Source organism: Cinclus cinclus, chromosome 11 (genome assembly GCF_963662255.1).
Source record: "Cinclus cinclus chromosome 11, bCinCin1.1, whole genome shotgun sequence".
Lineage (NCBI taxonomy): Eukaryota > Metazoa > Chordata > Aves > Passeriformes > Cinclidae > Cinclus > Cinclus cinclus.
The window spans coordinates 9590984-9663072 of NC_085056.1; the positions used below are offsets into that span (position 1 = coordinate 9590984).

The 72089-nt window shown below is 39.3% G+C and overlaps 1 protein-coding gene across 1 annotated transcript; it reads right to left on the reverse strand.

The window, feature by feature from the left end:
* Positions 1-3224: 3224 nt before the first annotated feature.
* MMP2 (matrix metallopeptidase 2) lies at positions 3225-29840 on the reverse strand. Its single transcript, XM_062499894.1, has 13 exons — positions 29697-29840; positions 25988-26214; positions 24418-24566; positions 22218-22346; positions 21337-21510; positions 16999-17172; positions 14956-15129; positions 13728-13883; positions 11794-11941; positions 8852-8988; positions 6877-7036; positions 4061-4170; positions 3225-3328 (listed from the first exon to the last, which is right to left on the reverse strand). The coding sequence occupies exons 1-13, from the start codon at positions 29838-29840 to the stop codon at positions 3225-3227; spliced, it is 1986 nt and encodes a 661-aa protein (XP_062355878.1).
* Between the last annotated feature and the right edge of the window lie 42249 nt (positions 29841-72089).

Here is a 72089-nt window from a genome sequence, read left to right on the forward strand (position 1 = left end):
GGTAGAAGACTTCCTTCAGCTAGAGCTGCAGGAAAGGAGCAAGAGTGTCTGAACTCTCCCCATGTTGCAACAAGCTTTGGTGCAACTCTAAATGTGTCTGCAACTCTACCCTGACACCAAAAAGTCCTAAGTGTATCTGACTTCAATTTAATAACACTCTAGAAGCAGAACAAGTTTGAGAAATGTTTGTGCTGGATTTTGTAAGGGTTTGAGGTAAACATTAACGCTTCTTCCCTTTGTCTCTTTGTCTTTGAAGAAGGTAGGTAAAAACCTTTGGCTCTGTTCTGGAAATGTCTTGGGAGAAATGAGTTGAGGGCAGGAAAGGCAAGGGCAGTGTCCTCCTTGACAAGGGCACAGTCTCAAAGTGTACAAGAGAGGTGAAAAAAGTGGCTTGGGAAGGGAATCCAGTTCAGCCATAGGGATCATCAAAAAAGTCCATAGTGTTGGGACAGACCTAGAGTTAAACAGAGAAGCAAGTGGGTGGGATGGACTCTCATGGAACATGGTTGGGTACAGGCTGAGCTGCAGTGCTTCTCAGGCAAGGACTTTCCATCTCGTGGTTAACTCATTACGAACAGGAAAGAAGAGGGAGGTTCTAGAAGTGGCTCTCTATAAGTGGAATTAGACTCAAAGACAGACTTTTTTCAGGACACATTTTGTGACTTAGTGTTTCCCAGGTCAGATGTGAAAGGCTAATGAGAAGGTCAGTCTATTCCCCCAGCTTGTCTGACAAATGTAAGTGATAACCCAGAAAATGTTGCTATTCATGAACAGAAACAGATGTGTTTATAAATGACCTGTGTTAATGTTAAATCGCCAGCCTGAAACTGAACCCAAAGAAGTGTGCATCGGGTTAAGGATTGAAAAAATATTTCTGGTTTTCTGCCAGTGATTTAGTCATTGGAGAATGGATTTACATGGGCAAGAACAAAAGGAGAAGCTGAGCACCAGATGTGCAGAGTTTTGTAGGATTATGCTGCTATTACTACACAATGTAAGATGGTAGATTTGCCAATGTTGCAAAACATGCGTAAGTTGTAGACAAAAAGGAAGCTATTTCAGTAATCAGTAGAAATGTGATTTAGCAAGTTCAGATCTGGAAGGGCCATTGCAAATGTTCTACTATAACTATGTTGGAAACCCCTTCCACATTAAATACAGATGCTGGAGTAGGCTTGTTGGGGCAGTATTGACATAAGAACATAAAAATCTTCAGGGGATGGTTGTTGAGGATTCCTAAAACAGAACTAAAATTACTGCAGTGATCAAAAAGAATGCCCGGCAGACATTAAACTAGAGAATATTTTCAGCACTAGTTCTGATCAGGATAGATCATACATCCCTGAAATAGATTCTGCTATCATGAGAGGGTTGCCAGGTGTTTGTGAAACCAGCACTAACATTTTACAAATACAACCACTTTGTTTTGTGCTTTATTTCGTTGACCATGGTGCAAGACTAATGGTGAAGGTGATTAATGATTTCTGATGAGAATGAGTGTTCTGAGGAGGAGATAAGGCATCTTTTCTTTTGGCATAAGTAAAAATAGTGCTGGCTCATCCAGGTGAGGATTGTCTATAATAATTGACGCTTCTTAAAGTGGAGTTATACCTGGATTGGTACAATTAAAAGATGATTTGCCAAATGCAGCCATTTTTGAAGAAATATCTTTTCAGAATATCATAGCAGAAAAACTGCCTAGAACAGGAAAACACTGAGTGTAAACAAACATGAAATTGTAGAAGACATGAGAAGAATCCAATGGATCATGGGCTCAGGTATTAGTTACTGGTCAGTTCTGTGAATCATGGACTTAAAGTGAGAGATGATTTTAGAAGAACCTAAATTGACCCCTTACCTGATGCAGTCCATAGGGGATTTTGAAGTGTTTCATGTGCATGGAGCTGGATAAGATCTTTGGCCAGATGGTGTCTGATCTCATGGGCAGGATAGGAGTTTACAACTCTGTTTCTCAAGCTTACATCCCTATAGGACACACGTACCCTCTATTCCTGCCTGGGCTGTGGACAGTAGCCTGTGATAGAGTGTGGATGACAGACAGGAAGGAGTGGAAACTGTTCAGGGAGAGTAGTGGGCTTTGCATAGATATGGGCCCATAGCATCTCTTTAGTTAAATTGCTGCAATTGCACCTTGGAACCAACAGAGGAAATAACCAGGGTTTCTAAATAAAACCCCTATGCACTTATATACCGGGGTAATGGTTTTTTTTTCTTTGACACCTAGTGCACTGAAACATGCTACTGAATTTATAATTTCAAGTGATACAAGGGAGCCTGGCCATGAGTAGTGTTGACAGTGTAATTTGATTTTATTGGTATTGTTGGCACTTAATGTGTGGGACATTCTTTTCTGGTTTATTTTTTAATGAGAAACATTCTATCAGACTGTGAAAAGAACATTTTCTGTTGCCCAATGCATAGGCAAAAAGCCTAATTGAACAAACCTCCTGATATTATAAAGAACAGGAAAATAAAACATGTTAAACAATACTTGACTTTTATGTATAAAGCATTGTCTTCAAAAATCTGAGTAGTTTCCATCCATATAAACAAGTTATATAGTAGTAACAAAGTGCATGAAGCAAATTGCTAAATTTAACTAAGGTATTAAAATAAAAAGTACTTTAAAACAATACTTTAACACAGTTTTTTTTGCCATGATTCTATCATGCATCAACACAAAGCAGATCCTGAGGCAACCTGTGCCTTTGACAGTCTTTCTGTATTATTATGTAAATAAATGGAAGTAATGATCAAACTCAAAAGAGGGTGAAAAACATCAAGACAAACCATCCATTTATAACAGAGTTGTATTTAAAAAAAAATAAAAATCAAAGTGCACTGCTGGTACATCTCAATTGAGCCTATCTGGTATGTGAATAGCAGAGGGGCATGATCCAGTCTCCAAAGGTTCCAAGGCTTTGTTTAAGCACCAAGGGAATAAAGAATGATGGCTGTTCTGCTCATAGCACTACTATGACTAGCACGACAATGGAAAAATTGTACCAGAATATATACGTAAACATCTTTTGTATACTGAGGAGGCAAACACTCTTAAATTATCTGATGTGTACAGTACTGGTACTTAGTGTTTTGGTGCCAGTACCAGACTGGTCCAGTAATTAGCATTCAGATCTATTTCTAATTACAGATAAGGCATATAACAAAAAAGTAAATATTTGGTTATTGATATCTCATATGGTTCAGCAACCCAACCAGTCAGAGCTTATCTTGCCAATTTTAACAATCTTCAAACTCTTGTCTTCCATTTGTAGATAGTACTGATCTTTGAAAAAGTAGGTATATCCTGTTAAAATAAAGAAATAAACATGCTCAGATTATGGAGCACTTAATTCTTGATCAAAGATTTTTTTGTCTTTGTGATTTCATGAAGCTTAGTGAACTGAATGACTTATTGCCCAAAATACTCATATGTATTTGTATTACTAAAAGCGATATATTTTAAAGCTACATTAAAATTCCCATCCTGTAGAAGAAAGCTCTTGTTAAATGGAGCCTTAATAAGGTTACTACTTTGTGAGTCAGAATTTTCTTGGATGAAATGTTTGCTGGCAAAATAGATGTTGAAAATGTGACTGAGTCAAGACTCATGTGACACCAGTGTTGATTTCAGACTTTAGTGCATATCTGTGCAAAATTTAAGGCCTCTTAAAACCACAGGCTAGGATCTTAGTGTGTAGGAAATTAAGAAAAATTGCAATGTAAAACCCATTCATGCCTGTGATCAGGGAGATTATCATACTTGAGTTCTGGTTGTGCTAGGGCAGGATGGTGCTGAAATGGTGCTGGGACTGTGCTGGTGTGGAGGAACCTGGGGGATATCAGGAGCTGGGAAATGTCCAAGCCACAAACACTGGCTCAGTCATGCATCCTGGTGTTAGGACATCCTGTGCATCAGGCATTGGGTGGCTCCATTTGGCTCCTACTCATGGACCACAAGAAATTAAAATCACCACTAAGTTTTGCAGCAAACAAATAAGAGAGTCTGTTACTGAGTTAAATCAGAATTACAGCTTACCACTGTCCCCAAGGCCCAGGACAGCATCGAGGTTATCTGGAACACCATTCCAAGAGTCAGCGATGAATTTAGGAGATGCAAGCTCCATTTTCTTCTTTTCTTCATTGTACCTGAAGGAAATTATATCTTTACATTACAAATCTTCATTTAATGTTAAATTGTAATATAAATGTTAAATTGTAATATAATTTTGCAGGGTGTCCTCAGCAAATATGACTATATAAAACAAACAAATATAATAACCAAAATTGTAATATGGTTTCTATTTCATTATAATTACTGCTGATTCCTTTAAAAACCTGTGAGATTTTACATCTTTCCTTCAAAAATGCAATGCTGAACTGAAAATACACTTTCTAAGGAAAGTTTTTTCCAGAAGTGTAATTTGGATGGGAATCAGTGCTGAGCAGGAGGTGTGGAGGTGTCCTGAGCACAATGATGTGCAATATAGTTTGAACCAGGCTTCAAGTGCAGCATGTGAGGCCTCAATGACCCTTCAGGTGCTCAAGCACCCCTTCAGGATCTGGAGACTTCAGAGAGGTTGTCTTTGACAGTATTGGAGGAAGAAAACCATTTATGTTCCCAATTTCTATTTGTACATGTCTGTAGGTATCTCAGGTTACTTTTCCCTCATTGCTCTAATGGAACTACTTGGATTATATCTGAAATTACACCAGCTCTAATGAGCAGTAGGTTGGTCAAAATAAATTTAAATGATTCATTGAAATTCCTTACTATTTTTTTTCTGGGCTATTTAAAGACAATCTAATACCTTGCTGGGTAGCTTTAAAACTTCAGCTGTGGAATCTGAGCCAGCTCCTTTTCCCCTCCCTCACAAAATTTTGCTATGCTCAACAGTCTTGTTATAATAATACTAAAATAGCTTGTGGCTGGAATGAAGGAGAGAGAAGGCTTCCAAAAATCCATTTAAAGTAAGTGTGATAATGACACAGGAAGGACTATGGTATGTAACTACTTTGATTCCATTGACAGAGTCCTTTTATAAAATGTAACAGCCACATACTTAAGGGTTATAGTGTCTGTTCAACAGAGATACATTTTTTTTCTGAAATATTTTTCAACTGCTTGCTTTCTTCTTTACACAGATAGAAATCACTTAATCCTATTTTGTTTCCTTAAGAATAAATTATGCATTCTGCAGTGACTGCACTTGATAAAGTACTTCGATAGAAATACTGTCTGTGATTGGAGTGATGAATTACTTGGAGCCCCTGCAGTACAGTTAATCAAAACAATAGTTGGTACAGAGGAGACCAGCAGCTTTTAAACTCATGGTCTGAAGGTTTTAGTAGGAGTCTGAAATGTTGCAAATGGCTGTATTAGAACTACTTTAACACTGTAAGTGTTTAAATAGTCTCTACAGTACAACATTAAATAATGAGGAGTGAGTAATATTCTTTGAGTTTTTAGGGGGTTTTTTATTTTTTATTTTTTATTTTTTTTACATAATGGAGAAGATTACTGTCCTTAAAGTAATTGAAAGTTATGATCAAGTGGCAATTGTATGGAAAGAGTATTTTATTTACTTACAGGAATCCACAGCCATTAGGATAAAATAAAGAAAGTCATTCAGTTTAATCATAACATGAAATTATTGTTCACATAAAATGGACTCAATTATACTGAGAACTTCTTTGATCTATTATATAGAATATCTCTCAGAATGAACCCTTAAAATTGGAGTATCTTTTATATTTCTGGTGGTTATTTCTGATGTTTAGCTTTCATCTAAGTTGTCAGTTAATGCATGGGTCCACTTTCAGCCTGTTGTGTAATGTCTGCATTCCTGAAATAAAGTCCTGTTCCTGGAACAGGCTTCTGACAGTGACTGCAGGAGTCAGGGCCTCAGTTTTGTTCTGATGCCATTTTGATAGCACAGAGGTAAAACTCACAGAGTTCCTCCTCTGCTTTTTTAAGATGCTCTTTTGTGCCAGATCTTCCTGGCAATTATGGCAATGAAATTCTATTAAATACAATTATACAATTAGTAGACTCTTCAGGTGTAATGCAGAATATTTTGTTCTCCCACAGTAATTGCCTTGAGACATTTGAAGGACATCCTTTCTTAATCTAAGATGATAAGAGCATGGTAGCAGGTCACCTGAGTTTCACTGGAAACATGAAAAGGATTGAGACTGTCAAAATGAATTTAAGCTAAGATTTTTCTCAAAGTACTTACAGATACACTTGTGGTTTGTTCAGATTTCCTCAGTGCCAACTATATTAGTAGAGCAAAGGTGTAAGTGATGGTAAATCATCTGCTGGAAGGATTTACAGTCATCCCCAGAATGTTTTGGTAGTCACATTGCTGTTTCATTTAAATCCAGTGCCTCTAAACCTGGTGGCTTAGTGAAAGAATTTCTTAGGCAATCTGGTCAATCTTTGGATTCAAATTATTGTAGCTCAGTGTATTTTTAAGGAATTCCTTGCAGAGTTTTCTCCCAGCATTTGTGAGCTGACACTAAGGACAATTTATCCTCTTAAGAGCCAGGGACTGATGTGGGGCAGTTGCTGGTAAAAGGGGCCATAGAGATGAGTTGTTAGTGATGGGCAGCGTGAGAGACACTCCCAGCCCTCTTCCATTACTGTTTTTGAGGCTGTTTTTTCCTGAAATACATGCCAGTTTCCTGTTGCTGTACTGAAGCATTTTCCTGCTGTCAGCACTGTCCTGGCAGCCCTTGTTTTGTATTCCCAGGGGATGTGCCCTATGTTTGGTCCCTCCTGAAGCTCAGGGTGCATTCAGCCCTAGAGACAGCTTGGCTAACAGCGTCCTACCACCACTCAATGCATCTTACTTCCAGTATCTGTCTCCAGCAAAAATGTAAGTCTTCTTGTTTCTGCCCCAGTTAAAAGCTGCGTCGACACGCTGCACATCAGGGGGCAGTCCCAGGCTGCTGAGTTTCTTTGGATAGCCCCTGTCCAAGTTGCTGGCTGAATAAACCCAGTACTCGTTTCCTAAGTAGAAGAGGAAAAAATGCAAACAAAAACGGTTTATTAATCACTAACAAAAGGGTATTTCTTCTTTTTTTTGCTTTGCCATATGACTTTGTTCCACTAGTTGTATCACTAGTCTTTCTAGAATTTTGCCATCTGTGATTACAATCCAAGTGGACTATGATTACCACTGCTTTTGCTACTGAAGTGCTCCTTGCCTCAGAAAAAGACATCCCCTCTTTTCTCTTGCTTCCTCCCTTCTTAGCTGATGCAACTTTGAGGCAGACACTTCCTCAGTACATTGGGGTTATATGCTAAAACAAGTAGTTTATACAGGAAATTTTTAGTATGATGAAAATTGTCTGAAGCCAGGCAGGGGTACCAGATGTTCAAATGCAGCAGCTCATGTTCACCCTTTATTCGTTTTTTTGACAAATTTTACTGAGTGACCAACAGGAAGTTTTTCCTCAGAGTTCCTGTCCTCTGTCACACATTATCTAATGTCTCTCCAGATGTGTACTAGTGGACTATGTATTAGTGTTCCATGTTTTTTACATGTAATTATAATTTGCTTAGTAAATAACCTCACTGGATTCTCTGAAAGCCATGGAAGGATTTATTCATGAAAGAACATTTCTTTGATTCTGTGCTAGTGGGAAAGTAAGTAAGTAAAGTATTAATGTGAGCAAAGTGTGAAGTATAGCATTTAAGATTCTTGGAAGTTAGTGACTCACTCTTCAGGAGCAAAAGTGGGACTGACTACTAAGCATTTTAAGACCGTTGTGTTATTTTCAAACCAATCTTTGTTTTTTGATAGTTCTTATTTATTTTTAAAAAGGCAGGTTAGCTACATTTCCCTGGAATTTATAAAGAAAAGGAGAGGTTTAGATGTGATAGGATTATATATAATATATGCAATATTTGAAGTGTTCTGGTTTGCCTGACTTCTTTCAGTTTTTCCCCCCCCATCCATGTAAACTAGAGCAAATGGCCTCTCAGCCATGTGGAATAGATTATCATTATTTTTCTCTCCTGTACAGAAAATGTACAACAGCTTTTGCCATATGGTTTTTACATGACTGGAGATGTTTAGTCATGTTTTTAGTAGATACTGGAACCTAGGTTTTGCTGGCTCAGTTCTTCATGTTGAAAACAGTCTCACAGCTCTGCTCATTTGGCCACTACAGCTGAACCACATGTGACAGAGCAGAGCTTCCTGTCCTCCTCCTCCTCTCTCATGGAGGCAGCTTGCACAGCCGCCTGTATCCTCTGCCTGATGAGCCACCAAGGAAGAAGATGCTTGGAAGCCAAAGTGGAAGTCAGTCTTTGGCAAAAAAGAAGGAGACAAGGAGAGGCATGAGGAGAAAAAATAAAATGTAGTCTTCTCAAGCAACATGTACTGAGATAATAGCTGAAAATGGAAGGAAACAAAAACAGAGCAGTGACTGAGGAAAGAGAGCTGCCACTGCTGTTGCTTTGCATTTTAAATAACGATTCTTGTTTGGTTTTGCTTATTGTTGAACGTCTCTTTCTAGGTGCTTATAGTTCTCAATTTTATTTGTACTAGAGGCTGAATGCCGTTTTGAGTATTTCAGATCCAGCCTTGGTCCTAAAATCCTCAGAGGGGAATAGGGAGATCTGTCGCCCTACCTGTGAGCTCTGCTGGCTCTTTGACAGGCAGTTCCCTGCCCCAGGTACAACTCAGAGGAAAGTGAGCTTGAATGCAACATTATGCAAATGGCTACTTACATTTTGAAACTTAAAACCCATACCTGTAAAAAAAATAATATACATATATATATATATATATATATATATAGCTTTTGAAATCAATACCTGAGAAAAACACAGCCTTCTCATCCTGAGGGGCCTCATAGACAGCATCAATTTTCTCTGGCAGATCAGGCCAGAATGTAGCAACAAGAAGAGGACCTGTGGGTTTTCCTCGGGGGTTTATGGTCCTCCACATGAATCTGAGCAGAACAGAAAATTGTACAGGATTTACAAAGAACTAATTCAGCAGCACATCTGTTTCTCATCACATCTGGCTCAGGCCACGTGAGCACTCACACACTCACACACACACACACAGAGTCACACACACAGTCACACACACACTCACACAACACTCACTCACACACACACACACACTCACACACTCACACACTCACACTCACACACACACACACAGTCACACACAGTCACACACACAGTCACACACACACTCACACACACCCCCACAGTCACACATTCACACTCACACAACACTCACACTCACACACTCACACTCACACACACACAGTCACACACACACAGTCACACACACTCACACATACACTCACACACACTCACACACACTCACACACACACACACACACACGCACACACACACACGTGCACGAACAAGAGCAGCAGCACGCTCCTGTACCTCTTCTCTTCACTACTGAAAAGCAAACACATTTATTCGGAGTCATGCTGCTAGAGTAGCTGCACCATAAACTGCATGCTGCACTGCAGGTGAAATTGCTGTGCTCTCGCTCTTTTGCATCAGGGCAAAATTTATCCTATGCTTTGAGTATACAAATAAAATGCTTTGAGCATACAAATAAACTCATTTACACAGCATTTAAACTGTTAGAGCCCTCCTGCTGCTGTGTATGGAGCAGATGGATGAGCGTTTGACAAAGGCATAGTTTTGTATTCCATGAACTGCTCTTGCAATTACTATTGTAGTGACTAAAAGTTCAAATTTAATAGCAGTTTATCATAGTGCTTGGAAGTGAGTTTGGCTGTAAAAGAAACTGCTAGCACTAAAAACGTTCATTAGAGAAATGCAAAGGGTAATTTATTGGCTATTTTATACATAAGTAGGATGATCATTTAATTTAAGCTTTAAAAAGCTCTAATTATCTTTAAATGGCAGAGCTTTGTGCTGAGGGCTTTTGGTATTAAAAATGTCACTGCTATTTCATCCTCCATAGAACAGAGAACTTTTTTTCCCAACAGAACAAAAGTTTTGACATGGTCATAAAATGAAAAATCATCAGACTGGTGGAATTGCTCTTGCACCAAGCTATAGTCGTTAAATTCTGAGGTCAGACTGCTTTTACCATTAATGTTTCTGAAGCTCAAGGTACTATTGGCATCTTATTTTTTGCAGAGTATAAATTGTCATTACCCATTCCTGCCTAGAATAATTATACCTTTGGGAAGCCCAGGATCATAAATTGCATTTTGTTGCCTAAAATTTGGAGGAGCAGTCCTAAATTAATTTAACAAATTGCTGCATTTTTATCAATTATGAAGATTGTAATATGTTTTCCTATCATTGTTTTGCATGCATAGATTTTTAATGTGTACAAAAATATATATCTCTGAACATGACTTGTAATTTTCATTTACAAAAAGAGGCAAAGAATAAGCCATCTGGCTAATTACTCCTCTTGAAAGTGTTTAAACACGTATGACATGCTGTAATACCATTCATAACACCATTCATTTAATGCATCTCTTTTAAGACAGAAAAGCAGATTCAATATGATATAGAATGGAAATTCTCATAGAAAATCTTTATAACACTGCATTAATAAAAGTAGTTCCTTTTAAAATCCAAGTTACAGAATTCTTAGTCAAGTTTGGACCTGATTTATGGCTGAATCAGCTCCAGTAATTGCTATCTGCATGAATTTCAAACTTTTCAGGGCCAAGAGACACTTCATACCAGGTTTTTAATAAACCACACATTTCAAGGGACTTGTTAAATTGGTGACGTTTTCTTTTGGAAAGGGAACTTTTGTCAGAGCTGAATTTTATTTTATTTTTGAATTGGGTGGAAGGTATTTCTATTTCCAGACATCTTACTGAGGAAATGGTGAAATTAATTATTTGGCTTTCTCATTTCAGTTTGAACACAATAAAACGTGTTAACTGATCCATAATAAATCTTAATATTACATTTATAGATAGATTTAACAATTTGGTTACAGTAGGTTTTTTACATCATATTTTAACATATGTTTTCAGTGATTATGATGATTATTTTTATATGCAGTTATTGAAAGTGTGTCTTTTTTAGTGTCCTGATAAATTTCAAAGTGTGAACTTTTGTTCACTTTCAGACTAAAACCATCTGTAGAACTGCTGTTCTTGGGCATTCTGTGCCCAATAGAAAAGCTCAGTTGTTCTCTATGGCTAACAACACCTCCAGTAATTCCCTTTTCCTGGTAATTTCCTTTCCTTGATTTGAGGAGGGGAGGGAAAAAGCTGCTTTTTTTTTTTTTTTGGAAAGAATTAATCATATCTGACCTCCTTTTTGCTATTTACTCTCTGTGCCATGTGACATTTGGATTCTATGGTGATTTTCATGAATCATGAAAGTCACACGACCCATGACAGACAGCTGTTTCTTGAATTCCAAAAGTGAGTCACTATGCTGTTTGCCTGATACTTGGAAAGCTGCTAGGCTGACAGGCAAAGCCATTCCAGAGCAAAACAATTCAACAGTTGTCTGATTTTGCTGCATGCTGGATAAAGGCTGAGCCAGTCTGAACAGATTGTTTTGGTATTTGCATAGTTCTTAGACCAACTGTATCAAAATACAAAATACTTCTGTTTTGTTGGGATTATATAGAATATTGGCTCACTCTATTGGTTTAGGAGTAGATTGTTCCTTTGTGTAACTACTAGTTTGCAAGAGCTGAAGCAAGGTGGAGGTCTGGCTGAAAAACCAAGGTTTCCCTCACCTGAGGCTCTCTTGGTAAGCAATTTATCTCACTTACCTATCTTTGAAGAAAAACGTTTCTCCTCTAATTTGTGCAACTCCGTCAAACACAATGTCATGCTTGCAGAGCTCTGGAGTGACAGGTCCAAGGGTTGGCTGTGGTCCTGGTCCTGGCCCTGGCCCTGGTCCGACATCAGGGGACACCTCTGTGATGGTGAACAGAGATAATGGTACAAAGAAATGAGGGGCTGCACAGGTTACATAGAGAACAAGAGCTGCCTTGGTTTCTAAAAGGGTAATTGTTTGGAGTGAGTTCTTGAAGGAGGAAAAAGGGGTAATAAAATCTCTTCAGAAGAAGGGTGGCTGAGCACAGCTGAGGAAGCCTTGACTTCCACTCCTGCCTTAATCCCCTGTGTGGTCTCATTTGAGACGTGGTGCCTGTGTGTGTGTCTGGGCTGATCTGCCTGTTCAACCTGAGAGACAATTAGAAGGGACTACACTGTTCAGAAGTGAACATTGCAATTTGTACTTTGCTGGCTTCTAAAAAGAAGATAAAGATTTCAAAGTCCTTGTACTCAGAATTATGTGCAGCTCTGCTGAGAAAGACATCAAAGTGGATTTCTCTTTTTTAAAGAAGTGCCAATATTTGGCAAGTTACAAAGATGCACTTTGAGCCATTTGTATCATCTTCCTGCCCTCATCAAGAATGAAAATGTGCTTTTCAGAATATGAATTTTTCCATCTGGTTTATTTTATTTGTTATTATTATTTGGCTGATGCTTCTCTTGAGGCATTTGCCTCTTTTTTTCTCAGACATTGGGTTAACTTAATATATGAGAGAAAAAATCGAGTGTGGATGATTTGTGATAATAATAAAGTGAGAAAAGGTTTTTTGGAATACTATATTTTACATAGAAAGCAGTTTGTAAAGGGTTAGATCAGTTAAAAAGAGGAAGAAAGATAGTTTCTTCTTGGATATTGAAGCATGCTTTAAGACAGCTGAGTTGGGTTCTGAACTCTTATAAAAGATACACAGTATGGGCTCAAAAAACTCAATCTTGACCATGCCTCAATTCCCATTCTTAATTAAAGCAGCTAAGAACAAGGAATAATGAAGACTCAAATCAGATTTTTGTCTCATGTGATAATATTTTTGGCATATTCTTATTAAAATTTCTGATGTGTGGAATACTGTAGAATACAGTCACAGTTAAAAAGATCTCTCAATAGAAAAGTGAAAAGCACAAAAGAGAAATGGAGTATGGGAATGACTGCTTAATTGACTGTAGTATACTGGTGCCTCTGCAAGGTAGAAGATGTGTACATGGAAGGAATCTTAATCATGATACTACTCATGCATTTTACTAGGACTATCTGTGGAGAAAATAACAAATGTTAAAGATTTAGATACATAAAAATAATTAAATCCACTTTTTTCTCTAGAAGACTGCCTAATACATTTATGTTGAGGTTTCATCTGTCGCGCACTTACTGCAAATGTTATCATGATGGTACAGCTTGAAATGTGGGAAGGCAATGTGAACTGTTTCCAAGCTGGGACACAGGAAACAAAGAAAACCCCTCTGGCAGAGGGTCACAACCTGGCAAGCCCGGAGTGTTTCAGAAAGTAACATCCAAACCCACCCACATCAGGTATTTCTAGCTAGAGACAAACATGGCATTTCATTGTCCCAGTAAAGGCATTAGAAATTTTCATCTAAAATTTTTGTTTATGGGTTTTTTTGATGCTCCTTTTCATTCAGTAAATTTAGTGACTTGTCATCCTTAAGCTGTGATATTTGATTGAAGTAGCAGGCCTGGTAATATGAAGAAAGGAACGGGAAAGGAGCAGAGGATGTTTCTGGCATTGGTGGGATTGTGCCCACCAATTACAAAACCAAAGTTTGTGATTTACTGCCAGTTTTGAGTCCCAGATTTCAACCTGTGCTGCCTGATTTTCTGATGAGTTCTGCTGATGTCGGAGGACTTTACCATATAGCTCCTGGATCCCTTTAATGTCATCCTGAGAAAGTCGGAAGTTCTTGGTGTAGGTGTAGATGGGGGCCATGAGAGCTCCTGGGTCCTCAGAGTGCTCTAATCCCATAGCATGGCCAAATTCATGGGCAGCAACCAAGAAGAGACTGTACCCTGAACAACACAGTGAGACAGTGTTAGCTGATTGCATTTAAATAAAATTGTACCACACAGGCTATTCACAATAAATAATAATGATTAATATTTACAGCCTCCCATGGTGAACATCAGACCTATTGCCAATAATGACATTTCACTGAAGAGATTCCAAAACCTTCCTTTGTAGGTGATCTTTGCTGCTGTCTCCCATGCAAGTGACTCTGAACATAGTCTTAATACTTGTGTGAGAAAATAAAGTGCAGCAAATAACATTGGACATCCCTTTCAGTTACAGAAGAATTGAACTCATAATCTAGATATCAAATCTTCCTTCTCACCATGAAAAGGCTTGTAAGTGATAAACAGGTCTGTAAATATGTCTCTGAGAACAGACTCTGAATCAGTATTGATGCACCAAATATTGTTAGGTTAGAAATAACCTTTTATCATAGGGTGACATTTTATCAATTATGCCCAAACAGTCTCTGAAATTTGGCAGGTTTCTGTCTTCCTAGAATAACCCCCTAAATCTTGCATTTTTTTGTAAATATGTATAAAGCCTTTTGTCCATGTTAAAATATGGCAAATATTAACCAAAGTAATTTTAAACAGCAATATTCAGCACATAAACTTTATACTGTCTCACTCACTTTTTAAACATGTTTTTCATCCTTCACAATATCAATCACAAATGTATTATTTTTTTACATTTAGTGTTTGTTCCTAATTTGTATCAGTGTATAATTTATTGCACACTAGTGAAATGCTATAGTACCTGTGGCTTTTAGCCTTGGAAGGATAAACTAGTGGGCAGAAAAATATCTATTGATTTATTAATTTCTTTCAAGGTTTTGTATTTTGGAAGGATCCTGCATCACTATAGCTTTAGAAAGCCTAAATATTTCAGATGAGCTCTGGGTGTGAGTCTCTAGCTGTAGTCTCACGCTTCAGTTTAGGTATTTTGCTCAGATTTCAGGCTGAAGTGCAGTAACCAACAGGAGCGATGAGTGTGAAATCTTTGCACATGTGCTGCCATGGGTGTGGGCACCGCTCAGTCCCCCTGTATTGCCCTGGCAGGAGGTGTCACCTTGATCTGGACAAAAGCCCCACTTGCGGTCGTCGTCGTAGCTGCTGGTGGAGGCACACCAGAGCTTGCCATCGTTGCGCCCCGCACTCGTGCACGACTCGTACTTGTTCCCAAGGAAGATGAAGGGGAACACACAAGGAGCTCCCTCGGAATTTCCACCGACTGTTGACATGGCTGTGGAAAATTACAGGAAAACAGTGACAAGGGGGATCCCTTTTGCATCTTCTTAACTACACTAAAAGCAGAAAGGAATAAGAAACACTGCAATCCTTCTAGGGATATGAAGAGTAAGATTAAAAGTAGTATTTGGAAATTGTCTGACAGAATTAAAAAGGAAAAAGTCTACACATTGCCATTGCAATGGACTTGCCAATAGTTTTGGTGGGGGTGAGAATGAGCCCCGGACTCATGTTCACAGCTCTGGGGAAGCAGCAGTTTAATAGTGTTTTATGGAAGGTGATTGCCCAGCAAGTATCTTTCAGTGCTCATTCCTGGTGTTATTTTAAAATGTTTAAAAGTGTTTAGGTGGAAGGTAGGGTTACTGTCAGAAAGGTTAAAGAGCTGTTTAATATCCACCTGGCTGGTGTGTGTCCCACTGAAGAATAAGCTTTAAACACCCTGATACCCTGACAGTAGGGTACAGTTTAAAATCATGTGATTTTAAACATTTTCTAAAGAAAAGGATACATTAAATGGGCATAACTTTTTTTTAACAAGTATTTTTTGCAAAAAATTGAGAAGTTTTCCCCTGTGTTCTCATCTATGTAGTATATGGCAGTAATATATAAGAAATAACATTTGTTTGTGCAGGTATTTCTAGAGGGAAGAGGGTGAAACTGCATTTAAAACAACAGTTCAAAGTAGGTATCATGAACAGAAAATGAAAATAATATAAAACTCATTTATATTCATTTACACTGCTACTTGGCAATTACAGTTCCTTTCAAATGATGGTGCGTCTTCTGGGAAGGTACATGACAGCAATACAGAGGCCAAGCTGGTTATGTCCCTAATTATTTATTAGTATTTATTTCTCATTCAGTATTATTTATTAATAACCTTTTATGCATTAAAAAAAGCTTAAACTAAGCATATTATTTAGTTCCAGGAACAGCAACTCTGTTACCTAGGACTTTGAATACATTGATTCTAGATATACTGCTTCTTTTGTCTGTTGAATCATTCCTTAGAATTTTCTCTTCCTAACCTTGTAGCAAGCTATAATGAATTTGGTCCTTTATTTTCTTTTTTTTTTTTTTAACATCTGTAATGTAAAATGGAAGGGTTACACCTGGTTATCAAAAGTAACAGAAAGCCAAATACCAGTACATCAAAGCTGTATTGCAAATGGTTAGGCCATTTTCAAGAGATCCCAAAAGATCAAAAAGCAGGATGCATGTAGGTTTGAATGTAGCTTCCCCTTAGCTCTTTTAAAAGCCAGAGGTTTTAGAATTGCCATGGTTCACTTTGTCTCTGTGCTTATGAATCTAGTGCCACAAAATGATCATCTGAAAATGAACACCTACCAAGATATCCACACTATAAATTAATTTTTGTTCCTTTATGTAGTAAAACTCAAGTTAGAAAGTATGAAAAGGTGTGAAGAAAGTGGAATTTTTTTCATGGCTAAACCATTTCACTTAGTTATTTTGAATTGTTGAAAAGATCTATTAATACAAGCTTAACATACTAAATAGGATTTCTTTTTACAAGTGTACATGGTAAGTATTAAGTTAAAATATTATTACTTTCTTCTGTCTCATGAGACTTCCCTTCCAGGGCCATTAACAAATTGTAATCTGCTTGTAACTATCCTGCAGTAGTAGCCATGCATTTGTAGGTACAATGCCATTTGTGTATTCCTGACAAGCCTGTGCTGTGCCACACCAACAGATTGCTCCTGTTCCAGTTGCATCCTTCCCATCTCTGTTGAAATTGTGCCTAACTCATCAACTTTTGTGTGCTCTGGTGAAAGTGTGCCAAAGGAGACTTGTTAAAACAATGACCAATTAAACTGCGTTATGCAAGCAACGTTCCTCGTACCGGTCTCTGGACAGAATCCGTATTTCTTATCTCTGTCGTAGTCTTCAGTGGTTCCACACCATCGGTATCCATCTGTCCTGCCTTCTGTTGTGCACTGGTCATAGGACTGCCCTTGGAATTTGAAGGGAAATTTGCATGGCTGCCCATCACCATTGCCACCCATTGTAAAAAGTGCTGGAGGGAGAAGAAGAGATGAAAATGTCAATACACAAAGCTCAGAATCAACAGGGAATCACGGTGTGCCTGTGGGAATGTGCCCTGGTCTGGACAGACCTTGGTGACCCATCAGGTGTGATGTACTTCACAATGGGAGTGTCAGACATCTTGTGAATCTGGCTGTGTCTTCCCCAGGCTGCTCTGTCACTGAGAACCCTCTGTGGCAGGACAATGTTCTGTGCTGTGTGCTGGTGAGAGGAAACTGTGAAAGCAACAAACTGTTCTTGGCCTTGTCCTGAACAGAGATAAAAAATCCTTCCTGCATTCATATGCTAATTCCCCTGGAGTTTTAAGAACATCATTGCAGAATGACTTATCCGCTTGAATTCCCAGTGTAAAGTGTGCATGATTTGGCCTTTTTAAGGTGTCCAAGGGCACCTTTTTTCCTCTTCCTCATGCAGTTTAAAACTGCAGCTAAAACCCAAATGTGTATGCAGGAAGGCTTGGCAGGTTAGTTCTAACTTCGCTGTTGTTTTTGATGACTAAACAGCCATTACAGCCTCAGTGTCTGTGTAGGATCTGAGGGGGTTTGCCTTTGCTTAATCTGACACATCAGTGGGAAGAGGCATTGTTTATGTGTGCTTCTTTAGAGTAGCACTAAATAAACCCCCCCAGACCTCTTCTGCCCTAAGGGTGACTGGGAAAGAATTCTGACAATGGGATATTGTGACACAGATGGTCCATTTCTACCCTTTTACACTTAAACCAGTAATTTGCCACAGCATCAGGAACCTGAACCAGTAAGTTATAGAATTTCCAGTCCCACGCATGAGAGGACTTGGAGCTTTGCAGGCCTGGTCTCACATGCAGGTTTGCTGAACTTCTGCTCTGCCTACCAGACTGATTCTCTCCTCCTGCATCCTGGGCATGGAAGGGGTCCTGTCTGCAACACACACTGTGCCTCCCCAAAAGAGCAAGATGCAAATGTTGTTTTTTGTCCCAGGTGCTGTGCTAAGATAGGAAAGGTGCATTAACTAGGACTGTGGCTATTGTGAAGGGAGAAGGACTTTATTTTTTAAAAAAGTAATGATAGAATTGGAGAGCAAAGTTAAACTGAGTTGTTTAGATGACTCACTTAACATGAGCTGCTTCCAGCTCTAGGTCTGGCAAGCTCTGCGTTTTAATAGCCTTTTTTATATTGGTTTACATGTGGCTAAGTTGCAAAAACCATATGGAAAGCCAGTCAGTCTCTTACTTTGCATGCAGCCTTTCTGAGTCACGGTCAAAATGCAGTTTTTCATTTTGCTAGAGGCTACATCATGTGATGGTAACAACAATGGTTTATTAAGTTTTCAATCCCCCCCCCCCTCCTTACTATAAAATTGCTTTAATGTAAATGAAAGTTGGAGACTGGGGCAGTTTCCCCAAAACAAAAGTACAATTTACGTGTTAGGGGATCTTAATGGGCCTCGTTCTGTATTATGGCAAACTCAGCAACTTGAAAACTGGTGGAGATACACTGAAGTGAGAGCAGATTCAGACTGGACATTACTAATCTGTGAACTTCACTTTTAGCTCTTCCTAGAAAAATCAGCCAGTCGTGATGTCAGGAAACCTCAGGCTGGAAGGCTAAAAGCCCTGTGGCACATATCCAAGGTGGAGGTAGCTGCAGCTTCAGGAGGGCTCTGCCTGGGAGAGCAGTCAGCAGCAGCCTGTAGGATCTGTGATGGGTGTGGGGAGGTACAGGCAGAGAACAGATTGTATTGGAGGACCAGATTTAGGAGCCTAAACCACCCGTAGTGTCAGTGGAGCTTGGAAATGAGAGCAATCAAGATCCCCTGATCCCATATCTGGCAAAGAAGTTCAGCACACCTGTGTAAGATTTGTGTAGTAGGTAGATAACTTTCTGCTTGACCTTCTGCTTTGACAAACTACAGTTCAATCAGTTTAGAAACTGCGGTACAGATCTGGGATTAAGTTTAGAAAAGCCTGGTGCAGCATCATAGCATTAAAGATGTTTCCATATATGCACTGTGCCTCTATAATGAGAAGAATTGAAACTAACTTCAGTGAGTTAAACATGAGAGAAACAAAGGCCAAGAGCCAGGAATGTTGCCCCCAACACAGACTCTCTGATGTAAATCCTCCCCTATCTGAATTTATTAGCTGGGGTTTAGCAAATGGTGCCTCGGAATAATGAGTGAACAATGCCACTCTGCATTTAATAAGAAACATCTGTGCATAACTGTTCATAGATCTTGCAAAACAATTACATCAGAAACAAAGGCTGAAACCCTTCTGTTCCATTTCAGAAACCCTGACACTGGCATTTCCAGGAACTTCACTTTCAGAACCTGACAGTGCTTCACTGCTTACATTTTCAGCCTTACATGACTTTAGGATGTTACAAAAGTGTATCATTCAGGGTATGTTCTGCCTATAATCTGGACTTCCTTCTCACTGTATCTGAGTTCTTGCAGTACTTTAAAGAAATGAGCCAATTTTTTTCTATTTTCTGTCTGAAAGAATTAACCCGAGGGAGAGGAGATTTGGGGAAAGGTGGGAAATGGAGATGGCAGAATTTCACAAAAAATTGTTTGTGCAGTTATGTGCATGTGCACACTTATAACCCGCTGAAGTAAATATTCTGAAAGTCATACACTAACAATAACTTTAAAAAAATTAATTTTAGTCTGTGTAAAGTAATCCTGCTGGTTCATCCTCTATAGCTGTATAAATAGTTGTCACCAGGGTAGATCCCAGCTCTAAATGTGATCTATAACAGGCAATTACGGGTTTAGAAATTAAAGAATATCTTATCACATTAGGGCTAGAAGACTGATAATGTTCTACAACATTGTCTTTGGAAACCACTATATCCTGATGAAGAAAAGATGTAATCTTGTATTTGAAACTGTATGGTCTTGCTTGAAAAAGCTCAAAAATTTGTCAAGCAGGAATCCATTTAGTGTTTGGCTACAGCAGCATTCCAATGAATCCTGTTTTGAACTTTTTCTATGTGCCCATACCTGCAAATTTTTGAAAAATTATTTTCTTTTCCGACACGGACATCTTAATACATGTACATGTGTGACAGTACTTGTGTGCTGGGATATGTTGGGCTCTACTTGTGCACTTTTGGGCTGGCAAACCCCTGAATGTGTTTTGTTAGCTTGAGGCTTAAACATTACTAATTTTCTCCCAGCACTCTGCATTCTCTTTCCTTGTACTGGCTGCATGTAGCCATAATATCATAAGTAAGTTTAGTACTATTGTTTCAAGCAGAATTATCATGAATATGAACAAAGCACCATTACTTTCTGGTTTATTCTCTTTCAAAACTCTCTTACTATTTGTTATGACCCAAGAGTGGTAGGCAGGAGGTTTAGTGACCCAGGGCTTTACAAGAAAGGGTAAAGAGAGGGTAAAAAACAAAGGGTAAAAAGAGTGATGAAACATTCCCCAAAGCTAATAGTTGGTCATGTACAAAAGGAAGAAAACGAATGTGGGAAACTGCAGTACTGGGAATGGCTGTTAATATATGTGCCAGGAACTAGCAAACAGGAGGTGGAACGAGTGGCTGAAAGCACCTTACCTCCTCTACTCTTCTCACTGCTGATAAATTACCTCAGTAGGCTACAGCCAGTTATACTTAATTGCTTCTCTAAAGGTTTCCTGCCTTGTGATGTACAGGAGATGAAATTAACATTTATACCAATAAATTGTCTGAAATGTTATATCCTCAAGCTGTAAAGACTCATCAAGATTTACAAGCACAAAAATATGTGTTCCTGTTGTTTTAACAGGAAACATATTATCATAAATACATTTGAAAGATAATAATTATAATCTTGTCTATAATTTTAAAAAGTTATGTCTTACATGAAGACATTATAAACTTTGTCTAATCTGCAACTTAATGTTTCCAAATATGAAATAAAATTATTGTGAAAGTTCTTTTCATATTCCAAGAAGGTAATGAAGGTAGTTAAGTATGATCTTAGTTTTTTGTGGACTTCTAATACTTTTGTACAGATACTGATATGTTGTTATGATTTCTGAAATATATTAATTCCTTTATCTGACAGGGAAGGAAGTGGGAAAAGGAGAAGAAGAAGTTGCTGAGGAAGGAAGAAGGGAACAATCTGCCAGGAAAAAACAGTAGAAACTTGCTCTACTTACACTCATGGGGACAAAAGCCATATTTCCCATCTGCATCAAAGTCTTTGGTTGTGGAACACCAGAGGAATCCATCGCTGCGTCCTGCATCTGTGCAGCTGTTGTATTCCTTGCCATTGAACCAGAAGGGAAATTTGCAATATTCACCATCTGCATTTCCATACTTCACTCTGACCACTATAAGTAGAACAAAAGCAGTGGTGAAATTAGCCACTGACAGATACAAAAAATACAGTTTCTGGACATCTTTTCCTGGAAGGTACTGATACAGGAATGCAGTCAGAATTTCCACTTTAAGATTCAATATGCTGCTGGTCTCTCTATTGGCAAGATGATCACAGCTGAAATATAAACTGGTAATTTTAAAATAATTACATGGATATTACTCATGGTGAAGTGTTAGAATCAGCCCAAAAATATATATGTTGTTGCTATGGCAAGGCAAAATTAAAAACGTGCTGTTAATATATTTAGTAATTTAATTTCTTAAGTAATATGGTCGAAAATGTTCACTGTAGTTTCAAAGGTTTCAGGCAGCAGCTGAACATGAGCTGAACATGCCTTGTGCCTCATAAACCACTTTGGTATTTCCAGTGGGCATTGAATGACATTTGCTGTAGCACGAGGGGACAGGGTGGAAACACAGACACACCCAGATCCTGAGGTTTATTTCAGTTTGTCACATGTAGTAGTATTGGTGCTGAAATATATACTAATGCATAGATAAGTTACTCATCCAGAGCATTTTTTAATGGCAGAAAATTTAAACTGTAGAAATTAATTTTCACCTCATATTTACTGATAGTCAGTGGAAGTATTTAATGCAGCATTAAAACAGAGCAGCCAGCAGGCCATATGTTCTGAAACATGAAAAAGTCTGGTACCTTGTCCCTCCCCAAGAGTCCACAGTTCATCATCATCAAAATGGGAGTCTCCTCCAATTCCTGGCCCTGGTGCAAAGGCATGAGCCAGGAGACCATCCTTGCCATCAAAGGGATAGCCATCACCATGTTCTGCAGGAGCAAGCAGACAAAAAAAAGCAGTTCCTAATGACCTCAGGCAGAATCTATATATGAATGACGATTATCATATGTACTTTCCCATACTTTCCCATTCAAGACAGCAGCAGAATACTTCAGTGAATTAATTTACTGGTTTGGGTTGTGCTAGCAAGACTGATCCAGAATAGAAGCATCCAGTTCTTACAAAGAACATGAAGTGTCAGTACTGGAGTTCTCACAGCATGGTATTTTACATCTCGTAAATACGGTGGAAAGAAATAAAAAATGGTGAAGAACAGTGAAGTATTGTACATGAGATGCATGACTGCATGCCCAGTGCTATTTCTCAATGCAGGCTGATAGGGAGTTGTAACTTAAATATTGTACAAGAGGGATCTTTGCAGGTAGTTTGTATCATTCTCCAACACAGAGATCAGAAAGTAAAAGCAGATTTCACTTAGCAGGCTGCTCTTTTCTGCTGCACCTCAGATTGCTGTGCTCTCTCCTTTGTGCAGGATACTCACTGCCCCAACAGGAAGGCACAGCCGGGTGAGCTCTGGAAAGCCAGCTTGCTCTTGCTGCTCTGAGCCCTGAAGGAGCCTGTTCCTCCTTCACTTCAAGTGCTCCAAGACTCAGGCAGCTCACAGGAGCAGGTTAAGCAGCTCTCCTGTTATTACACTGTAGGCTTTTCTTGGAAGTACACCACTTGTGGGTAAGGTAGGCTGGCACGGGCATAGCCCTGGTATTCATAGCTCCCCCACCACACTGACCTGTGCATCAAAGCTGGCTGCCAGCATCTCCAGTTGCATCATTTCTGGTCTTTTGGTCTGATGTCTTGGCATTTAATAGAAGCCCTAAATACACAGACCTGATTCTCTCCTCTGTTACAACTGATTTCAGGCTGGTGTCACTCCTAGCACCAGTTCAGTTAATTCCCTTCAGGAGACTAGTGTGTCAGTTGTGAATGACAAGATTTTGACCTATATTAGGTCCCATTTATTTCAAAGGAGACCAGTTACTTTAGAGAAAGGTTAGAAATTAAGAAACCTTGTGGATGTCTCAGCCCATGACTGAATGTGGAAGGAGATTTTCACCCACAGTTTCTTAGCTGGCTAGAGCCTGCAAGTACTAAAACCAGCAGAAACACTTCTGCTTTTGTAAGATTTTTTTTTTTTTTTAAACCAAGCCAGTCTGGATGAAGATCTGAAGTCCTGAGTGTACAGAATCTCTGCAGCTTTTGAGGTCAACTGATCAGTAGCTAAAGCAAAGAAAACCAGCTTGAAGTGAAGGCTTTTACAAAGAATTCAGTTGTTTCAACCTTTCACTTAACTTCCAAAGTCTACCTCCCAAGTAATTGGCTGCACAAGTATCTTCATTAGTATTAAAAATTCTACGACTGTTGAAAAGAAGTTAAATGCCCCATGTTTACACTGAAAAGCCATAAAAATTCTTTCAGGGGAAACCAAAATTAATTGAGAAGACATGCACAATGACAATGAATCAAGTCACCCATAATCAGCTGTACTCAAACCATAGTTCATCTTATCATCCATATTTTTAAATTCTTCAAGACCAAAGAATGCATTGAAAGCTTGCATTCTGCCATGCTAAAAGAATGGAAACCAGCTATGGAGTCAAAATTAGAAATCACAAATCCATTTTTAAGCTCTAATATGTTAGAACCTTTACTACTATCACTGGAAAACAGCATACAGAATTATAAATAAATGGTATGATGACATTCCATTCTCTTCTGTGGCAGGAAGCCAGCTCACATCATCTGAAGATCTGTACCAATATGTCTCAGTTCTATTTCTGATTTGTAAATTTAAAAATAAAATGTTGCCCCTGGCAATTCTCTTTTGGAAAGATAAATATAGTGTAAGGATATTGTATAAATCTCTCTCTCTCATACATAAGAAAAAGTGAAATTAGATCTTAGCTTGTATGAGCCAAGTGTGAATTAGGACAAGGTTTGCCAGAAAGGTTCATGGGTTCTACTTATTGAGGGTGTATCATTCTAAATTGAGGATTAATGAACAGAACAAAACCAAAAACATAAGTAAAAATAGAAAAAATATACCCCATCGGCCAAAATTAATCATAATGTCTGCTTCTCCATCATGTATTCGGTTAAATCTCAGTGGTGTGACATCACTCCAGACTTGAAAGGCTCGAGCAAAGGCATCATCTACTGTCTCAGGATCCAAATCCGGGGTATAGCCTATAATCCTTAGAGGTAAAAGCAACACTTAAGTAACACTCAAACATCCTCCCTGTGTTAGTTGTTTACTGCTCAACACACCGAGTAGGCTCAGCAGGGAAACCAGCTCAGAGGTAACACTGCTGCACATAAGATCTAAACACCTCCCTTTGATTCAGAGATGTGTTTAGATGTGGCACTTACTGTTTATTTTCTTTTGGAATTGACTCAGCAGCAAGAAGAAAATTATACATCCAGAGGCTGTAGAGCCTGGATGGCAGTGAGCCTTGCACAAAACATTCTGGGTTTTGCATCAGCACTGAGACCAGAAAAGGAGCTCAGTAACATTCTGAAAGTTTCAAGTGTGTATTGTTTTGCTCTTTAATAAGAACAGAAGAGCAGCCCTTCTCCCTCACCTGAGTAGCTATCGGTATATTGTTTAATCCCTGTGGAATGCTAATCCTTTACCTGTGTGTGGGATACATTGGCAATAAGATACATGGGGAAATAGGAGGGAGAAGCATGTAAGATAAAGCTGTAGGCCTGACCTGAGAAAGGACAAACTCTTGAGTGTTGCTTTCTTCATGTATTTTAATTTGACTTCTTAGTGCCTTATATAATAGCCTGCTATACTCCGTGTAAAGACAAGTTTCCAATTATTTGCTGCTGGGACTGTGCATAGTGAGGGAAACTACATTGTGCCTCAGGAGGATGAAGAAGATTCAGAAGAAGCACATCAGCCAGTAGGGGTGTGAGAGATGCCACAGGGTTTTTCAGTCTTTATTAGGGTAGTTGCAGCCCAAGGGAAGTTTTGAGTCCGAATTTGTAAGGGAACAGCAGACTAAGTCATGCAGCTAAGGCAAATCTGCTGTTTTTTTCTCATTGGTGGTAAATGTTTGTTCATGGACCACCTAAGGTAATGAGTTTTTTTACCACAATGAGAACTGTACTGGTCCCTAACTCTTCAGAAGATGATGAAATTAGAACATACCAAACTTATTTCAATAGGTTTGTTGTAACTCATGTTTGTATGTATCCGAAATACAATTGTTTGATTTTAAAATTTATTTAATCATCTCCTTTTTAGGACTGCAGAATGAAGGGGAGTTTGCCCTCTGCAATCAATAAGTACTTTGGTCCTCCTGGAGCAGATGGGCAGGTAAGACACTCCTGTTCCAGCTCCCTTGGCATGCTTGCTGCAGACCATGGAGTAACCCCAAAATCTCTTTAGTCTCAACCAGAACCAGAAAGTTGATGTCCTGATAAATTACAATTTGAAATGACTGAGGTATTTGTTAAAACATTTGGTAGCTATCCAAACACCAAGGGATTCTAATTCAAGGAATCTTGTCTAGCCTTCTAAACAGCTACTGCATTTCTAAGTGCCTTGTTTAGTCCTTGGAAGGGCTATGGGTATATGTGAACAGAACCCACCATTACCAGTCTGTACCTGTATGTTATATGATTCTTTTCCCATTTTGGCTTTCTTGCAAAGAAGTTGTAATTGGCTACATCAGGGTTGCCACAGCGGGGTTTCTTCATTGTCTCAATAGTATTTTGATCCAGATCTCCTGTTTCAGGCAGCCCAAAAAATTTCTGCATTTTCTTCAGAGTATCTTTCAGGACAAATAAATTGCAACTGTCTTTTGGGCAGCCATAGTATTTATTCAGGTATTGCTTGGCAAAAAAAAACACAGAACAAAGACTTTAAAATTAATAAAATAAATAGTTAATAATTATAAATAAATAAATAAATAAATGCTATAATTCCATGTTAGCTTTCCACCTGAAATTTTCAAGTTTTCTTTTCAAAATTACAATTACTAGTCATGGATGGACCGGCAGAATCTCCTTAATTGACACAAAACATCCTTGATTACATGATGTTGCTAATTAAACAAACATTTCCACTATTAGCTTTCACCATTACTTAATGAATTGCTTTTAGTTATTAGAGCATGGAGCTTTAACATAGAACTACAAGGTAAAAATGGGTTAGTCTTTTTTGTTTCTTTATGATGTATAAATCTGGTTACAGTTCTAGATTTTGTGCAATGTTTTGTTGGAAGAATCTGCATTATTGAGAAACTTTTCAAAAAATTGAAGCAACCCCACAACGAGGCCACATTGATTGCAAAGAAAAACCCCATTCTTTACTCAAACCAGAGTTGTTTGAATGTTGAATGTTTGCTTTTGAGTCAAACATTGCAAAGACCTGAGGAAGAAAGTATTTGGTAACATCTCAGTTGCTTGGACACTGAAGCCAATCAATATTTTCATACTTAAAACTCCATTGAGTGCTCCAGCTCATTATGGCCAGACTGATGTTTCTGATACAGCCATGGTGGCAGTTCACAAAGTTCTTTCTCATTAAATAAAGGGTGGTCATAAGGGACCCAAAAGATGGCACAAATCACATGATTTTCATCTCCTAAAATTATTATTTTAAATAAAAAATTGTCTCCTCCCCTTCTCATAAGGAAGGGTTTACAGTGTTTTATGGCCCTCTGTGAAAGAAAAGCTACAGCCATGTGAAATGGCAGGTATTCCCAAACTGCACCCAAAAGGTGCTGGGCACTGCACAGAGCTGAGAGATGCCCTTGCCAGTGGTGCTGTGAGACAGGAAGGTCTCAAGTTACTGATCTTTCCAGTAAAACATTTTGCAACAGAGGAAGAAACACCCTTCAGGTATCGTATCCCAGATATTAATTCAAGTCCAAGGGAGGAAAACACCTGAATAAGGTGAAGATATATTTGCTAAAAGTATATGAGGAATATCAGGGAGAACTATTTCAAACTGAGGATTACAAGAAGCCTGACAAAATGACTGTACATTTAAGTTCTTGTGCCAGCAAGTATTCCCAAGAGAAACCTTGTTTCATGTGTCTACTTAATTGGTTAAGTTCACCCAGGAGACTGGGGATAAAACCACAACACCAACAAAGTAAAGCAGAGGATATTTGATAACTGCAGTTGGTCAAGCCTAGCTTTCACCACCTTCCTCACAAAGTTCAGGCTAACCTCATCTGCCCAGCATCAGAAATGGTTCAGGCATTACTCAGAAAAGGATTTAATCAAGATGTTACACCATTTCCTTCAGAATGTCCTCCATCCATCATGATTAAATACAGACTATGGCTAGTTTTTTGTGATTTTTGTAACTTCTGACATGGTATTTCTCCAGTGGGGACTGTGGCACTGGCAAAAAAAGGACACAGAGTGGTTTCATCTTTGCTTCCACTGAGCTGCTCGCCACATAGTTAATGGGGCCTGGTGGAAATTATGTGAAATGCATTAAGAACATAATCAAACCAGCCAGTTTGGTTCTTATCCTAATTTTCATTTCATGAAGTTTGATGGATTTTCTTATGCTTCTGCTTGCACCCTCCAGTGACGCACCATGGTGTAATACAGACTGTACATCAGACCAACATTGACTGAAGAACCAGGCTGCTGCTCATGCCATTTTAGGTTTGGGAGAAAGCTATACAACCAAAAATATAAATTGAGGCATGATCAAGAATTTTACTTACTAGGATTCTAAGTAGAAAGCTAACCCCTTTCAGTTTTTCCTAAAATGGAGATTTTAATGAAGATGAGAAATGACCATGATCAGCTGTTCTGAGGAGAGAATGTTGAAGAAAATGTAATGTCTAGGCAAACCACATCTTGGCCTAGGCTGTGAAATGCAGTTTCCCCAGAGTCAGCAGGGAGCTGTGGTGATCTGGAATTTTGATCCAGCCCATTAATGAAACAGGGTCCAGCTGCAACATAGCAATTTGTGTTCTGATGCTGAGTGTTGGGGCTGTTCTGATGGAGGGTGTGAGGAAAGGCAGCCAGTTAGCATTGCCCAACAATACCCCGAGAAAGACAAAGAAAAACTGGAGTGTTAAACCAGCTTGTAATTTTCCTCTGAGTGCATATAATAAATAGGTTGTTTGAAAGAAACAGAGATGAGGGGAGATGTGGATTGCAGTTACTGAATAAAAGCCTGGCTGTGTCTAAGAAAATAGATTCTCTCAGAGTGGTTAAATTGCTCTTAGACACGTGGGACCCCACTCTCCTCTCCCAAATGCACTGCCCCTGCCCCCAGCTCTTGGCTACTGTGCTAAGGCAAAACCTTGGATGAATTTGTTTTGTTAATGACTGAGGAATGCCCTATTTGGGTCAGTTTGTCTGTTTTTCCTAAACTTTCCAACACAGCTCCCAACTGCAAATTCTCTCTCTACCCTCCCCCAGACCTTCTTTAACCTGGCAAGCTTTCCCAAGATGCAGACAAACTCCTTAGGGAAAGTGACCAACTTTCAAATCTCTGGGTCCTAAAATAAGAATAATTTATCTCAATCCTCCTTAAAATGGATTTACTGCTGAAGAAGAGAAATAATTTAGTCTATAATTTAGTCTATAATTTACATGCTAAAATAAGGGTAATCCATCTCAATCTCCCTTTAAAAAGGCTTTCCCATAATGTCACTTTTATGAACGTCCACAGGGCTAAAAGAACATCAGAATAAAATGCTGTAGAGTTATATCTATAATTTGCTAATATCACAGAAATCCAAACTCCTTTTTTTGTTGTTCCAGATTTGATTTGGGAAAAAAAATTCTTTAAAATTCTGTGAGATTGTTTTCCAAAGTCCAAACTAGTCACAATGGCTTCTGAAATTTGAGCCGGCTTTCAGTTGCAGTGTCCCTTAAAGTTGTGTTTATGCAAGGCACGGTAAACAATCTGGAAAACACACTTCTGAAAGCTGTGATGCATGCATTAAGGGAGTCTCGACTGCCCTTACTTCTACTTGATTTAAGAAAAAAAATTAGATGTCTCTTATTTGCCCTTTTCCCTCTTACCGTTGCAATTTTTTTTTTTTTATTATAGCCATGATGATTTAATGAAAATATTTTGTATCTTGAGACTTAAGGGAAAAGAAACCCAAAAAACCAACTTTCTTTGCTGGCTTTAAAAATTTTAAGAGAGGAAACATTACTTGGCTCCAGTGTTAACTTTTGAAAGCTGATACCTTTGCTAGCTAGCTAGCGCTTCCAGAGACTCCAGGGAAGGAATGCTACAGTCATTCCTTAGTCTCAGCTGAAACAAGAAAGAAACATCTGCTTATGAAACAACAATATAAATCTGAAGCAAAGATGAAACCAACACTTACCACTGCTAGCTCTTTGTCAGTTTTGGGAGTGCTGTCTCCAGGAAACTTAATGATTGGTGATGGTGCGGCTAAAGTTTTGTTAAAAAGATATACTTGGATGAATAGTACTTTAAAAATGAAGCCACAGCCAATGTGAGTCTTCATTCTGCCTAAACTTGTGCTCTCCTCTTTGGAAAAAGCCTTTCCCCACTGTCTGTCCGTTACTTTAGCTGCAAAGTGCACCAGTTGCTTATCTGCACATCTTAACTCTCAGCACCGTTTTTTCCCTTTTGCTTGCTCTAGCAATTCCTTTGTATGTTTCAAACATCCAGATGCGCAGTCTCGAGCTACCACAAGAGGAAGTCTGAAAACTAGTGGAAACATGAGAAAAGGGCAGTTACCAGATGTGATTGCTGTGATTTTAAGGTAGCAACAGGCAGATAGTTACTATTGCTGAAAGAGTCCACATTTTCTCCTCATTTGCATATATGAAAGCATTTATTTATGCCAGAGAAGAAGAAAAAAAAAAACCTGAAGTAATCTTGAAGACAAGGTGCCTCACATATATTTCAAATTAGAAAAAATAAAAGAAAAGAAAAAGAATTTACTCAACAGTATTTTCGTGGCTAAGCATTTTTACTATTTTTTAGCCCATTTTTATGTCACAGACATAATGATGTGCTTTAGTCATGTGTGATTATGCTTCCACACAGTGCCTTGCAGCAAACGTTTTGGTTCTGGATTTTGAGACAGACCCTGCACAGGGCAGTGCAGCTGAGTGAGGCTTCTTGTCCCTCCTTCTGAGGCTACACAGAGTGTGGGTCTGTGCTCAGGGCTCGCCGCACTCTGTGTGAGCCTCGCTCCCTCCCTGCTCTCTGCACAACGTGCAGAGCTCTCTGTAAGATCATTGTGGCTTGTTGGGTTCAGAACCAGCTTAAGGCTTTGCCACCAACAGACACAGGGTATCACCTTACCCCTACAGAGTAAAAGATAATTAGGCAGATTCAGCAATAGAAATAAACTTCAATAAAGGATGTCAGGGAAATTGTAGAAAATTCAGTGTTGGCTTCTAATGGGGGTTTGATCACCTGGTGCAACTGCCTTAATCTGAAATTTTGGTGTAAATGTGGCCACTGTCATGGACAGTCCATTTATTGTGTCATTCATAATATTGCTGGCTTTGAGGTTCTATTACAAGAGGAATATGATTTTAGCTGAATATCCCTAATCTAGGGGTTTGGCTCATGATTTTTCAAGATGGGAGGTTGGCAATTCTGCATGATTGCAAACTGTGTTCTGGCCAGCCAAGGGTCTACAGTTTCTACTGAACACAAATCCATCTATGTAAGTTCCTCTGACCTGTCACCATAAAAATTGCCACAGCTTTCCAATGAAGGCTAAATAAAGGTTTTCCAGATATGACCCATTAACAAATAGGGTTGCTAACGAAAATAAGGTACTTTGCAGGTGTTTGGTGCTTACTGATGATATTTGATGATTGTAAATAGTTAACATTGACAGTTGTTTGATTTATGCTAATAACATATATCAATAGTCTTACATAATGCAAGGATTTCAAAGGGAGGGCTCAGGGGCTAAGGGAGAAAGAAAGCATTGGCAGGGGCTTTTGCTGCCCTTACTGTTCCACTGAGAGCCCAACACAGCAGCTGTATGCAGGGCTGCTGGGTGAATCAGCCACGGGAAACAGCACTTGAAGCTCAGGAGAGAATGAGGAGTTACAGGAACTCCATGCATGAATGGAGCTGTCTTTGTCAGCGAGTGGCTTTGTGTTTATCCCACTCATCCTTTCAGGAACCAATCCCACGCAACTTGAGTTACTGTGAACAACTTTCCCCTAATGGTTCAGCTTTGAAATGACACACTCTTCTGTAGCTTTTCTCCATCAGAAAAAATCCATGGTCATTTAAAGTCTTGCCTTAATAAACAACAGTTATGAAAATATGATCCAGTTTGTCCAGAGCCTGGTGCTTGGTCGTGGGGAATGACTCTTCGGCTTTGTTTGTGATGACAGGTCCTATTTGTATCTGGCCATGTGACACTGTAAGAGAACAAAGGCCAAGGAAGCCTTCACTGCATGTGCCAAGTTACTCTTAGGTCTCCTTAATTAAGCAAGTAAAACTATTACATATCATGTTGCAAATTCTGCAGTTATCTCTGTGCTTCATGTTAGGTCAAAGGCTGATGTAAATCTTAAGGCATGAGCATCACATCATTTTCACAAGAATTTTAATGCAACTTATGGCAGTTTAGCAGCTTTCATCTAGAAGAGTACTGTGGCTGTTTAAAGCCAAATGTGCCCTGGCACATTCCAGTTGCAATCATAAGCCTCACCGTAAACTAATGAATGCTCTGTTCTCTGTCTGACCTAATGAGTTTCGGATCAGAAATGGATAAGGAAACTTTTGAATGGACTATGGGGTCTGTGCAGTTTGAAAATCTCACTGTATTTAGTTTCTTATCTTTGCTTGCAGTGAGAGTAGGTTGAGGTCAGCTTCTAAAGACATTTCTTAGAATAAATTAGCAAAGCAACAAAAACCATGCAGATCTGTAGTGAAGCACTGTTTCTCAACTTTGTTTTCATTTTTGCTGGTAAATTGCTTTGCTGGTACTACTGCAGTGAGTGAGCAGTTAAGCAAGTTATGTTCCATTAGGAAACATAATACATAATGAAATATTGGATTTATAGGTATTGGGTGAACCAATAGATTGAGTTTCTGAGCAGTCAGTGAAAAGATTCTCTTTCATTAGCACATGACATCAGACATCCTGACTGAGCTGCCCTCAAAGAAAAAGATATGCTGGTGACACTTTGTGAGAGTAGTAGTCCTACTGTATTGAGGCTTAAATTTGGGGTAAAATGGGGTAAATTTGGGGTAAAAATATCTCCTTATATTTGTCTTTAAGCTCTATGCCATCATGCTGTTCTCAGTGTGCTACGGAGGTGCTGCTTTTCCAGGCTGGGAATGCAGTGGTGCTCGCTCCTGGCACTGGGGACATTCTGCTGCTGGCTGGCTTTGCTTTGAGTCACAGCTGGGGCTGAACGACTCCTGGCGTCTGCTACAGCCCAAATTCCCCCATTCACTCTTGCTGAATTTGAAGACATAGTATGATGTGTTTTCTTATCTCAGACTAGATAAGCTCCAGATCAGGGAGACAGACTGTGAAGGATCTGAAGCGATGTATTCTGACATTGATGGATTGACAGGTTAACTGCTGGCAGTGTTTGGTGCACAGACATTCCTCAGCCCTCCACACTCTGAAGAGATTACCTCTGACAGTAATTAGTAATTAGACTTCTGGGTAGACTTCCTAGAAGTTAAACTTTAAGGAAAGAGGCAATACAAAAGATAAGGAAAAAGGAAAAAGCACTGCTGAGAAGAGAACCAAAGGGCATCTACCAACTTTTTGGAAGAGCTGAAGCAATAATCTAGATCTCCTTTCTCTTACCTTAATCTTCTGTAAGATATTTTGTCTGTGTAAACAGATGCTGCCTCTGGATTAGCTACAGAAAATGAACAGAGTTCATTCAACAGAGTATATCCTCCTACTGCATTTATGTATTTGTGGAAAAAATTAATTTCTCTGCTGCATATAATTTCTATACTAGGTATTTGTCTGATATACACATTGATGTAACTCTCCTGAGTCACAAAAGGCTCCTCTATAGATACTGAGCTTGTTTCAGGTTAGAAACACTCCATATTGAAAATTTTAAACCATCTACTTTGTGAGTAAGATGCCAAATTTAGTTTTTAAATGTCTACTTTTGTATATTAGTAGTTACTGTCTGGCAGACACCACACAATCTGAAAAGGCAAATACCTCTTTTGAGGATATACTTCAATATTAATTTTAAAAAGGGAATCATGATGTCTTTTGAGCTGTAAGCTACATATCAGTAGATCTGACTGTGATAAGAGAAACATGAGCATGCATTAACATGCTGTTTTTATCAAAGGATTTTTCTGTTTCAGAAAATTATTTTTGAAATGATTCAGAAGCACTCAGCAGTTTCAAGATTAGACCTCAGGTGGTGTCCTAGATAATTTGCTCACAGAGTGTCATCTCTCCAGAAACACACTGTAGCAATTCCTACTGTCATTTATTCCAAAATTTTATCAGGCTGATGATTTCCTCATGGCTCCAGAAGAGTTAGGCAGAGTGTCATGAACACAGGCCATGGGAGGATGATGGATTTATTCCTGGTGGGGTTTCATGTTTTAAATTGAAACCTGTTGCTAGGCTGAAGAAATAAATAATCATCAGGACAATTAAGGTCTTAAGGAAACAGTAGATCCTCTGATCACCGACTCAGCTGGTTCTAACTGGGTACAATGCAATGTGTGTCTGCAAGTCAACTATTGCAGTATGTGCATAACCTCTTCTCATGTGTTTTACAGGCCATGTGCTGTCAGTTTATAGCTTCTAGTTTAGGAAAAAAACAAGTTATTAATGTAGATGGACTTGCATTGACTTTAGCAGGATTTGTGGGAAAAAAAAATAACTCGTTAAAGTTGTCAAAGCTACTGTAATGTTGTCAAAGTGGTTCAATCAAAACTTCTAAGAAACTGGAAAACCCACAGCCCAGGTGATGAAAAAGTTTGCCTGAACTTCAGGAAAGGTTCCAATGAAAATATCCCAAGGACCAGTTTAGCCAGACCTTTGGCTACTTTTTGGTTTTCCAGGGTTGCCTTGTGACTCATTCTCTTTTCAGAAATCCCATTTTGTAATTTCTCTTGGATCAGCGGTCCAGAGCCTTCTTTCGTCTTGTACGAAGAAGTTTGAAAGTACCAAGAAAGCAAAGAGCTTCCAGAAGAAAGCATGGGACTAGACTATGCTAAAAAGGGATTTTGATGCCTTTTACCACATGTCTGACTTGTGGTTGAAGTAGCAAGGCCATGAGTGTGGCGCCAGACTGAGGCTCCCCTGAGCCGTGCAGGAATCATGTATCTGCTCGCTGCTCTTTCTCAGTGGCACCTGTCCTGAAGGTGGGCCATCTATACAAATAACAGTAGTGACACACCTAGGGACTGCATTCTTCCTGGGTTTTACACTGGCAAGTCACTAAGCTCCAAGCACTGCCTTTCAGAGCCTGTAACAGAAATAGTGGGTGCCTGCTGCAGCTGGCTGAAGGAGATATGTGCCCCTATAGGAAAGAGGAATATAGGAAAGATATTTCCAACTTCTGTGTTTTAGTAAGATTGTCTCTAGGAAGCTATGGTTAGTCACAGCAGTCCCCACTGAGTTTAAAAATATTAATAACTTCAGCAAGAACTCAGTTATATTGCAGACAAGTGAGCTCATCTAAGCCCCGTATGTTGAAGGGTTGATCCTAACAGAACACAAGCTTTAAACATCCACATCATTTATTATCTGGATGTGCTCTCTGTCTGCTCAGCAGCTGGCTCAGGCCTCAGTGATCTAATTCACCATGTCTGACCACCACATGAGGGAGTCTTTAAACTGTTGGAAATCAGTGTGTGTGTTTGTGTGCATGGAGGGATGAGAGTGGAACAATGTACAAAGGGTCAACCATTGGTATCAGATGTGATTTTCAGCATTTAAGGTAGCAATTATATTTTTCCTTTTTTTTTTTCTCTCATCCTTTCTAGTTTAGAAAGTTAGGTCCTAAGGATGCGAAGTTCCACTGACATACGGATATAATTTGTTAGTTTGCTACTAAATTCGATTTATTTTTTTTTAAAATTTGATAATGAACTGGATGTTGTGCATACAATGTGCAGAACTAATTTGTCTTCAAACATACAGGTGGTTCCCTACTGGTACTTCCAGATACTGGTGGTTCAGAGGAAGCCCCGATGATGCTGCATTTGGTTAAACTTGGCAAGCTGTGCATGATCCTCAGCAGCAGTGGGAGCAGATCCTGCCATCAACACTGTGCTGCCTTGTGCCACGTGTTGTGAATGGGCCTGTGCAGCTCCATAAGGCACCTTGCAGTGTAAAATGTGAGTAAAGATGATGGGACCAAGCCCTTTGCTAGCCAGGTAGCCACCCCTACCCCCATAGTAAGAGCAAGAGCTAAACAGCTGTGATTGCACAATCAGATCCTAAGCCCATAGTGCAGAGCTATGGCATTTCTGGTGTCCAGGTTTCACAGACACATCCTAAGCCATGCTGCACTGAGTGACACATTTCTCAAGTCCTGGGAAAAGGCACTTTGCTCACAAACAGTGCCATGCCAAAGCCTGGCTACCTCCACTGCTGTTCTGTTTGTATTCATGGGAGATCTCTTTGCTGTAACAAGGAGCAAGTGCAATCCTGAACATGTCAGAATAATAGTTTTGCTTTCTTTGCTGCTGCTTGCTGGGCAGCTGCTTCTTGCTAGTCACTGTACACCTCACTTGTCATTATAGTGTTGGTATTCAGAGCACCGAGGGGCCTTAATTAATGACTTTGAAGATATGCTCTTTTATAATTCATGACAGAACTTTAATTAAATCAAATATATAGCAGTTGAACTAGCAGAGGATTTAAAGTGCACAGTCTTTGAGGGAGACAGTGATTCCCTCTGACCACTGGTGATGGACACTGAATGCAAATTCCATTTCATCACAGCAGATTCAGAACAGAGTGGGTGTTTCTTTTTTTTTATTTTTATTTTTTTTTAAACAGAAAGGTCCCTGTTGTTATAGACTGGGAAAATGGTAAGGTCAAGAGGCCTGCAGTCATTTGATTCCCTCTCCTACCCCCATCTCCTTCTCTAGACTCCTCATGTATTACAGATGTCTGTATTGGTAGGGAAAAGGAAAGGACACAGATCTGTGTGATGTTTATATTTATTTACAAATAATAAATGAGTAACATTAATTTGTTTATACTCATTTATTATTTGTAGAGATGGTGTGTAAAAGTGCTGTGCGTGCTTCAGGTACTCACTCCAGAACTCTTGCCAAAGCAGTAGGAGAATTCTTATTTCACATAAAGTGAAACTGAGGCAGTGCTTTCACTTGGACAATGCAGGAGAAGTTAATGGAATTTTGAAGAGTTCAGCCTGGTTCACAGATCGAGTACATTCTTTCTGGCCTATGTTGGGATAACTGGACTTAAGAAAACATGTAGCAAAATTATTGTGTAGATTAAATCTGTTGTGCCAGGGAGCATGGTTTACTTATGACAGTTGAATTTATTTCACTTCATTTGGATTTACTGTCTAACTGGATTCACCTAAATTTCTTACAAAATTTGTTTTTTATCTAGCAGACTTATACTGCTATCCCACTACTTCCATGACTTCCATGGAGCTCTCTGAATGGATTTCATGGTCATGCTGGTTACCCTGCCTACTTAGAGTAAATATTTAGAATATTTGTGGCTTTGATTTTACAATTGTCAGTTGTATTTTCAATTTTATCATCTCATTTGGAATGCTAAGGGATGTGTCTTCTTTTCTGCAGGATTAGTTGATTGTCTGAGGTTGCCAAGTTTCCCCTCCTGTGTGTATACAGGCCAATCTATGATCTTACCACCAGAAACCAACAAACAAACAAAACCAACCAAAAAGAATAGCTATCTGCTGCATATACAAAAGCTAATAAATTAAACAAAAGGTACAATTTAATAGAGCTAAGGGAAACTGGTCAATAAGCCATGTCAAGATATTTTAATAACATTGCCATGAGAGGGAGATGAATAGTGGAAAAAATTGCATTTGAATAAATTAGTCACTGAAAGCTGGTAAAAAAAATCAGAAATGTCTTATTTAATAGCTATAGAAATGGTTTAACAGTAGGAAAATATGATTCAAAATATTTGCTGAATATTGACAATCATTCAGCCATCTATAGTTACCATCTTTACCTTTACAGCAGCAAAAATTTCATAGTTATAAACATAAAAATAGGAATATATCTTATAAATAGAAAATAACTTTCCTGGAAAGGAGGAAAGGATTTCTTCTGTGGCTGCTCTTGGTAATGTTGCAAAAAGTTCATTTGTTTTATATTACTAACTTTTCTTGTAGTACTTCAACCAACTGCTAAAACTACAATTTGTGAACTGTTAAAATGGAATTCCTGGGCACAATCATGGGGGGGGGGGGGAGTTATTTGAAGTTTTTTTTGTTTTTGTTTTTATTGTCAATTTGCTACAGCACATCATTAGTCATATTGGATTATTTAAGGCTGTTTGTCTGGCAGATATATTTATACGTGAGTCTTAGTAGCAGTGGGCTGTTTCTGCAGATCTAACCATGGTTAGGGCAGCAGAGGCTCAGCTTTCAGAATGCGAAACCAAAGGGAATGTCATAGAATTGCACACTCTTCTCTGGTTGAACATGATTTTGTGGCACCACACTAGAAAAATTTTGGCTGATTTTCCATCTGCAGTATGCAGAGGGATGCTCAGGGTCATCCAAGCCTGACCAGTCTGTTCCTGGCACTGCTCATGGGGCAGGAGCTGCTGGAGCAAGGCTGTTCAGGGAACCAGAATCCTGGCTTCCCTGCTGGTATAACGAGGTATCGAGGTCAGCTTCTTTTAACAAGGCATACCAGCTCATCATTTCATCATGGAGACTGCAGGAACGGAACCACAACCTCAAAGATGCCAAAAAGGAGAAAAATAAGGGCTCCCTGGGAATCCCACAGGGGAGAAGTGAGGAAATCCTACAGGCCCACAGAACTTCTGTGCTGGTGTCGAGTTCAAAGGGAAACTGCCATTAGCTGGAAAGGTGAAGGAGTGGCACCACCTGCCTGTCCCCCAGCAGGCTGAGCTTCTTGTCAATGGGAATGACTGAATGAAGGCAGCATTTTAATGGGCAGGGAGAGTGTTTCTCTAAAGGGATTACATTCCAACTTTTTGTCTTTCAATGTTTTTATTAATCTTCCTATGCTTTTTATGAGCTGTTAATTTCTTTCATACTTGACCATTATTAATACAGGACAAATAAATGGCTAAACTACTTCCAGAGGCAGCTTGATGGACCATACTGCAGGTCTACATTTTCTTGTCAGGAAGACTGATTCTAGGGCCATTTGCACAAGTTTATACTGGGTTTTATTCCTGATTTCAAGATGATATTTAAAAATGTGAGTGCTGCTGCACACAAAATCTGGATCATGCCTTTTTTTTCTCTGTTTCAAAGAATAAAGTGCTTAAGGTTTTACTCTGAAATTTAAATGAATATTTATTTTGGTTTTATCTCTGTACTTCCTAGGTTCCCTCCCTCCCCAATCTGCTGTGATGTAATAGACAAAGATTTGAATTGGGAATTATGATCATAAGAAGATCAATACGTGTTTTTCTGATGATAGTAAGATAAGTGGGAGGAACTTCCATGTAAAATGATGGATTTAGAGGCATTACTGAAAACATGGCATCTTCTGTGGAGCTGCAGCACCTGTACAGTATTACTAAGGTTACCTTACTGTATTTTTTTTTTTCAGCATTACCATCTGTGATGGAGTCATCTTCCTATTCCAGGAAGAGATAGACTTTAAAATGCATCGAGCTGTCTTGCTTTCAGCTCTTCACATTGAGAGCTTTTGGAACCTTACAGCCTCAATAGTTGTACCTAATTATTTTTTCCTGCTTGATCTTCTTTGTAGCTTTGGGAATATCAGTCTACATGTTACCTGAGATGATGTTTTACCCAGAACAGTGGTTTCCTTCTGGATCGTGCTTTTACTGAGCTTTTTCCCACTACTCTGATGCTTCTACCTGCAGTCTACAAATCCTTCTTGGGTAATTCACAGAGCAGAAATCTGTAACCTTAAAACTCCCAACCCTCTGAGTTCCCAAGGGGGAGGTAAGACATTTAACCTTTTTGGGGAATTAAATAGATGATTTATCATTTATTTAATTCAGAGATCTCATAAATTAAGAAGCCTTTGAACACTCTTGGTCCAAAATGCAGTCTTGCCAAGAAGTACCAGGGGGTACTTCTCCAGCACCCCTTTCTGAGCACAGTACACCTCAGCATTTGCTGCTGCCAGCTGCAAGTTAATCTGAACTAAATTCCTACAAGAACAGATCAAATACCTTTCATCTTGATGGAATTTAACTTTTGCTTATCTTAATAATACTTAAGTTTCAGGGAAGGAGGGCTCTTCAGGTGTCTCAGCTTTATTAGGTTTTTGTATGGCATTTTTGTATATTAACTCTTCCAGTTTTCTGCTCCAGAAAGAAAAGCCCTAGATTTGCCTCTCAGAATTCAAGAAATATTTACAAGTATGTCATGAGTTCAATCTTAATGTGTACCAGGCTGTTTTATAGGTACATGAGCTCCTTTGCATAGAAACTTCCATCTTAATTTATTTCATTGAAATTTATCAGGTCTGTCTTTGCAAAAAAGCTGGTGATATCTTTCTAGGAACCTCCTTGATACAATATGCAGAAGGGAAGATAATCTTCTGGTTTTGAAATCAGATCAAATCCTAATGACCTGTAACTCTGCAGATTACAAACTGCAGCCCTCTCACAACAAGCCTCTGACCTAATGCACCATCTCAGGAAAACCAGTCTAAGTGAGCTCGGTTTATGTTACATTCTGGTTTACTGCAGATAGCATAAGAACTGATTTATAGCAGTTGTTTGTTATTAAGGTGAACATTCAGATCAGAATTGAATAAATATGCATGTATACACTGCTTGTACTCCCGAGGAATTGAGGAGTTGTAGCTCATAAGCTGCACAAACCTCTTTAAGTCCCAGACCAACCTCCTCATTATATAAGAAATATAACTACTGCTGATGAGTAAAACAGAAACACAGCAGAAATGGTCAGAAACATTGTGGGTATATTAGATTCTTGTAGATGTAGGAAATGTACTACGACTGATAAAACTGAAGAAGAAAACCCGGTCCCTATGATGAAGGGAAGAATATTCCTCTTCCCTCAAACTTAGACTTGCAATTAGTGTTGCTTTCCTCTCCAAAGTCAGAACGAGGTGTAACAGAGAATATTGAAGTTCTACAGGAAGAATTGAGTCTATGATGGGAAATTAATATATTTTTTTTCTTATTTGTTTGAGTTTTTTAACCTGTATGTATAGATACCACATGGATTTTAGTGGGATAACAACCAAACTATTGATAGTTTCTCCAAGATTTGGAAGAGAACTTTTTTCAAATCACAGACTTCAACTGACAATTGCTGCTTATTCTTGCAAAACCTCTTATGGCCTCAATTTGACAGAACACTTGAACACTTGTTTTTTCTCAATAGTCATGTGAGACAAAAGAGATTAGTCTTATGCTTAAATGCTGGGTTGGAGTGTATTTGGTTGAAGAAAATTAAATGCATTTATCATTGCAAAGAATGTAAATTCTGTACTGTTGAATTCTAATGGGCTGAAGTTAATTCCAAAGAATAGCACTACTCATAAACAGTACAAAGAGGAAAGCAGGCATATTAGCAAGAAGAATATTTAATACTTTGAAAGCACCTTTCACCCAATGAGTTCACATTGCTGTGTGCATAAAAATGATCAACATTTCAACACTTCTGTGAACTAAGCTGAATATCTCCTTTCTCAGATGGGAAAGTCAAAGCACAAAGACTTTGAATGATTTATCTGCATGAATTGATAGAGCTAAGAATCAAATCTTGGCTTGCCTCAATCTGCCATGGCATTATTGCTCATATGAACTATTCAGTCATTTATACTACAGAGTAGTGACAAGCTCTATCATTCAGCTGGATAAAAATAATTTAAAAATATGATTTCAGTACAGCTGTTGCCCACCATTCTCCAAAATCCTTTTATTAGAAGTTTACCTTTTTGTCTCCCATGACACCAGGCCTTGGATTTAAAGTTTACTGCATTCATTCTGCTTTTCACTTCCACCAAACAAAAAGTTTGGTCTGGCCAAGTCACCTTGTCTAGTGTTAGGACACTGCTATAATAAAAGTGAAGACAGGCAGCGCTGCATGGAAAAGTGGTTTCCCACCTACAGGCATATCAGAGATGTGGGGTCTGTTACTTGCTTCTCATTGTGAGAGCTGTGCAGCAATGAATATTTGGAAGATGTATAATGTGCTCTCCTGAAGCATGGGCAGAACTTTTTTATCACAGCTCAGCATACTTCTCTCCCTCCCAGTCCCTGGGGGTCTCCTCTGCCAGTTGCAAATCATGAGAATCAATCATTTACAGTCTTTTTGCATAGAATGTTACACTAACAGTAATGTTCTTCTCATTATGTTGCAAACTGGATTTTCTAGATCCTAAGGAAAATTGCCTAAGAACCTTAAAATTATGAGTTCTTTACAACTTATGTGTTTTGACCAAGAACTTTTCAAGTGCAGTAAAACCCAACCATTTCCACTTTTACTCCTGGAAGTTTGGATGGTGGAGTCTTCCTCTTGTAGACCTTGGAATGTTGGTCATTCACTTTGTTGGGAAACAATACAGCGCTCCTTACTTTCAAGATCTTTGATGGCTTCAAGGTTAAATATTTCTGTTGTATGGAAGCCAGATGCTTTTCCTAGTCCATCTGTCTCTCACACAATGCCCACATGCATGTCTTCTAGTTTACATGCTACAAATAACTTCTTAAATGCCATTACAGTGAGGGAAATGACTATAAAACAATGGTACTTGCCTCCTAGACCTGCTCCCCATATGTCTGACATATCTGCTTACCTAACACAATTGAGCTTTTATTATTGCTAGCAATTAAGAGATAGTATAGTTGTGGGAAAGTGTGCTGGTTTTCTGCTCTGTCTGGGACTTTAACAGCATTGCTCTCAGGTAAATCTCAGTTACTGATTTTTATTATTGGTGATGATATTTGAGCCCTTAGCATCAGACTTCTGATTCCAGATTGCATTTGCACAGCGGGCAGTCTGGAAAAAGAAAGGGAAAATAAGGATAAAAGAAAATCCCTTGGCTCATAAATTGAGTAGACTTAGACTGGAAGATATTGAGAGACTCTAATGGTTCATTAAAGCACATTTTTCTTATTTTAAACTTCAAAAAAAGTTGCTGGGGAGCAAAGAGAGTTGTTAATGGTGTTTGTAGAAAAAAATCATCAAGGTATGGCGATATCATGATGGCTTGTGGGTCTTTCTTTCTTTTTAAAAGCTGTTACATGATCTTCCTCTGTTGCCTGTTTTATGATGTGCCTCTTCTCCAGGACTTCAGCTCTACCCCATCATATGAGAGCACACACCCACTCCTCTTGGTGCCACTCTAGCCACATCCCAGGCTTCTAAAGAACGTCACTGTTTCATTCAGATGTGACATTTCCAAAGTTATCTCTCATCCTTCTCAAATACACACATTCCTTGGAGGCTCCAACCTGTGGGAAGCAGACACTGCTGCAGGCTTGGCAAAATACTTAAGTCTAAAAATACATAAGCAAATGAACTTTGAGGGAGCTGAGCCATTCCTCTATTCTGACCATGGCAGGAAATAGCTGCTGTCTCTTTGCTGTTCAGTACAGCTTTAATATAAAGAGAGCTGGAAGATGTTGGGTTTTTGTGGATTTTTGGTTTTGTTTGTTTGTTTGCTTTTTGTGCCTGGTAATGCAAAACAACTGTCAGCCCCATTTGGCCATCAAGTTCAGTTGTATGTTTGGCTGAGGATGCCTTTGGGAACATAATGGATGACAGAAGCATGGAATCACTGGTGTTGGAAAATACCTTTAAGATTATTGAGTTCAACAGCTATTAATCCTGTTATACCAATAATCCTGGAAGAAGTTTGATATACAGCTTTGACTCCAGATAAAGGAATGTTGGATTGGATAGCATTAGGTTATATTCCAGTGTCATAGAGAGCACACCATCAAGACACTTCCTAAAGATGTGGGGGAAAAAAAGAAAAGAAAAAAATAAAAAGCTGTCACATAGAACTTTCATTTCTCCACTAGGACGTACTTGTCTGGAGAGGTCTGGAGAATGTAGGTTTGCTCTCATTAAATGTGTTCAGTTCCTTTGGAATGGACAATGTTACAAGCAAAACATGAACTCTTAGTACCTTCTCACTGATGCTAATGTTATTAGGGAACTCATTTGGAAAAGTACAGAACCCCATTAGTCAGCCTGGGGTCTGTAGTGGCTTTGGGCATAAAGCAGCTGAACAAAGGTCACTTGATACAGTAACAGATGGTTTCCTGTGGATTTCCAGCTCTTTGCAAAATATCAAAATTCTTCCTTTGATGAGACATGAGATTGCTGACTGTATGACTTGGTTTGTTATCAGAATTAGAATACTGTCATGCTTCATTTATGAGTATTTGCATAAAATAATGCATCTTCTTTAATAGGATGTACAAGGCTAAGATCTTAACTTAGGCTATAGTTGCTTCTTTCCTCATATTTTATGGAGCACATGGACTTGATTTTTAAATTTTTAATTCTAACACATCTTATTAAACGTGCAGGCATAGAGAAGCACCACCAGTCATAGACATCATTATTATATGCATGGAGGGTTGTCTTCTGCCTTTCTACCTTCATCATTCATTAATGATGCACAGAGGCTTATCATTTGTCTTTTCAATTCTTTGACTTTATTTTATTGCTCATATTTTATGACACATGGAGAGCTCTGTAGCTAGCATTCATCATCTACTTTACATGTCTATGGAAATATCATCTCTCTTAGGCCAGGAAAAAGTACCTTTTATTCCCTTTGGATTTTGCCTATGAACTTGGTCTAACATCACTCTCTTCTTGTTGGTGTTTCTTGCAGTCTTTAAGTTTCTAAGAAGTCGATTAACACAGCTCTGCTGCATGCTGAAAAAGCAGCTAACCTGGACAGTGGAATGCATGGGTTTTACTCACCTTTATCATATTTCATAGCTGCTCCTATGAAATCTTACCAGGGATAGTCATTGGGACCTCAGGTGTAACTTCAGTTTGCCATTCAGATAGTGATCCTAGATAAGATTAAGAGGCTGCTTAGTGTTTATGAAATTGCCAGATAGAAATCTCTCCTGCCAGCTGTGTTGGGTGTGTGTTCTTTGCAAGGCAAGCTCTGGTCCACTGGGACCAGTGAGGAGACTATTAAAGCAGTTCTGACTCCTACATGTCACTTTGGAAAGCCCCCCAAGATACTCTGATCAGAGTCTTTGGAGTGTTTTAAGTTTATCAAGTTCAGTTTAAAGAGCTTAATCAAACTTTCTGACACAACTGGCACACATTAACATTTTTCAGCTGTAAACACACAAACCCAGCAATTTCTAATTGCCAGTAATTAAAGTGTGTGGTTGGTTTTGAAATGCTTTTCTATTGAAGGAGTCTGAAGTGGTACGGATCTCTAGTGATGTTCCCAAAGGAGACAGAGGCCTGCCTGAGGCTGCCCTGCTGCCTCTCAAAAGGTAATGGGGAAAACATTGTGTACTCATCTTGCATAAACATTTGGGTTGGGGCTACTGTTGTGTGTTAGTAGAAAAAGCTGGATAACTCATTTTTATTACAAAATTAATTAGTTCACTGTGCCAAATATCGCTTACTGACTGATATGACATTTAAAAGGACTCTAGTGTGCATAATTTTTTTCTGAAATTGTTCAAGAGCTCAGAGACACAAACCCATACGGTCCCAGCAGGATGTGGGTGGCTTCCACTGAGTTATTGAAAACATTTACAAATGAAATATTCTTTGGACTAGAGCTTACCCTGAATTATTCTGAAAAGATCCAGAGACCTGCCAGTTAGGGGCCAAGTTACATGCATTTCCTCGGAGCTCTTTGGAGCACACAGAGAGGCAGTCCTTGTCTGATGCTTCAGTGCTTTATCCAAACTATGAGAAGCAGGGCTGGAAGGTCTCCTGGGGAATATGATATACTAGAACTGTCTCAGTTTCCTCTGGAGCATCTGGGGCTAATGACTGCTAAGAGGAATTTGATAGGAGGCATAGCCTAATCTAATATGGTAATTCCTAGATTTTCATGATAGCTTGACGCTTGACAAAATCCACTGCTGCTTTTCCCTTCCGTGTGCTCACAGAAGATTCTTCCATAATCTGTTTTAAAAACTCCAGCAGAGCTGCTGAGCCAGGGCTTGGCAGTCCATCCTCTAGGGACACACTTGCAAGTATTTTTGTTTCTCAGAGTGGTATTTCTGGTGGCCACATCACAATTCAGTTTTCAAGTGCTTGTCTTTTATTATCTCTCACAGGATTTCTTGATCTTCCTGTCTCTTCTAGTCAGTTCAAATATATGGTAAGGGCAGCCTTTATTGTGGTATTCTGGACCTTCTGTTTTCAGTTTCAACTATAGTGACGAAGCCCAGAAGGAAAAATGCCTTTCCCTGCCCCCCGCCCCCTTTGTAAGAGTTTAACCATTTAGAGTCTGAATTGTTTTGCAAGTGCAGAATGGCTTGATGTTTCTTACTCTGAAGAGTCAAATTAAAAAAAAAAGAGATAATTTAAACTTCATGCATTCATACCAACGTGAAATTAACTAAAAAGATTTAATGTATAGGTCATTAAAATGTTTTCTACTGCAGTGTTTGTAATCCAGCAATAGGAGTAGTATCATTTTCAGAGGCTGAGCAGTCAGTAAGTGCATCCTCTTTTGGATCACTGTCATGCATGTGTGGAGAATGGGTGAGAACATGAGAAAGTGTTGGGGAAGGGGCATTGTGGAGACATGTGAACTGGATTCCTTATCTGCCATCTTTTATCCCTACTTCTGCTCCAGGCCAAAAGGCTGTGGTGCAGCACAAGCACTACAGTAAATGTGCACCAGGACTATGATTGCTTCCACTGTGTGTGCCTAGTTTCCTGTGGATGCATGTGTCTGTCAATGAAAGGAGTAGAAGTGTTAAACACTGGTCTGACATCCTGAAAATGGAGGAGAGAGCAGCTTACCAACAATATTAGGTTTGTAACTAAGTACTTAGAGGCAAACTGTATTGAAGGATTAAAGCTGTTAAATTGCAGTCACTTAATTATCCTGAGTCATTCCTTAAGTATCTGTACTTCAAACTGTCCATCTACTGCACAGTCACCTTATCCAAGGGAAAGACAGAGTACATTTCCATGCAACATGGATTGGAAAAGGACAAGAATCAGAAGCTTAACAAAGCATTTATTGCCTAGTAAGAGGAATTGATGAAACACTTCTGGTTTTTTTTTTTTTTTTTAATTTGTATTTTATTTTACATTCTTTAAACAAGGAAACATGGATTTGGAGTTTTTTACAATGCAGGGTCAGCTCTACTCTTGTACTGGAGGACAGATTCTGCAATACTTTGGGTATGGTGATAAAATGACTCAGGTGTTAGCAATTCTGCTACTTCCTCTAGAATACTTTCACAGCTGCATAAACATTACCAGAGGATTTCTTCCTGCTGTGCTTTCATTCAGAGCAAAAGTGAAGAGGATTGTGGTCTCTCTCATTCAGTAGGGCAGAAACATCCTGGGTTCACTGGGAAACATTGGGAAGGTGTTTGGAAGGGAAAAGGAAAAAGCCTAAATGGGTAGGAGAGAAAATGTGTGCTGAGGATTTGGGCTTTAAAACTGAACAGGACAGTAGGAGAATGAGAGTAAAATGTCCATTCTCCTGAAGGGAGCTACAAATATCAGAGATTGCAGTTATAGGAAAGTGATGTTTTCATTTATATTTCTGCTTCCAGGTCCTACTTGTAGACAGAATTCAGTGAGTGAAAACAGCAAATACTCAGCTTGTAGTCAAGTAAATTGCTTTTAAAACAATGAAGTAGTGGAACATCGGAGCTTTAAATGTCCTGCTTACAGCTTTAGCATAGGATTTTTGAAATTCCAACTCTGACACTTGGAATTCCAGACCAGAGTTTCCCCACAAGCCTTCTAGAAACCTATGGAGTAATTTTCTAGGGATTTACTCAGGAAGTGGGTATGCATCTGCCTCAGCTCTGCATGGACAGGTTGTAGCTTCAGGGCTGCAAGGAAGTCCCTGAAAGTCTGAGCAAATTACTAGAAGTACAGGATTGCTTGGGCTTCATAAAAGTTTATTGCAACCAGGATCCAGGGGATGTCTGCCCTGCTTTTTCTTATATCCCAGGGTAATGAAAATTTTCCACTCTAAGTGTTTTAATGAGGATAATCACACATACTTGCTGTATTTAGTTTGTGATGCTCTAACTTCTCATCTTGTATTAGCAAGGCCACGAATAAGAATGCTATTTTTAGATGGAGACACTCTCTTGGATTCATGCTGAGTATAAATATTTATAAGAATAAGGATTCCAAACAATTCAAGAATGTTAAATTCCTCTACATACTTTCAACAATGGGTGAAGTTAGTGAGTAAAAAAGGTTATGTTGGTTATCTTACAACAGAATTTGCTGAAATTATAGTTAATATATGTTTTTCAGACTTGTATTTACTCAGAGATCATCTAAACTAAAGGCAGAAAGAGAGAGATTCTAAAAATTTGGCATTGTCACCTGTTTTGGTCTTCTGTATCAAGCAGTGCCAAGCAGTTTTCTCTCTGCAGGCAGCAAGTGCTAATGAAGGCATCACAAATGTCTGAGGGGGCACTAAGGTCTATCAAAATTTGCTGCAGCTAGCTGAGAGTGACTTTCAGGCACTCATGCAAAAGGCATCACCTGGACAGTGCTGGACAGTGAGCAGCATTAGTGCTTCCACACCAGAGGTACCTGTGCCAGGCCTTCTTCTGAAAAGCTCCCTTGCTGAAGTGTCAGGAGAAAGGAACTGTGCTAAGTGTTGTCAGACTTGGTAGGTGTGCATGGGATTGTGACACAGGGAAATAGTGTGAAAGTAGGAAATTGAAATTTGTTCTCTTTGTTCCAAACTTAAATTTAATCCAAGGCAACATGACCTTTACTCCCCTTAAACTGACAGCAGAAGCACCTATGGGAATCCATACAGATGCTGTACACAGTGAAGGAAACATCTGGAGGGCAGCTAGTGTTATCCCTCAGTTTTGTAAGCTCTCGTGACCCAGGTGCTGTGTTGGTACTCTGTGCTTCTTCTGAGTGTGCTCAATACCACATCACTGAGCATGACAGGATCTGAGAGTCATGGCTTTTTAGAGCTGCCAAGTAGCCTCTGTTTTCTCAGGTGCTTGAGTTGCTGGTTAAGAGCATGTGGTGGTGAAAACTCTTCTGCTACAGATCTGTGAACTCCTAAGGAAGAAAGATCATGAACAACCTCAAAATAACAATGTCAAAGTAGGCTGTGCAACTATGTGTTGTTCACTTGCTTTAAGCAGTGAAATACAGCCACTGCAGTTGGTGATTGCAGCCCACAGATTAGGCAGAAAATGTTACTGTCAATCAACATGCATACAGTCATGGAGAATAATGCCAGGTCTGTTCCTAATTCTAGTACTAAAGCCTATTGAGTTCATATTGAGCTTACTGTGTTCAGAGATCAATCCATTGCTGCTGATCAATCCATATTCCCACTCTGGTGGCACCTGAACCCCTACCCTTAGAAGCTTGCAAAATTTATACATGGAAAAGTCATAATATGGGCTTATTGCCTCCTGTTATTCTTCAGACATGCATTCTTGACCTGCAGGGACAGCTCCAACAGAGACATTTTCTTTTAACTATTATGGTTTTTCTTATGTTCTTAAGCTAAAGGCATGCTCTACTCTTAACTTTTGGCTGAGAAACAGGGAATGCCTTTTGGCATAAATTTAGGAACTTTTTAAATGTGTGTCCTAGAGAATGTAATTGGGAGTGATACCCTCTGGAGAGAGATTCAGTTTCTCAGCCTTAGCAGAAACCCAGCACATTAATCTTTTTAGATCAAGATCATTTGCTGTAGTATGAATCAGTAAATTGGAAGTATACCTGAAAGGACAGGTATCCCATACAGTATGGGTGCAAGAGAAGCATTCTGCACTCACCAGGCCCCTTCAGGCTGGCTTACAGGGTCAGCCTTTCAGAGGGAACTCTGGCATTTCCAGACTGTATGGCTTCCTCTGGCACACTGAGGGAGAGCATTGTACAACATCTGATCCAGCTCTGCTGCATTCACTGGCTCGGGGCAGAGGGGCAACACAAGAGAGCAACTCCTAATTTTTGAACATACTAACAGTTGTTAAGAAGGATCTTTCTATTCTAGGGAAATGTGAAGAACAGTCCAACATCATCCTGAACAGTTGTCCAAAATTGAATGTTTGGATTTTGAACTCCTCAAAGCATGCGTTTTATGTCTGCATTTATCTTCAAAATGCCTTTAAGCACCCCGTTAAAAAATGCAAACATTTATAACCTCTAGCCATTCCATTTGTGCTTGTTTAACCAAGAACAAAACATTCTTCCCCATCCCTCATTCTCATCCTTATCCTTTTCAACTTCTCATTCAGACATTAAGGAGTGATGGTCTATTCACATCTTCTGTAGTAAAAAAGGTTCTTTCTGACTCTTCTATTCTGCTGTATAAAGACAGCAAAATTAATGGATAATATGGGTAAGAAGTGAGTGAAACAAAGGCATGGTTTGCTGCTTGTCAGAGAAAAGCGAGCAGATGAACTCTAGGTATGCAGCAGAATGATGATCCCACTAGGTATTGTGCTGTCGGGTACTATCTGGGATGCAGCATCAAAGAGAAAAGGAGCAGTCACCTCAAACAGATGATTAGAAAGTTTTATAACTGCCTAGCATAGCTTTCAGCAAATTAGTGAGAGATACTTTTCTTTAATGCTTGGTGACACATGCACAAAACCCCCAGTACATCTGATTTCTAAGGCTTCAAATGATGGCATGTGTTTCTCTGCCACCCAGAATATAAATAAATATGAAAATACCTCTTCATCTAGTACTGATTATGGTCTCAGTTCTGAGCAATATGGAGGAGATTAAAGCCTGATGCTTCTGTGTACAGCCTTAGGCACTCTCACAGTGGGAGGAACAGCAGTCCCCTTGTTCCATGTACTGTTCCAAATTCCATAAATGTCTCTGTTGCTGCTGTCACCTGCTACCATGTAAAGATCAGTCTAGTTCTCCATGTCAACTTTGTTAAGTGCTCGTTCTTATTAGCCTGAACAGTGACAATTTGTTATTGCGGGCTGCTCTGGGACGTCTCCTTCTCCAGCAGTACATTGTTTGCCAAATCTACGTTTGTGCAGTGCAGACTGCCTGGGAGGATAAAGCTAGGGTTTTAAACTGGAACACTTTGTAGCTGTAGGCCAAATTCTGTTTTCAGTCTCATCTGATCAGATCAAGGCTAACATTTAGTCATGTCGTACAAATACCCCAACTCTTTCATTTACATCAGGATAATTGCAGGCAGAATGGATCACTCAGCCTCAGATATCTTGTTTATTGAAATTTAACAAAGCATCTTCTGTGTTAGTTTGATTTGTCTGTTTTCATAATAGCATTAAAACCATCAAGGTGTTTTGAGTTTCACTGAAGTCACTTAAGAAAACAAGAAAATTAATTTTAGAGTAAGGGATAGCAGAGCCATCTGATGGAGCAAACCAAACACTTTTGGAGTCACTTCTATCATAGAAAGCCTAGGGCAGCTGCATTCCAAGCAATGAATTTTGGCAAGGTGCATGAAACCAGACCAGGCAACCTCCCAGAGGCAACAGAGAGGCTTTATATCTCCTAGAACATTCTGTTGCAGTGTCTGCAATACATCCTTAGCCTTCATTGTGGGGGGTGATATCTACTTATAATTTCCATGCCTTCTTTTGTTGTATAGTTCTCTGGAGAAATGGAGTAATTCTTTTAGAATGCAACAAAGCAGTGATTTTCAACAAGGAAGACGTGCAAAGCAAACGTGCCCAGGAACTGAACTGAACAAAGACTCCAGTTCCTGGCCTTCCTGCCCTGTGGTGGCTGACTTACAGCTGTGCAGTCCTCTCAGGCAGCCCCATGCTCCCTAAGTGAATTTCTGCAAGAGGTCTCCATAAGTAAATACATCAACAGGAATGTCTTCAGCTGGTGTAATGCAAATGAACTCTTTAAAGTTAATGGAATTGAAATCACTTTGCCACCTAGATTTGCAGCAGCTGAAAATTTAAGTGATAATCTGTATTTCAAAAGGATCAAAGGTTTCTTTCCCCTTATTCCCTGAAGGCTGCTTTCACTTATGAGAAGTTAGACTTTCCGATGCTCAAGGACATCTGCATCTTTGTTTAAGGCATTATCAGCTACAAAGTAAGTTCTACTCAATAGTGGGTATTTTTCCTGTGTGTTTCAAAGACTATGTGAGTAATGTAGAATTTTTCAGAGGGGCTTTACTCTCTTTGCTTTCTTCCACTAGAAAACAAAACAGCCTTGCCCATCTTTTTTTGTATCAAATTTAATTTTAAATAGAAACATTCTCATTTTCTGCTCTAAATATGTAGTTAGGCCTATTCAATTGTTTACTGTGTAAATGTTTATTTATATTTGGTAACAATTATTGTCGATATCACTTAATGAATACTGTTATGAAAATGAAGCTCCCTAACATACCTTCACTGAAATCAGAGGCCCCGTATTAGTTTATATTAACTAAATGTTTTATGAATGTGTAGGAAGAAGAGAAATTAAGTAACTAGAGATCTTCCATTAATGGGTTGTGATAAGTTTTATAAGTCAATAATACAGTTAATACTTTCAGGCTATTGAATAGCAAACTGTGTTTGAGACTCAAAGGAACTTGATAGCAATTTTCTGTCTCTCTCAAAAAGCAGCAAGTATTTTATGGGTCAGGTTTGTGTGTGTTTTGTACCGTTTTCTTACCTTACATGTCATAGATAAAGCTGAAATATGTGAGAAGAAAGGATTAACTATGTAATTCTGAGCCTGTGTACTTTTGGGATGTCTTGGTGATAAACTGATCTGACCATTTGGTGACCTTAAACAAACTTCAGAAAATAAAGCCAAACTTCTGGCATGGCAATTTGAAAATGTGCAGGGCTTTTTCATTAGGTTGAGTCTTTTGAGGTGTGTATGTTTGGGCAAGGATAAATCATGATTGTGGCTTTTTTTTTTTTTTTTTTTTTTTGCACTTATAATTGAGCCTGGGATGATTATTATTCTTAGGTACTGTAGTTCTGCCAGGAGACCCTGGAGGTACTGCAGACAGTGTATCTGGCCTTCTCAATATTTGAGAAGAAAACAAATGTGTGGGATGGAATGTTTCCTAATAAAATATCATGTCTCGAGTACTTTGTTCCTGTTTAAGAATGGTATCTTGTAGTGGGGACTGATGTAATCTTGACATAAAGAAGTTCAGACTTCAGTCAAAGCAGCCCATTTCCTCTAAGTGGTTTATTTGGGTTGCTTCTAATTATGAAGAGTATCTGTGCTAGGCTGCCTATGTGGAAAATATAAAAGATACTATGATAATGGACTTTTTAAATTTATTTTTCTAACTGCTTCAAGCCTTAACAAAGACTCCTCTGCCTCTAGCCTTTATGAGCCAGTTTGGCTTTCCAGGCTCAGATTTCTGTTGAGAGAAGGTAATAAATTACTTCAGGATTTTGGGAAGCATAAATGTCATTGCCCATAACTGTAAGGGGCTAACTTCCCAAAACTAACTAGCTAACATTGCTGGGTAAGCAAAACAAAGATAATTTCTGCCTCTATTTTCAGTTTTACTGTGTATACATAAGGAAAGACTGGCTCACTTGTGAAGCCAACTTTGCCTAAACCACTGCCAGTAATTATGTATCAACAGCTGTAGAGCTGAAATTAGTATTTTCTGTTAGTATTTTGTGTCAGCTTATTTGGAAAACCAGGTCTTGAGAGTACTTTCTGGCATTATCTAGAAAATAGTATTGAAAATTGTGTTAATAGTACACTTGCAATTTACAGTGAATGAGTATCTGTCTCTGCTAAGCTTTCTTAGTTTAACTCTCAGTGACTTCAGGAGTGTTCTCTGTGTGATTTCATAGTAGATGCAATTCACAGTAAGAGGATTAGAATGTGATGCGCTGCTTGTTAATTTAAAATTGTTTTGCCTGAATCCAGAAGTTATGAAACTCAGTTGTTGGAGAGGGAGAGAAATCAGGAGTGGGAATTTACCAGGGTATGAAAGTTGACAAACAGTTGAAAGTGTTCTGTGTCTAAATAAAATTCTTTTATCTCAAGGCAATAAATGATCCAGTCTGGTAGCTGTGGAGTCAGTCACTAGATTTGATAGTTTGGTGACTTTTTTCAGGTGTGTGTGGTTGTTTTCATGGTCCCCCACCCCACACTGCAAGGTCATTCAGGGCTGGAAATGTACCTGGAACTACAAACAGTTTATGTGATTCACCTGTCTTTTATACCTGAGCACACCTGGTATGCCCCCCATGGAGGGGTTACAGATATCTTCATCTGAAACTCAGTAACTGCTGGGGATTTTTTTCCTCCTGTGTTTAATTTACTCATTTGTTATGTGGACATTTCTTTTCAGTTAACAAATAGTGCAGTTTCTCTGGAATATATTGGTCCATTTGCCTATCAAAAATAGCTTAGAGTACAACTCTTCAAACAATATTATCAGGCTTGGAAACATAAATGCACTCTATTCTTGCATTATTTTTCTGATGGTATTAATCAAAAGTCCACTGAAATCACATGAGAAATAATGCTTCAAATCATTCTTAATGGGGAAAAAAGAAAAGGCAAGAGAAAGCCCCAACTGACTCTATGATGCTTTTCTATATTTAGACTTCTAAAACTGTGTTTTAAAAGGTTAATTGTGGCCTTTTCCCATTTTGGGAAAGTTAACCCACTTTTAGTACATCAATAACACAACATGACCTCTGGGAATTTTTTGTATCTTCTTTTATTGCTGTTGAGCCACTAATAGTTGCTTATTCATATTTTACATAACAGTCTGTGCAATTTCTATTATCTTTATGGTACCTCAGCAGTTTTTTCTTTTTCTGTATGAATCCATTTAGATTTGCACACAAACCACTCTGTTGTTGTGTATGATGCTGCAGTTTTATTGCTGGTCTGCATGTCAGAGGAGTTTAAGTGGCCATGACATGCCCTGACATGCCTTGTAGTTTTTTTTTTTTAAATGGGGAGTAGAAAAGAACAAATACTAATTTTTCAAATGGTCATAACCATTAAGGAAGTCTGAATGTTTCTTTGCAAGTGAAACTAAGCTCTAAATACAGATGCCCACATACACAATCAGAGGAAGGGAAAGCCATAATTAAATTGTACCCTAACAATCCATGAGAAATTTAAACCCTTCTGGATGATAACTTGGAGGTGTCCTCCAGGCTCTGGTTAAGGCAGGCCATCCCTGTGTCACAGCTGTGGAGCAGTTCCTGGCCTTGCTGCAGCTGCAGCTGGAGGTGGCAGCATCTGTGCCCTGCAGTTGTGGTGGGAGCCATAAGACAGGATTTCATTTGGAAAGAATGTCCTGGTGGGAAGCAACCTTTCAGCAATGTGTGACATATGTCTAGTGAAATAAACTGGCCATGCTTGCCAGAAGTGCAGAGCAATGTAGGGTACCCTGCAAAGTTTAAAAGTTTGTGTTATTGACAGCAGGAAAACAAAACAAAAAAAAAAAAAAAAAAAAAAAAAGAAAAAGAAATTAAATGACACATTGATGTGGCTGTTCATATGTGAACGGGATAGAGGAATTGAGATGTCTTATAGTAATAAGAACTTTGAATTTTCAGTAATTGGCCAGTATAATCACAAGTATTATTTTTTTTTCTTCTTTCTGAAATTTAGGTCAGTGTATGATGGTTTGATGTCCTGTAATGGACACCCTAAACTTTGGCTCTGCTTAATGTCCAGTCCAGATCTTGTGATTTAGACCTGTTCTGTTCTTAGGCTTCTAAAGTTTATTTCGGCTCAGCAGACAATTCAAGTCAGATGGGACTTTTTCTGGTGTAAAACTAGTGTGGGATAGAGGGATTGATCTTATCTACAGAATTATTTTATATGTATCCCTGATTTTAAAGACATGCCGTCTTTAAATATTTTACAACAACACAGAGGAAAATATTCATGATAGTGATTGTAATGGAAGTCAAAATTTAGAGGGCTCTGTACTCGAATGTTGTCATTACTTCCAGCAGGAGGTGTAGCTTGTGTTCCTCTGTTTCAAAAACTATTAAAGCAGATATGAAGACATTTTCAATTTAATGTATTTCATGGTATAAACTGGGCACTCAAATGGAGATGCTCTTGGAGAAACACTGCAGAGTGCTATGCTCACCATGGGGACCAGTGCTTTGAAATCCCCGACTGAAAGTTGTTATGTAGCTACAGCCTTGGCTGAGTAAATGTGTACAGTCCATAGTTGTTTTCTGAGGGGTATTTCCTGTGACCTTCAAACAGCCTTTCTGTGTATTTATTTACACTTTAAAAGCAAAAAAGCTTTTGTGTGAACTTGTTTTAAAATTAAAAAATCCAAGTAAAATGTGCTTGAAATGCTGCAAGGATTTCTGCTTTGCTCTTGTCACGGTGATTGGTTTCTGTTCCAAAAGCCTCTTGATACCAAATGCAGGCAGGCAGGTAAGAGCCAAATGTGAAGAAGAAATAGTGTTGGGGCTTTGCTGTTTGCTGTGGAGTTTCCTGCTAGAGCAGCACAGAAAGTCTGTGGCTTGACAGGTCTGTACAGTGTTCTTTAACACATCATAAATGCTCTGAATTGACCTTCCTAGGGTCAGATATCTGCAGTCAACTCCAGAGTGATTCACAAGCATGAAAAAATGAGTGTGAAAAACCAAAAGCTCGTTTTTGAAGTGCTTTAGTAGCTCCAGTTAGTTGTAGGTCCTGGTAATCGTGATGCAGTGTTGCTTTGGGCTGGATTAACTCTGGTAGGAGCAGCTCTTCTAGTTTTCACATTGCCTGGGTACAGGCAGTGGGAGTGTTCAGGGGTCTTGCACTAAGTGCTGGTTTGGATGTTGCGTTTTAAGTGGTGGTTGATCATTTCTGCAATTAGTAAGTGGTTGTAAGGCTTGGACTCGCTGAGACCGTGGCACTGCTGCCTCTGCAGCTGGGAGGGCAGCAGGATGGAACAGGAACTGCTGGTGGGCACAATCCCAGCCCCAAACATGGCAGGGAAACCCTTCTATGAGTAGCCTGCTCTCACTGTCCTACTCTTATCTTCAGGCTTCACCAACAGCTGTAAGCAGCCTGACCAGAAAAACAGCAGAGTTCTGAGAAGGCTTTTGATCTCAAGTATGAGGGTGGTCAGGCATCATGGTATGGTGTAAAAGAGTACTTAGACTTGCTTATCCTAAAGAAGTTTGTGGGATTTCACTTCTTACCAAGATCAGGATTTGAAGTGTGAACATCTCATTCTTCAAATTGTGTCCATGTGAGATGCCCGATCCCTCGGCAAAAACTGACCCAACAAAACCCCCCATGTGCCATGTCAATGGCACTGTGAGCTCACTGTCAGGTTCTGTTCAGACATGTGGCTCTGGAGGATCCATCTGTGAGCAAAGGGAAGAGACAGAGTGGCATTTAAAGCTCAGTGACATCAAGGAGCATTGCAACACTCGTGCATTTGGGCAGAAGTGCCACAAGGGGATGTTCCTTCACATTGAGTTGGCTCCACATGGCCAAGCTCATAACCCTTAACAGATCTGCTGGAGCTCTTGGTGTGTTTCTCCTACTGAGGCAAACATCTCTGCTTGTTGCTTCCATGCACAGGGAGGATGTCAATGCTGAGCTTCCCTTCCTCTCTTTGTCAGGCTCTTGCTTTATCCTTAACTATCTGAACTGTGCTAAAGGCTTCATTAGAGTTTCACAAGTTAGATATATCCTGAAGGGAAAATGAGATGGCTTCCTGCCAGTTGTCAAAATTGTGGGTCCGCATGGGAGAGACATCTTGACGAGGGAAGAAAACAGTGCTGTAAAATATTTCTTAAGTTGGTCTTCCTGTGGAGCATTGCCTGATTGAATCCTACCATAAAAAAGTGACTGGTCAGGGCACCCTTGAATTAGAGACTTTTTTTTTTTTTTTTGTATTCTGAGAATTCTCAGCTGTAATGACATCACGTTAAACTGTGATGTGCCAGGGCTAAAAGACAAGGGAACACTGCAACTTTTCCCCCTTTTTATTGTTAAAGAAATCGAGGTCATCTAAATGAATTCAAGGAATTTATTATAACAAAGAGAGACATCAAAGTGTAGCATAACTTTGTCTTCACAACATTTGTTCAACTTGGGGAATAAAATTTGATGTGTGCACATGTCAATGCTCTAATCCCTCAATTGACATCATGAAGCTGAGCTTTTTCAGTGTTTGATGGAAGGTTAACTGTACAGGTTTCATTTTTTTCCTCTATTAACTCATTTTCCCCTTTGCACATCCTCTAGGGCTTTCACTAATGACATCTTTCACAGTATTTAACAAACCCTCAAATGAATAAAGTATCAAACTGGCAGATCTGGTCAAGTTCTAGAAGTTTGAAGAGGTTGAAGACCCTATTGCCCCTACTTTTATTTTATTGACCTACAGAAGAGAATAAAATACTTTAAAATCTTTAAGGGATATTTTAAAGGATGCTTCTGCTGCTTCTATTGGGGATAAATTATTTTTTTTTTCAAGGTCCCTCTTGAAATCTACTAGAGTTTGGTTTTCAAACACAGCTAGAGAAAGTGGCAGCATAGGAGCTATGTGCAGAAAAGGTTGAAGCAAATAGATTAAAAAATAATTTGGGAACAAGGAAGAAGTTTGGCTTCAATATTGCTTGTTCTGGCTTGTGGGAGATTTTTCTGTCCAGAAATGAATCCAGACTGGAGGTTGCAGTATGTACATTTGTAGTAGTTGCTTTCCACAGTAGGATTAGGAAAGGATTTGTGGGCAGGGGAGAACTAGTTTGGGTCCAGCTCATTTAAGAGGTCATACATTGTGTTCCACTCAATAGTAGGACTGTATTTTGTTCTAAAACTATTCCCTTTTGGAAGGGCTGTTTCATACTTGAAAGGAATGCTTTGGATCTCCCGTGAAATACAAACTACTGTTCCTGTAAATATGAAGGAAAAAAGAAACCCTCAAGTCCTATGCTTATTTCTTCTGGGCAGGTATTTTAGAACTCACAATTTCTCCTGTCCTGTTGCTTCTTTACTTGTATTTGATGGTGTATTTTTTCTTTTTGTTTTACTCTGTTTTTTCCTATACTAATCCCTTCCCCCGTTGAAGAAAATTCCAACATTTTTCTTTCTGATGTTTTCAAGGTGATGATGCACAGTTTGTAATAGATAGATACAAGAACTAGTCTTGCAAGAGACTGTGAAGCACCTCTATACTTGACCATGGTGTATAAGAGAGGAGTGTTGTAAAAAGTCTAGTAGCCCCAGGGATTTTAAGTTAAATTTTAAAGGAGTAAAGTCAACTGGACTTATCAGTTTGTATACCTGAGTAACATCTGAGGAATCACTGCATCCTTTGGATAGATGTAGGCTTGAAAGAACATGTGTGGGACTGATCCCTTTAAGTCTCTTGACTCCTCTCCCAAAAGCTTGACTTTGGACAGCAGTAACTGAAATATTTTACCCATGGAAACATTATAGAAGGAATCTCTTAGTTCAAACTGTGCTATCAGTGCTCTGAAACTAGGAATCACTTAGCAGCACAGTTTATCAGAAGGTCAAACATCTAATGAAGCCCTTATTACTTCCAGTATTTATATGACTAAATCAATTTTTATTGTTCCTTGATTTCCTTCCGAAATTTAAGGACTTGGTAATTTACAGGTTTGGCTTAAATAACCATGATGAGATCACAAATGTATCTGCAAAGCCACTCATGGAGGGGTTTAGGGTTTTGGCTTTGCTTAAAGGAGTCATCTTTTGCAAAGTGTTCATCTACTGGGATACTTTTTCCTCTAATGACAAGTGAATATCTGATATAAAGGCATGGGAACACACATTTGGGATTTCTCTTTGAAAGACATCAATGTCTTTGATCTTCCAGAATGATTTGGTAATTCTTTTGTAGTCTCTCCTGATACTCTTTTCTCATAGAGTTAGCCACAGCCAGGAACAGAAATTGAAGACAGTAGTTTGCCAGGCAGTTTTGAACTGCAAACAGTGTCTGGCTCAAATTTGGATCAAAATCTTAGATTTTCATCTCTGTTCTCTTTTTGTTGAGATAAGAAATGGTTAGCCTCAAAGACCACTTGCTTTGAACTGAACAGAGGTTAGGGTGTGATGTAAAGCTTTTGCAGGACAATCACAGTGATCTGTGACCAAAGTGTGGGGTAGAATCACAGTTAGGGTTCCTCAAACATCTGCCTAGGTTTGTTTGGGTTTTTTTAAAAGTATTAATATAAATGTAAAACCTGAAAGATTGAATGCAATGTGTTGTTCAGAAAAAGCTGCAGTGAGTCTTCTCTTGTGTTGGGACAGGAAAATTCCTCGCTCTGTGGATAACCAGAAACCTGGAAACACTAGAAATGAGGAACTTCAATAGCAGGAAGTGCAAGGTGTTGTATTTACAGAAGAATTGCAGGAATTTTCACTATGCACTTAGGTAGCTCACCACCAGATTAGTGATACCTGACCATCTTTGATGCCTACTTTGTCCGATTAAGTATTTATGTGGTCAATGCAGTATTTTCCTGAATTTTTGAGAAGTGGAGAAGCTTTGTTGTTGCAAAAGCAGTTTATGGCAGGATGAAGATTCAAAATAAGCATAAGATTATTATCATCTTTGGTTTTTTTCAGGTTGATTTCAGATTTTCTCTATAAGTCTTCATCAAAACATATGTCCAGTGCTGCACATCTAGGAGTGAGACTCACTGGGGTGTCTGTTTAGATAAGCCTGTGCCTTTAGGTGCACCCTAAAGCACAAATCAGTTAAAAGAGCTGCATTGGACCTCCCTTCTCACTCTCAGAAGCAAGTTTGCAGCTTGGGAGGTAGCTAATACATGTTTTTAGTAAGTGTGTGTGTGTGTAAATATATATGTTACTCTTCAGAAGCACATGCTTTTCTTCTGTATTATAGAAAACCAAAACCAGGTAAATTTGGAATCGCCCTACCTATGATTTGAAAATGTGCTATAGTTAACTATCACTGCACTGGCTGGGGTCATGGGATGGAATTGGAAATACCATATGTCATTGCAGAAGTAAAGAGAGTAAGGAGAGGAACTCCCCAAAAATCTTCATTAAATGCCATTTCACGAAGGCAAGTGAAGGATAAAATCCAGTTATTTGCAACTGATTCTGTAGAATTGCATTGGGTATTTTCTTAAACTGCAGTTTCCTCCATTCTTAACAATTGTCGCATGGCCTTTGGCCAAGAAGCCAGTGTGTTCTGGAGTTTTAAATGTGTACAATGATCTTTTTGCTGGCCTGAAGTATCTTCACTGTTGTAAGGATTTCTGCAAGGCTGGCCCAGTCTCTGAAGGACTGTGCAGAGTTGTTTCAGGATCTCAGTGCAAGTTGTGTGTGATGAAGTTGAAGCCACTCCCTTTGTGCACATATTAGTCCTGGCAGCCACTGCAGCCCCTCTTAGCTCACTTCCAGTGCTGAACTTCTCACTGATGTGAGAGCACTCATCTCTAGTTGTCCCTTTTCAGCAGCCTTCAGTTTGCAAACTGGCAAACTTTTGCACAAAAGTACATTTTATTTCTTTGATATTCTACTGAAAATATTTGATGTCTTCCCTTGAGGGCTATGTTTTTAGTGTTTGGGTGTTGTTTTTTTCTTTTTTTCTTTTTTAGTTTAGTTTTTTTTTGTTTGTTTTTTTGGTTTTTTTTTTGTTTTTTTTTTGTTTTCTTTCTCCTTCCCTCCTTCCCTCAAAATGACTTAATTTGGAACTGGAATAAGGGTTTCTACTGCGAAATGCAGCTACCTACTGTAATGAAGCCTTCTCAGAGCAGCAGACTGCTGTCTCCTTGCCTGGGAGTCCTCATTGTTTCCTGCTTGTGATCAGGCAGCTGTTAAAGGGACACTTGCAAACAGCATAGAATCAAACTGGTTTTGAACTTGATGAAAGGTGTGTAGGCAGCAGCAGGTTTTGCAGAAGTTCATTTCAACGTAAATCTACTCCTGAGTGTAACCTAGTGGTATTAGGAAGCATAGGTCCTATAAGTTTGATAGTGAAAGTCATTTAGTATGTCCTAAAGGAATTTAGGACATATTTTTTGTAACTTGTTTTCAGGTCTTCATCTATTGCACTGCATGTTTTAAAATTTTTGCAAATACTGAAGTTTTAATTGCCTTGTAAACAACAACTAAACCAGAGATTTATATAATCACATAGCTATAGAATACAGGTGGTCTTAGGAAAAAAAATATTCTCATAGTGCCAATCAAATTTATTGATTAACTGCTTATGTAGTGACAAGAGGTCAAATGTTATTCTCACTTTGAAAGTTATCTTTCCTTTTCTAGAGTCTTGGCTTTGGCTGGGACCCACCTTGGGCGGGGCATTCCTGCACTTGTACTCCAGGCTTTTAAAGGGTTTGGCAAATATGACATTGAATACCTGGGGCCAAACTAGTTGTCCTAGAGCTGTCAAGAAGTAAGGCAGCTTTTGGTGAGTAGCTTGTGGTAAATCAGGGTATCGGTTACTTAGCTTGAACGGATTAGTAGCACTTAACTGGTTCTAGGCTTTCCTTTCAGTAAGATTTATTTCAAACTATTTTCATCTCTGATTCATAGTTTTTAATCTCTGAAATTTTGGTGCAAATTATATTAAACAAAAGCCATTTTATCCTCCCTACAGCTTTCGTTAAGACTTTGCCAGAAAGATGTCATCTGGATTCAGTTTCGCTCCCCAAACGTAGGAAACATTTTTTTTTGTTAAAACTTCTGTTTCTCTAACATAAGAAAAGTTGTATTAAATATGCTGTGCATGCTTGCATGGAGACAGAGCAACGTTTTTTGTAGGCTGGGTAAATAAACTCTCCGCGTTAGTACACTGCTAATATGAAATGACAGCTTGGTCTGAAGTGCCCTCTAGTGACAAATGGGATTTTGGATGAGGCAGCCGAGATAAAGCCAGCTAGAGGAAAAGCAGGCTTCAAAGCCAGGTCACCTTTTGAGAATGATCATTATTGCCCTAGTTTATTAATTCCTGCTCTGGCAGCACAGTGAGCAGAAGTAAATCAGGATGGGGTAATACTTGCCAGGCATTCTTCCAGGGAGGTTCGTGGATAGAAGGGAATAACCTGAAAAGAAGCTCCTAAAGAAATCTGTGCTACTGGAACCAATCAGAGTGTAAACTCTGAGCAGCTGCAGGTGCAAAGGTTTCTCATAGTCATCCTCTTGAGGAAGATGTTTTTAAATAAAAGCTACAGCTGCCAACTTCAGAAGTTTGTATTTTCTAAACTTTCTGCTGCAGTTCAGAAAGATACTACTTTGATTTTGCATGTGAAATTTGACATCAGACTGGGGAAGGTACAGTGGTGTGGCACTACAGTGTGCATGGACAGGCTCCCAGGCTCAGCTGGAGAGGACAGGGAGCCTAAAGCAGAGCACATTTCCCTCTGGTGTCCTGTCTGCAAAGCCGGCACTGAACTGCCACAGGGTGGACTTCATCAACTGTGTAGAATCAAAAACAGTGTAGTTGCAGAACTTTAATGAGTGTACTTTGTCTGAGAAATGGCACCAGTGAATTAAATAGACTGGAGTGGGAAGACAGGTTCACTGTGGAGGATGGTGCCATAGCTGAGCTTTATCCCCCTCTGATTTCTATTCCTTTTCAATTCCCTTGTTCTCAGGGGTGCAGCTTTAAGGTTCATGGAAGTCCTGTGCTTCCAGCCAATGCGTGCATAGGGAAAGCATATATTGCAGTGTCACAAAACAGTAAAATGAAATATATACTCACCTTTTGATTACAGAGATGCTGAAGGACCCCTTTTCCTCTTGTACTAACTGTCAGTGCAATAAAATGCTTGCTGAAATACTTTGCATAGCAGATATACATTTCACATGTATTATTTTATTTTTCATGTATTATTGTGAATGGCACTGAAGCAATGCTAGTATTTAATATATTGTAATGACAGAATTTTTAAAATAACTCAGTGTTGGAAGTATAAAACTGCGTTTTTATGTAATATTTTCCTTGTTTATCACCTAGAATAAGAACCAAGGCTTCTTGGAACAGATTTTTCCAGGATAGCAGACACTGAGCAGGGGAGTCCCAGGCCTTTATTTTTATTCCATTGCACCATCTAGTGGGCACAAACACCCAGATCCTGGAATCGGGCTGTCAAAACCACCTCCCTTTGCTAGTGTGTGCATCCAGCCGAGCTCCTCTTGGGTTCCAATGCCTGGAGAGGCAAGCAGAAGTTTAAATATTGTTTTTTCCACGAAATACTGCCTGTCAGCAAGTGGCTCCGTCCCTCAGTGTGTTCACCTGGGTCCATCTGAATGGGTTTCTGCAGGAGCTTTAACAGTGGAAAAACATTTTCATTATCTGCCTATCTGTGAGGATAGCTGGGATTCCTGATGCAGCATGATAAATCATAGATGTCCTTAAGTAGAACTGTTGCTGGAGTGTAAACACATAAAAATGTAGGTAGGAATCGCCTATGGTTTTTGTAAGAAAAGATTTTTCTTATGTTTGCTCATCTGCCAAAGGATGTAAAACCCTTATGAAAATAGGTCAGTTAATAGCTTTCACCTAATATAGTTGTGGAAATAGAGATAATGGGAGAACAACAGAGTAGAAAAACATGTTCTCTACCTTTAATGAGGGTCCATTGTTTCATGCTATGACTCACTACGAAAAATTAAGTGCTTTCCATCTAGTGAATCTCAAATGCTCTACAAATGCAGTTACTACAGTCTTTATAATTGTATTGCATTCTCTTATCTGTAATCTTTCTATATGTTTTTTTTTTCCTTTTCTGTAAAAGAAAGCACTGAAAATTCAATCAACCTTTTAATTAAGAAGTAAACAACAGAAGTCACTGGTATGGGATTGTCTGAGTAATTTGCTACCTTGAATTCAGTTTGCAGGAAGCCCAAGTACTCTGTATGTTGCTATGATAGCAAGTAATGTGAGATTTTTAATAGCACAGTGTACAATGTCTCAGGGCCAGTCTCGGTTACAATTCTCTGGTAACACTGAAAACTGGATCATAGAAATGCATTTTTTCCTCTTAGAGAAAGTCATATTTAAGTCAGCATGCTAATTCTTCTGTCCTTTCACATGCTCTGCACTATTCTTTTCAGTACTTGCCTTGGAAGGATGATTTCATAGAAGTCTTTAGTGTATTGCTTAATGAATCTCCTATTTTGATTTTTTTTTTCAAAGGGGGTAAAGTTTTGCAGTAGCTTAACTTTGCTTCAAAACAGCTGGTGCTTGAAAACTCGTATATGGCTTTGCAATAGCTTGGGTTGATAATTCAAATTAGTAATAAAATATTGAAAAAATTAAAAAAAAGAATATTCAGTTCATCTGACCTACATTTTTTATTGCTCACTATTTTATGAAGCCCTTCTGCTGTGCCCGAGAGGGAGTTCCTCCAGGCCATGGAGGTACTGGGTTACCCAGGAGCAGCTGCATGCATGCGGTGACCAATAGGAATATCCTTGGTTTGGTCTGGCTGTGCTCTGTTGAATAATTTTTTGGTTTTCCTTCTTTTGTTTTGGCTTGTTAGCAGTGGGGTTTGTCTCAAATTCATAAAGATCAGGTAATCATTTGTAAAGTTGTAGTGTTCCAAAAGGGCTACACCTTCTTAGCTTCGTTAGCAGTTCAGTGGCAGTGTTGGTGAAGGTGTTTGGCCAAAAAAGGTGGGTTGGGTTCTTCATTTTTTCCTGTGGTTCCAAGTCTTTTTAAGCTGCCTAAGCACCACCACATACAGAGTGCTGTCTGGTGAGCAATGAAGGATTAATACCTGTGTGCTTTGTTGTACAGAACCAACACTGAGCTCTTCTTTCTCAGGCTCTACTCTGAATGTCTAGATTCATGTCAGCATGAACTGTCAGGATGTCAATCCCATATTGAATACACTGCAACCAAAAGAAAACATTTCAGCAAAGCCCTGTGGTGCACACGCAGAGCTCCACACATGGCTCTGCTCCGGAGCTGAGCAGCTTCACCTGTGGTGCCCCACAGGCAAATCTTGGTCCATGGGTGGATGTGGCTCTGCACAAGCCCATGGAGCTGTACCAGGTAGTGTTGGTGACACACAATCCTACTTTTATCTTCTGCCTTGTGGAAACCATGGCTCTGGATAAAATGCTCCCCTTGCATTTGTGTTGTCTGAAATATTTTCTGAAAGCGTTGAAATAGGTAACTGACTTACCCATACATGCTGGACAGTAGGCTGTAAGGGATTTTTGATCTGGTTATGCAGTTTTTCAGTCTACCCCCTTAAAAGTGGTGGCAGAGAAACAACCTGAGCAATTTGTAACTGTCCTGTCCCTGCTGAGAAACCTCTTGCGTGAGGACTCCTCAGTTCCAGCACTGTGCTACGACTGGTACTGAAAAGGGTGTTTGCCACTGGGTTTCTGTGTGGTCTGTTAGTGTGAGTGTCTTGTTGTACTGAGGACCCTCAGAATGTGTTCAATGCTTCTCTTGCCCAGGAAATAGTCATAGGCACAAAAGCTGCAAGCACAGAGTGGAAATGAGTGACTCTGAAAGGCAACAGGGTTAAGGTAAGACTTGCCAGAGCTGTTTGGTGCTACTCTGGTACAGTTATGCATTAAAAAGAAAATTAAATTTCCTCCACTATTTGGAATTGCATCTGTGGCTTAGCAAGGACTCCCACTTTGTTTTGTGCTCAATTTTTCCCAATCCTTTTCTAAATGATGCCTTTTCCTCTTCTTATTTCTGGGTGAATATCACCATAGCTCCTCCGCAGGGCTTGCTTTTCTTGGCACTGTTGCATTAATCATGCTTCTGCCTAATGCTGCCCTGTGGGGCTCTGGCTTCAGTTTTGCCTACACCCCTGTGAGCAACAAGAAGCCTTAAGTTTCGCCTTTGCCCAGGCATGTGCATGGCAAGCAGCCTATCTGGAAAACCTGAAATGGGATTAGCTCAAGCAAGTGGGTCCTGGTCAGAAGAAAGCACTGTGAGTTAGGCTGAAGGTGGGGAACTGGCTGTGTGTGAGCCATGCTGAGAAGGCACTGGCTGGTGCTTTAGTGTTAGTCCATCTGTATCGAGAGACAGTGAGAGAAAGATTAGAAAAAATTATAGGAATTTTGGCATTGTAGGAGTCATGACAGTCTGCTGAAAGTAAATATACAAGAAAAAGTAGCTGTGAGGATGGAAAATGGCTGGCTGTAGCAGATAAGTAGTGGCTGGAGAAGTCTTATCAGAAATCCTCTAGGAAAAGCAGCCAAACCCCCATAGGGCTGGGAGAAGTCTCTGTCAATCAAACCCACCCAAGAAAATTGTGCAGTGAAGCCAATGTTCAGTTTTGCCAGATTTCAGCCTCCTTTCTGGCTGTGTATTGTATAGAAACACAACTGCATGTTGCAGGCTGAGCAAAGCAATTCGTGCAGGGAAGGGAGGGAGAGATGCTGGGTTATACTAAGAACCACTCATGCACAAAAAAGCCCCAGGCCCTTGTAAATCTGCCTGGTTCCATATGGAACCTGTGTCCAGCTGGCATTTTTCTTCACTGCCACTGGGAGCCAGCACTACTGGAAAAGTTAGTTCTAGAAATGGTGAAGTTAACTGACAAGTGAAAGACCTTGATGACTTTTGTGCTTCCATGAATTTTGGTCCGGGAGAGGTTTTCAGCACAGCTGGGGCAGTCTCCAAATGAGAAAGTATTTGAGTTTATCCTCAAGTGGGAATGCTGGGTTGGTTTGGTGAGATTTGAAGTTAAACTTTGGGACTCAAATGCTGTGGAGACACTTTGAGCGTGAAATAGGGAAATTCTCAGTGATGTGTTTATGTTATGTGATGCTTTCAGTTTTGCCTCTCCATTTTGTCTGGCAAAGCTGCTTTTCTGCAAATCAGAGCTGGTTTAAAATGGTGTTATAGGGACCTCTGTCCACTGCCTTCTGCACCCTTAGCCTTTTGTGATCTGCTTGGAAGTTTGGAAAATACGCTTAGAGTGGTTGAGCTTATTCCTGCCCATTTTTATACTGCTTACATGTTTCTTCCCACATCATTAGAATTTAGATTTAGAATCTGGACCCTGAAATGAGCTCTTATCTAGATTAAGGGCCACAGAGTGTATGGAACCTAATGCAATGATTGGTGAATTCTGCTCTGTATTTTGACTTGCATTTGAATAATCTTAAGACTTTTTCTTGGCATCTACTAAGAATCCTGTATCTACTGATAAACATATCCAAAAGGCAAAGGAGGCTGACAGAATGCAAAGAAGTTTAATACAGAACACATTGCACCCCTTTGTTGACTGCTTCGTCATTCCTCAATTCTTTGTTTTCTTGATAGGAGACAGCGTATTATCGCTTCAGACAGATATTTGCAGATGTTACTGAATCAAAATTAGAAGCAAAATCTTTCTGGTTTGTATCTAGTGGGAATTCTTTCCTGCAGTCAAAAACACTGCATGTTTCAACCCCTCCAAACAAAGCCTGGAAAACTATGTAACCTGTATTAATCTGTCCATTGCCTTTGCCTCATTATTCTTGTCCCTTACCCTTATTTTTGAGGTGCATCTGTCATTACAATACTTCACGCTTCCCTTCAGAGGAGCACTCTTAAAATCACCAGTGCTATGGACTAAGGGAAATTGGCCCAGTAGAGGAACAGTCCTATCAAAATTGCTCTCAGGACACCAGATATATCATGGATGTAACAAATCCCAACTGGCTTCATTAAAGCTATTTTAGAGAAAATAAACTGGTTTAATAGATGGCAAGTTTCTCTCTGTTCCTACTGTCACCATACATTTTTAAATGTAGAATGTGGCTCCACCGTAGAAACCCATTAAAGAGATATAATATTTCATTCAGGTAAGTATTGCCTTTCTGCTTAAAGGGAAAACACCATTGTGAGCTTAGTGAAGAATTTAATTTGATGTATATCTGCAGGAAGTAAGCCTTACATCAAAAAGTAAGTACCAGCAGCTGGGTTCAATATGGGATTTGACACTGTTTTCTATAAGCTCTTTACCAAATGTGTGCAGTTTTTGAAATAGCCACATGCCCACCTTATTATGATCCTTTCCTGGAAAGAGAAATACCTTTAATCTTAAATATGACATTCACATGCTTATTTTTTAAAGAATTGATTTAATATGAAGGATTTTATTTCCTGTTTTTATTAAGATCCAGGTTCCTTGTCAAAGTACTGCCGTAAGTAACAAGCTATTGCACATCCTGTTCTTCATTAAAACAGGCAGGATATCAAAGCAAAAAACATAAGAAACATAAATGTAGAGGAATTTTAGGATTGAACTGTAATCTATACCATGCAAGTGACTTAATAAGGATCTCAAATGATAAAGGAATTCAAGTCTGGGCAACATAACCAGAGCAACTCCCCCCACCCCCCAACTTATGGGCTAAACTACTATTTTTTCCCTGTACTTTTAAAACATCATGTTCTTGAATTAATATTTAGGTTAACTTGGAAGAGATACACAATTATTTATTCTTGCTACTGCTGTTACTCTCCTTAAGTTCTTATTTTTCATGGTAAGTCTTTTCCAGTCACTATAGATAAATGCAAATCTTTCCATGATTGCTTTAAAGAATTAATGTCAGCCATTCAAATATTATTTATGGTCATTTTCAGAAAACGGTGGTTTTTTTTTTTTTTTTTTTTTTTTTGTTGTTTTTTTTTTTTTTTTTTTTTGTTCAATTAGCTGTTGTGAGTTTCTGTGTGAAACAAAGTCCAGGAACTGGTACTCGCTTCTTTGGTCAGGACAGGCAAAATTACATAAATGTAATTTTATTTGACCAAAAGCACCTAAGTAATAAACTCCTGCTGGGTGTGATTAAGGTAGAGGTGGAATATGGAATACCTTAGGGAAACAGAGAATGTGGGTCTGTCTGTAGATAAGGATACATTAGGTTTAATCTAGACATCATGGCTAACCAGAGCAATACAGGAATAGCAGGACAGGTTTCCATGTGAGCTAGTGACTAGAGGATATCTCCAGCAATTCTGATGGGCTTGAATGAGACTATTTTGACTGCCTTGTCACTGGTGCTGTTACTTATTTTGTCTGGCTGAAGCTGGTGTGAATGTATCTAGCAGAGCTGCGTGTTGATCTGGAAGTGTGGCACAGAATACAGGACAGAATTTGTCCATGTAAATATTCTTTGCTGTCTATTTCTGTATTACTTAGCAATAGAATCAAGATAAATTTTATCAAATTTAATAGAGGGGAAAAAAGCAGAGGTAAAACACATGGTTATAGGAGTGGCATTATTATTAAAAAAAATAGATGTGAGGGGAGAATGGCCCAAATCAAACAGGAGTAAGTGGAGTTTTTGGATCCCCAAATATAGGAAATATAGGGAATTTCCTTCTGGCATGGGTATGTGATAAACCCTGGGAGACCTTGTTGTATCATGTGGCTTAGTTTTGCATGTAAACCACCCCTGCATCAGGGGCAACCAGCACTAAACACAGGCAATTATTTCATGAGTCAGGTTTATATGGAAAAAAACACACAGAATGTAAAGAGCACGAGGATAGACCAGAGAACAGCTAAATCTACAACTGGGCAGGTCTTTGTTCTGTAGTGTATAAAATAAACCACTACTCATCTCTGGGATGAATGTGAGCAGTTGCACTGGAATTGTGTGTAAAGTATGCATGTACATCTGACACTCCCTGAGAGACACAGGCTAGCAAGGACTTAATCCTCTCTAATCCCTGATTGAAAAATTACACAGATAGCACAAACTTTGAAGAAGGAATACATTAAAAGAAGCCTTGGAGGGGGGAAAAAAATCCCAAGCTTGAAAACGTACAGAGGCATTAGGATGTCTTCAGCAAATGTTTCCGGCGACACCCACGTCTCTTTTGCTCCATTTGCCTTTCCTTCCAAGAGCTCTTCCTCCCAAAATGCAAAGAATTGACCTTAAAGTGTGAAGTAATGCAACCTTGTGGGCAAAACTGTTGCTTCTGCCCTTTTTCTCTTGGGAGGGTGGGTAATTGCAGCTTGCTAGCCAAGGGCAAGCTGTGTTTGAATCAATGGGAGACCTGAAAGTGAGGAGAGCTGGGGATGAAAAGGGCTGGAAATCAGAGCAGTGGTGAGCAGTAGCTGCCCCCTCGATGCAAGGGCAGAGGAGAAAGGTGCCAGGCTGGGCTCGGGGAGGGGATGGGATCTATCAAAGGGGACTTGTCAGCTCTGGGGCAGTGCAGTGAGCAGAGGTGGTGGGTCAGTGCTGTGGCAATTGTCCTGTGTCACCTGAGCACTGCAAATGCAGTTCAGTGCTCTGCTGAGTGTGGCAGCAGGAGGCTGGGAGGGAATGCCAATGTACTGCTCCTTGTTGGCTGTGCCTCGTCCTGCTCTTCAGTCTATGTACAGACTGAATTTAGGGGAAGGGAAGGTGACCAAAGCACAGCTACCCATGAGAACATGGGCAGAGCAGGAAGCTGCAATGAGCTTGACATTTATCTGTGCCAAGGGTCCTGTGAGTGCCCAGGCTTTTGCACAAAGTGTTTTCAAGACCTGGCCTAGGCTCTGCTGCAGGCAATGCCATGAGTTGCCTCCAGCCTCTGGCTCTGTTATCTTAACCTCTTGCTTCCTGCAGATGTTCACACACAGTGGAAGTTCACCAAACAGGAGAGGTACTAAAGGACAAGTTGTCTTTGTCCATTGCCCTAATCATCTGATACAGATCAAAAAAGTTTATATTACTGTCTGTAGGAAAGACCTCTTATCTGCAGATGCAATTGGCTTTTGATGAGAGGGTGGTTGGGCTATTAACTGAACTGAAAAATGTAGCAGAGCTGTACACAGGTCAAATACAAATGCTACCCTCTGATATATGCCCCTGTTGCAAGGACTAAGGAATATGTGGATTAAAGTGAAATGAGTAGATACTAAAGGAAATGTCAACTGTTGGATCTCCAGGTTTTATGGATATTGCAGAGTTTCTTCAAAAAAGTGTAAAATGTAACCCTGAGAATATAAAATTGTGATCTATTTCTACTACCCACATGGGAAAATAAAACACCTTTGAATTGCTTTCCTTAGATAATTTTGCCCATCTGCAGTTTTTTATACACTAATAATGCTGTACAGCTTTCATAAAGCCCTAAAATAGGTCAGATTTTGCAACCAGAAGATGCTCACCAGTGTTCTGCTTACAGTCTTGTAGCAGCAAATGTAGACAACGTATAAAAACATGGCACATGTGTAAATTTGCCATCTCATTGCTTTTGCTGCTCAGGCTCTATTGTCAGTAATAATACCACAGCAAGGACGGTTGGAGGGAAGCCAAACGTTTATTTGGTCTTTAGGCTTTGATAGTATGTTGGCAGCTGTGTGATCTTTGTTAAATTCAAAAATGCAAAGTGTAGCTTGTTTGCAAGAATCAGATGAGACTGTTGAGACAGATGCTTTTTGGAGCAATACCCAGCGAGCTGTGACACACATGTAAATGGGGCTGCTCGACCACTTGCCCGTGTATATTGAGATTTCCCTGGTCTCTGGAGCTATTTAATTAAGTTGGGATTCAGTGTTACACAAATGAAACATTGTGAGCTT

Bases quoted from the DNA above. Each gene is read 5' to 3' on its own strand.
- MMP2 (XM_062499894.1), bottom strand. From the start codon at position 29,840: ATGAAGACTCACATTGGCTGTGGCTTCATTTTTAAAGTACTATTCATC. The intron at 17,173-21,336 runs GTAAGTAGAGCA...TTCTCCCTCCAG, and splicing joins TGGCTTTTGTCCCCATGAGT to CACTTTTTACAATGGGTGGC. The intron at 15,130-16,998 runs GTACGAGGAACG...AATTTTCCACAG, and splicing joins CGGATTCTGTCCAGAGACCG to CCATGTCAACAGTCGGTGGA.